Source organism: Aedes albopictus, chromosome 3 (assembly GCF_035046485.1).
Source record: "Aedes albopictus strain Foshan chromosome 3, AalbF5, whole genome shotgun sequence".
Taxonomy (NCBI): domain Eukaryota; kingdom Metazoa; phylum Arthropoda; class Insecta; order Diptera; family Culicidae; genus Aedes; species Aedes albopictus.
In genome coordinates, this window is record NC_085138.1 from 313,389,716 (window position 1) to 313,461,804 (window position 72,089).

The following is a 72,089-nucleotide window of genomic DNA, read 5'->3' on the forward strand; positions in this document are numbered from 1 at the left end:
GAAGAATCAGCGTGCCCGCCACCCCGAATTTATATACACGGTGATGAAATCGAGGCGGTTGAAGAATTCGTGTACTTGGGCTCACTGGTAACCGCCGACAACGACACCAGCAGAGAAATTCAGAGACGCATTGTGGCAGATAATCGTCCTTACTTTGGACTCCGCAGAACTCTACGATCGAATAAAGTTCGCCGTAACACGCAGCTAACCATCTACAAAACGCTGATTAGACCGGTCGTCCTCTATGGGCACGAAACATGGACCCTACGTGCAGAGGACCAACGCGCCCTTGGAGTTTTCGAACGGAAGGTGTTGCGTACCATCTACGGCGGAGTGCAGATGGAAGACGGGACTTGGAGAAGGCGAATGAATCACGAGCTGCATCAGCTGCTAAGAGAATCAACCATCGTCCATACCGCGAAAATCGGGAGGCTACGGTGGGCGGGTCACGTCATCAGGATGTCGGATAGCAACCCGACTAAAATGGTTCTCGAGAGTCATCCGACCGGTACAAGAAGACGTGGTGCGCAGCGAGCTGGGTAGGTCGACCAAGTGGAGGACGATCTGCGGACCCTACGCAGAGTGCGGAACTGGAGACACACAGCCATGGACCGAGCGGAATGGATACGACCCCTACGTTCAACAAAGGACATCCAGGCTTTAGTCTGACCGGTACGGTTAGTATATATAAACCACAAACTGACGTTCAGACACTATTGATGCATTATAGCAATGTGCAATTTATCGGATGTTGTTGATTATTCTGCTACGAAACAACAATCGTTTCTTTCCTCTTAAATACTAAGCATAACAATCGGGAATTCCTCATCGCTGATAAATCAATTACGCCGGCAAACAAAATAGTTGCGCACCTGTTGAAAAAATTGGTGAAAATTTTAATCATAGGCACATGCTAGGATCAGCTAACCCACCAGGAAAGGGAACCTACAGCCAGTGCAAACACGTCTTTGATGATTTAATTGGGCTAAATCGTTTGCTTTGCCGAGTGCGACCAAGCCTTTGCAAGCAAATGCTTCCTACAAGCACCCCGGTTGCACAAGACAAATCTACCATTTGGGAGAAAATCCAATGTCCGAAAACCAGTTTTGGAAAAATGGCCCAATTTATAAACAACTTCCAATTCAAAAACTGCCACCGATCGATCGATCGACCGATCAATCGAACGAAAAGCATCCAAGCGTCTCTAGCTTTTGCGTCACTGCAGCCAGCAGCAGCGCCATCGATCCTTCTGCAATGCGCGAAATCTCACTACAGGGAGGAGCAATCAATAATCTGCGGCTGCTGCCACTGGCACTGACTGACTGCGGCAAGACGCATGCCTGATTGCGCTGTTGGCTGCTGCGAATTCCGTTCAGCTACCACAACCTACAGTTTGAAAACCGCGCGCGATTTCATAACATCACATGGATGGCGGCAGCAGCGCCGCGGTTCCTGTGTGACGGTTATGTGCTTAATTTTTTTCGCCGCGCGATCGCAATTGCAACGGCAGCTGGCTGCAACCGATACCCACCGATCATCCCGGCTGATTTGCTTATGCACCACCTCCAGTCAGCAGCACCGCAAATGGTCGGCATATTTTTTCCTTCCCCGGTAGTTGAGTGGCTTTTTATCCTTTTAGATGGATGGGGTTTTCTGTCCACTTACTTTCAATTTCAGAAATTTTACTTTATTATCAATTCAAAAAAAAAAAAAAAAACAATCTTCACAAAAGCTGTACCCATCGATATTTCGCTGCTACTTTGCTACTGGCTTGCTATAAATTTGAACCAGCTGAATCTACATTTGACCTCAAAATTCACACTAATAGTTCTTTTTATGAAAAAAAAACATCAACTAAAAACATTAACTAATCTTTACCAGTAACGTTATCCAAACACGTTCGGGGAATCTGGAGGACCATCGCTCAAGACCGACGAAGGGTGTGCTCTACTATTTACTCGACACTGGTGTAAAGTTGTTTTTTTAGCAAACAAGGTATCAAGGCATTAGTTGTCATTATTCTGATATCCTAAAAAGTTCAGGTCGTTAGCAAAGTTGTTGAGAAGTTATATCGCTCTTAGGTTGTGGAAAGATTTTCATGCAAGTAAACTGCTCCGTTTGCATTAGTGTGCATTTATATACATGATTTAGTACATGTCTTCGAGGCCGTCCAGAGATTCCTTCAACAATATCTCCAAGGATTTTTTCACATTTCTGCAAGATCTCCTTCAGAAAGTCTTCCCAGGATTTCTTTTGGTAGTCGCCCCCTCTGAAGCTTTAAAGAATTTCTTAAGATTTTTTGCAAACCCTGAGAAAATTCCTACTTACCTTACCGACTAGACTAAGACCTGTGTGACTTCTGCTGTACATAGTAGCCGTCTTCATTCCACTCGGTCCATGGCTGTGTGTCTCCACTTCCGCACTCTGCGAAGGGTCCGCAGATCGTCCTCCACTTGGTCGACCCACCTAGCTCGCTGCGCACCACGTCTTCTTGTACCGGTCGGATGACTCTCGAGAACCATTTTAGTCGGGTTGCTATCCGTCATCCTGATGACGTGACCTTTCCACCGTAGCCTCCCGATTTTCGCGGTGTAGACGATGGTTGGTTCTCTCAGCAGCTGATGCAGCTCGGGGTTCATTCGCCTTCTCCAAGTCCCGTCTTCCATCTGCACTCCGCCGTAGATGGTACGCAACACCTTCCGTGCGAAAACTCCAAGGGAGCGTTGGTCCTCTGCAGGTAGGGTTCATGATCCGTGCTCATAGAGGACTACCAGTCTAATCAGCGTTTTGTAGATAGTTAACTTCGTGTGACGGCGAACTTTGTTCGATCGTAGAGTTCTGCGGAGTCCAAAGTAAGGTCGATTTTCTGCCACAATGCGTCTCTGAATTTCTCTGCTGGTGTCGATGTCGGTGGACACCAGTGAGCCCAAGTACACGAATTCTTCAATCGCCTCGATTTCATTACCGTCGATAGAAATTCGGGATTACGAGCGCGGTGATTCCTCCCTGGAACCCTTTGCTATCCTTTACTTTGTCTTCGACACATTAATGACTAATCCGATTCGCCTGGCTTTACTCTACGTTTCCGCCATCGTCTCAAATTTACGAGATATGTATAATATCAATACCATCAACGAAACCAAGCAGCTGACTGAACGGACTTCGTGAAAATCGTCCCATTCGTGTTTATCCCCGCTCTCCTTTTTACACCATCTAACGCAATGTTGTTAGTAATGTTACGATAGACGGGGATACTTTCGAGGTGGTGGAGGAGTTCGTCTACCTCGGATCCTTACTGACGGCTGACAACAACGTGAGCCGTGAAATTCGGAGGCGCATCATCAGCGGAAGTCGGGCCTACTACGGGCTCCAGAAGAAACTGCGGTCGAAAAAGATTCACCCACGCACCAAATGCACCATGTACAAAACGCTAATAAGACCGGTGATCCTCTACGGGCACGAGACATGGATCATGCTCGAGGAGGACATACAAGCACTCGGAGTTTTCGAGCGACGCGTGCGAAGAACGATCTTCGGCGGTGTGCAGGAGAACGGCGTGTGGCGGGGAAGGATAAACCACGAGCTCGCTGCACTTTACGGCGAATCCAGCATCCAGAAGGTGGCCAAAGCCGGAAGGATACGGTGGGCAGGGCATGTTGCAAGAATGCCGGACAACAACCCTGCAAAGCTGGTGTTTGCAACTGATCCGGTTGGCACAAGAAGGCGTGGAGCGCAGAGAGCACGATGGGCGGACCAGGTGGAGCGTGACTTGGCAAGCATCGAGCGCGACCGAGGATGGAGAGCGGCAGCCACGAACCGTGTATTATGGAGAAATATTGTTGATTCAGTTTTATCTTGAATTTGATGTAATACTAAATAAATGAAATGAATGAACGCAATGTTGAACAGCAAGCACGAAAGGCCATTATCTTGCCGTAACCCCTACGAGATTCGAAGGGAGTCGAGAGTGTCCCTGATACTCGACCATGCACATTACTCGCCTACGCACATCGTCGCCTTGATTAATCGTATCAGTTTATCAGGGAATCCGTATTCATGCATAATCTGTCATAGCTGGTCTCGATCGGTTGTATCATACGCCTCGCCGATTTGAAATCGATGAACAAGTGATGTGTGGGCACGTTGTATTCGCGGCATTTCTGCAACACCTGGCGGATGGCGAACATCTGGTCCGTTGTAGCGCATTCACCCATAAATCCAGCCTGATATTGCCCCACGTTCTCTCTTGCAATCGGTGATAGACGGCGGCATAAAATTTGAGAGAGTATCTTTTAGGCAACGCTCAGTAGTGTGATCGCACGATAGTTCCCGCAGTCCAATATGTCGCCCTTTTCCTGCGCATGTACTCCTATATCTGTTGCCACCTTAAAAAATTCCTCCATGTATTTATCCAGGTAATTCTTCAAGGAATCCTTCAGGAGTTCATCTCAAAATTCCAACACAAATTCCATTGCTGATTTTTTCGGGAATGCTTCCAGAATTCCTTCGGGTTGCTCCTAATGATTTGTTCAAACATTATTCCATGTTATCCTTATGAAATTTTCCAAGGAAATCGTCCCAGAATCTCCACAGATTTCTTCAGGTAACCAGTTTCATCAGGAATATCCTCAGAAGTATCTCCAAGTGAATTATATAAGAATACTTTAGGTATATCTCCATTTATTCTATGAATTATTTCTCCAAGACGTTTACAATATTTATTCAATAATTTCTAGAAAGGTTCCTCTAGAAAAAAAAATCCAAAAATTCAGGAATTTCTTGTTTGGTTTTCTGGTGATTTCTCCAAGGATTTATTTAATAAATCTATCAAAGATACCCTGCAAGCCTTAATACTTCCGTTAATTCTTCGAGAATTTTCTCTCACTTATTTTTCCAGGGTCCCTTTCAGAAATTCGAACGATGTTTTTAGATTAATTCTGAAGCTCTTTCTAGTGTAGGCTAAAAGAATCAATAAACTGTTCCAGGCCATACGCGTGTCAGATGGGTGTCCATTTACTGGCCAAAGAAATTGCAAACCCTATCTCAGCCGTTTTTCTTCACCACTGTTTCCTCCAATCATCGTCACCTCGCAAATGAATTTATTTGTTATTGAGCTTTTTTTTGTATTTTACGCACTTCTTCTATAAAGATATATTTGTCACTTGAAGTGCCTTTGTAATGTATTTTTGAGAAAGAAAGAAGGATTCAAATGGACATCCCACTCCCAGGGGCTTTTCGCACCTCCTAATAAAGAACAAGGTAAATGTAAATGAAAAATAAAACAATTCCTTCGAAAATTCTTAGAAGAATTCATCAGGAAACTGCTTCACGAATTCCTAAATCCATCTATAGGCTTTTATCTATATAGTTATATAAATAAAAAACCAGATTAATCCACCTAGTAGTGATAGTGCCTTTCTCGTTGAATATAAGCTCATGAACTTTCCGTTGACGTTAGCCAAAATGTTCCTGAATCTGAAAACACTTTATATAGAAAAGCAACAATTTTAACAAAGTCATCATCGATTTGGGAAACTTATTGATGGTACATATTCCGATGTAAAGTTCAACATCAATACAGAGCTGACAAATATCAGACCTCTCAGTTGACTGATTGACCGCCTAAACCCTAGTCGTGCATTAGGGTCATTATGACTCCATATCATGCACTACGGCAGCGGGGTGCATGAAGAAGCTTAACTTTATTCACAATAACAGATCACTTTGTGATCTTCGCCAATGTTAATTTAGCACACTTTAGGCTATTTTTTTACCATTGGTAACACGATTCATGTAAAATTTTACCTTCTTACGAGAAAAATGCATAAAATGTAAATTTTCCATTCAAATTTCAATCGCAATGAGAAGAGTGAGGGCTCAACCAGCCGCACTCAAATTGTGAGCAGTAATTTTAGAAGCAAAAGGAGATTGAAGATTGAAATATTGAAAACTGTATAAGGTGTTGATGCGATTAAATTATATTTTTTCCATTAAACGTTGATCCATCCTACTATACATTTACACCGCTGGAACCAGACATGGTGTGATTTGAAGGGATTGCTTTGGTCTCGACTTTATTCTTTTGCATATATGAAGACTTTGGCCATTTCTTCACTTATAATCTTACCCAACGTTTACAGGCTATCAAAAAAGCCACGATTTGATATATCGCTTTGACATTTATTTTGTTCACTTCTATAATTCTGCTATTTGATGTACAGCTTGCATGGGTTTTGTTAAATTTCGCGTTTGACCACTCCCGGTGGGACACCTGGAATCGATTCCGGTTGTATCAAAAATGGTCTGAGACTATGTTCTTGTCAATTGTTCATCGGGTTACCTAAGAAGCTAAAAATTAATGTAATCTGAGGCTATTTTCTTGCTAACCGTACAGCAAATTTTTGAAAAACCCACGATTACATGTATCGCATGCATGATTTTGGTTTATTTCTATTAAATCGCTTCCGATGGAACACCCACAACCGATTCCGAAATATTATTACAAGTTCTAGATGTGGCCTGAGACTATTTTCTGGTTGACCGTTTATCAGATTATCAAAAACGCCGCTATGGTTTAATTCCCTTCTATATTTTACCACTTCCGGGGTTACTCGTCTCGTCACCAGTTTTGGAATACTACCGGTTCTCCCAAATATGGTCTGACATTGTTTGTTGACTGACTGTTTATCATGCTACTGAATAAGTCATTGATATGACACAAATATTGGTTCTCTTTTAAATTCGACCATTTTTGGCGGGACACCCGGAATCGGTTCCGTAACACACTGATATGGCTTTCGTCTATTTTCTTGCAACTGTTCATCATGTTACCTAAAAAGCCGTGATTTGAGGTATCGCATGCATTGGTTTGGTTTCACTTCCGGCCCGAAACCGGTTGCGGAACACTACCGATAGTCTCTTAAGTAGTCTGAGCCTATTTGCTTGAAAACGTTTATTAGATTATCAAAAATGCCGCGCTTTGCTGTGTCGCATGCATGGGTTTGGTACAACTTTATATTTAGCCACTTTCGGAGGGAAACTCGGAACTAATTTCAGAACTACTGACAGTCCATAATGTGGTCTTAGCATACTTCCTAGATAATCGGTCATTATGTTGTCGGAAAAGCCTTGATTTGATGTGCCGCATGCAAAAGTTTTGTCAAATTTTATATACGGCCACTTCCGGTGGAGCTCCTGGAACCTGTTCCGCAACACTACCGATTCATATATGGTCTGCGACTGTTTTCCTGCTAACAGTTCATCAGGCTATCGAAATTGCCGCAGGTTGATGAGTCGCATGCATGGGTTTGGATCACTTTTATATTTGACCACATCCAGCGGGACATCCGGAACCGGTTCCGAAACACTACCGGTTCAGATAAGGTCTGAGTCTTTTTTTATGCCAACCTTTCATTGGATTATCAAAAAGTCGCGCTTTGATATGTCGCATGCATAGATTTGGTTCGCTTTTATATTTGGCCAGTTCCGGCGGGATATCCGGAACCGGTTCCGGAACACAACCGGTTCTGATATGGTCTGAGACTGTTTTATTGCTAACTGTTCATCAGGTTATCGAAATTGCCGCAATTTGATGTGTCGCATGCATGGCTTTGGTATTTTTTTTATTTGGCCACTTCCGGCGAGACACCCAGAAACGGTTCCGGATTACAACCGGTTCAGATATGGTCTGAGACTGTTTTCTTTCTAACTGTTCATCAGGTTATCGAAATTGCCGCAGGTTGATGTGTCGCATGCATGGGTTTGGATCACTTTTATATTTGACCACTTCCAGCGGGACATCCGGAACCGGTTCCGGAACATAACCGGTTCAGATAAGGTCTGAGACTGTTTTCTTGCTAACTGTTCATCAAGTTATCCAAAATGCCACAGTTTGATGTGTCGCATGTATGTGATTGCTACATTTTTATGTATGGCCCCTTCCAAGGGTACTGGTCCGGAACACCTAAATGTCCATAACTCCGGAACGGCTGGACCGATCTGAACCATTTTCAATAGGAAACAATGGGACCAGATTCCACGTCGAATGAACCATCGGTCATTAAAATCGGTTGAGGTTTACTGCCAAAAAGTGATGTGAGTTTTTTTGTACACATACACACACACATACACACACACATACATACACACAGACATCACCTCGATTCGTCGAGCTGAGTCGATTGGTATATGTGACTCGACTCTCCGGGCCTTCTATCAAAAAGTCATTTTTGTAGTGAACATATAGCCTTTCCAGTACACTTAGTGTACGAGAAAGGCAAAACGGAACAGTGTTTGTATGTCCCGTTTGACCATGAAAACGAGTCAAAACACATCGACATCATTCTTTCACTGATGCATTCGGGCAGGGCAGTTATGAATTCCTCCAAAGATTCCTTCAAATTTTTTTCCCAAAAAAAAATGTATTCAAGAATTTATTTTGGGATTTTTAAAAGAATTTCTTTGAGAATTCCTGTATTATTTTGATAGAAGCTAGGTATTTTTGCATTTGTGGGCATATTTCACTACACTAATTCTTCGAAGGAAAACAGTTTGTTTTTGCAGGTGGACAACAAAAAAAATAATTCGCCGAAATTTTCCAAATGGGTGTAAGAAAATTACCTATGTGATTAATTCTAAACCAGCGCCCACATCAATAGAAAAAAAACAGTCTAATTGTTTTGACTCATTCATACGTTTCAGAAAAATATTTTGGTATTGGAAACAAAAAAAGTGAACAATTATGATATTCATAACTAAAAAAACCAAACGTTTGAAGATAATGTCCTTGTGGCTCGTTTTCAATTTTCACAGCCTCACAATAAACGGGCATGATTATTCCAATATTAATGTTGATTTTAAGAAATTCCACCAAGGATGCTTTCAGATTTTTTTTCTAGAAAGGTCTCCTGGGAATCTCTTAGAAATTCCTTCTTACTCGGATTTTTTTTTCTGAAAATCTTCAGAAAATTCTTCAAGAAGTCCTTCTAACGATTCTCTAAAATTTTCAAGGATTCCTTCATCCACAAAAAAACCATGGAACTCATTTGGAAACATTCTCCAGGAACTGATTTCCAAAACGTTCTGGGATTTATTCAGAAAATTACACTTGTGCTTCCTGTCGGAGTTTTTATTTTTTATTTTTCTTACCTGTATTAACGAGATTTTTAGCCCTAGGCTAGTTCATCTCGGGACCCACGTTTTACTTCCCTTCCGAAGGAAGAACTCACATTTTGCGAGCTTGTCGGAAGTGGGATTCGATCCCAGGTCCTCGGCGTGATAGTCAAGTGTTCTAACCATCACACCAGGTCCGCTCCACTGGAGTTTTTATTATTTTTTTAAAAGAAAATATTACATTTCTCTAGGATTCCGTTACTTTTTCCAAGGATTTATTTAAAACATTCTATGGACAAATTTTCAGTAGTTTCTCCATGAATTTATTTAAAAAATCCTTGGAAAAATCCTTGAAAAAGACTGTGATTTTACAAAAATATCCCAAAAAATCCCAAACATATTTTTAAGGATTTCTTTGAAAATTTCTCCAGAAATTCCTTTACGCATCCTTTGAAACACACATTTAAGGGTTTATTGCTCATTGATTGCTTTAGTTATTCCACTTGAAAATACTAAAGATATTGCATTAAGAATTCTTTTAGAAAATCTTGCACGTTTATGCTTCCGCAATTCTTTCGTGAATTTGTTTAGAAAATCCTCCGAGGATTCTTGCAATAATTTATCAAGAAACTCCTTAGAAAATTTCATTAATTATTTATTTGATATTTTCCCAGCGATACCTTTAGAAAGTTTCTCGGTATTTTTTTTTTTAATTTTCAGTGGGGTTTTCAAAAAAAATCTTCCAAAAATTCCTTAGGAAATCCGACTGAGGTTGCTTCTGATATGTCTTGATGGGTTTTTCTAGAAATTACTTTGAATTTGTTTGGTAATATTCTTCAGAAATATTTCTAGACATTCTTTCCAGAATTTTCTGAAATTCTTTCCAGAATTTTCTGAAATTTTTCGAGACATTTCAAAAAGAATCCTTTAGAAAACCTTGCAAAGTTTTTTTCCGGATTTCTTCCATTAATACACTTAGAAAAGTCCACAGGAATTACTTCTGATACACTTTCAGAAAAGGTGTCAGGAAGTTTTCCAAAGATGACTAACGAAATTAGTCTAGAAATCCATTCATAAATTTCTCCAAGCATTTCATCAGAAAAATTTCCAGGGATATGTTCAGAATTTCAGCCCTGCAGAAACTCTTGTGACGATTAGATTCTTTCAGGAATCTATATGAACTTTCTGAAAATTACTTAAGAATTAGTTTGGAAAAATTCTTAAGAAATATTCCAAGAAATTCTTTCCTGAATTTTTAGAAACTTCTTTTAAGATGTTTCAGAAGTCTAAGCATTCCATTTGAAAATTTTCCATGCATTCCTAAAGAATTTCAGCCCTGCAGAAAATGCTCTAGGAATTCCTTCAGAAATTCCTCAATGGACTCGATGGAAATTTCTTCAGAAGACCGATCAGAAATTTCGTTAGAAGTTCCATCAGAAAATTATCGAGGAAGTCTCCTGGGAGTCTCTTAGAAATTCCTTTTTACCCGGTATTTTTTTTTTTCAGAAAGTCTCCAGAAAATTCAGAAAATCTTAGACGGGCGGACCTGGTGTGATGGTTAGGGCGCATGCCTTTCACGCCGAGGAACTGGGTTCGAATCACACTCCTGACAATCTCACAAAATATGAAGTTAAAAATCTCGATAACCCATAGGCTACGGAGCTTACAACAAAATTTTATACCGCAGGCAAATACGCTAGCATAAACGTTTTTCAATGAAATTTTGTGATTCACTTCATTGTTAGTTGTGGTAGCAATTTTGCTGGGAGCCTCAAAAGTTGGAGCCATGTGGACAGTTTTTTTTTTTCGATGGACGTCTGGGTCAGGAGGGGTAAAAATTGCAGTACCTTCCTTTTAGCAAGGCCCCATTAGTTGGAATTCAAATGACTTCATCTGAAATGTGATTAATTCTATGTATTGCATATTACGTCAGCAGGTCAGGGAGTTAAGAAGTATATGAGTAGTGTAAAACTTTTTCAAGGCCTCCAAAATATTTTGAAGCTTGAGTCTAATTTCTGTACGTCCACCGCAATAAAACGGTCCACGTGGCTCCAATTTTTGAGGCTCCCAGCATAATTGAAACTACGGCTAGGAATGAAGCAAACCACAAAATTTCATTGAAAAACGTTGATGTTCGCGTTTTTGCAAGCGGTTTGATTTTTTAAGTAAGCCTACGGATCAATACATATAAAATTAAATTCATTGGTTGCTGCAGAAAATACTCCATTTTTTTATTGCTCCAAACATTTCTTTAGAAATTTGTTTATCAAAAAAATCCTCTAGCGATTTCACCAGAAGCTTCGTGCAGAATTTCTTGAGAAAGCTAACCGTGGAATCCCTCAGTTGCTCAGTTGCAGTCCTTAGATTGCTTTAAGAAGTCCCTCTGAAATTCGTTAAGAAAACCTTCACTGATTCTTTTGGAGAATTGTTCACAGGTTCCTTCAGAAGTTCCTCTAATGATTCCTTTAGAAATTCAAAATTCCTTCAGGGAATTCTCAAAAACTTGTTTCATAAATTGGAATTTCTTTAGAAAACCTTCTAAGGATTCTTCTAGAAAATAATCCAGGGATTTTTTTTAGAAAATAACCCAGTTATTTTTTTTAAGAAAACTTTCCCAGGTGTCTTTCAGAAAGTTCTTCAGGGATTCTTTCAGATTTTTTCCAGGGATTCTTCTAAAGGACCTATTCGGAAATTTCTTTAGCGGTTTTTCAGATTTTTTTTAACAGGGACTCGTTCAGGAACATCTCCATAAATGCAGGAATTCCGTTTAAATTGTATCAAGAGTTTTTCTTAGCAATATTTATAAATCAATCTTTACTTCAAGATATACCTCGAGGAATTCCTCAAGCGAATTACTCAAATTTTGTTCTTAACCTTTCAGGACGCGCGCCATCAAGCAACCAAAACTGCACCGCCTTGGCGCTGTATACGACGAGCGAGGTTTTTTGAAAGTGTTGTACTTTTTACAACAGCGCGCGTCCTGAAGAATTAAAGCGTAGAACTGAAGGGATTTCCATAGGGAGTACCAGTACATATAGGGGTGCCACAGAGGTCCAATTTTGAGAAAAGCTGGCAGAAACTCATTTTTTGAACATGTCTTATATGGGATACAGTATATTGAGCATTCATTCATAATACCAGAAGCACCAACTGGAATTTAAAAAAAATTGAAATATTGATTTTGTATCTTGTTACAGCACTAAATAGCTGCTGATGGAAAAAGTGCTGATTTTTTGATAAAGAACACAAACAAGTTGAACCACTACAAAAGTCTATTAATATAAGTAATACAATTGCTTTCAAAAGTTTACTTGTAAGCTCTTGTGTACATCAGACATCTGCAATGGAGAAAGAGGTCAAAATAACACTTTTGGCTTCAAAATTGATATTACATGTCATGAGTACGAGAAATTCTTACAGTTCGACTTCAAAGTGTCTTACAAATCGCTCACCGCTACTTCCCGCGGGGAGATTCCGTTCAAATGCTCATTTGTGTATGCAGAATCGGTTAAAAAAATGTAACTGCCAAGAGCTGCCAAAACAATAGCGCCATGATGATATGTGTATAGTAAAATTGTATGAAAAACATCAATTTTGTTCGGATTTTGTTCGAAGAAATCGTCAAAAAATGAAAATGCCTTAAAAATGAAATTGACCGCTAAATCATGTTCCAATACATTCATATAGGCTAAAACTAGCGGACTACTATGATTTGGCAATTTTTGCCAGGTATTTTCAAATCTGGATCACTGTGGGGCGCTGAAATTCAGAATCCTTGAGTATCCAGCTCTGATTTTACCATGACAGCACCACTGCGGCTAAGGCTTGTTACGCTCAGTATTCAACCCCTACCGTACATTTGAGCTTGAGCTTTATTGACCGCCCGTGGATGCTACTCCAGTATCGCCAGATCAGCTACACTCACACAAGGAACCAATGAGATATCTGTTGGGGACTAGTAGGAATCTTCAGTGTGTGAGCGTTGGTGCTCTTCTATTTTTAGGCGATGATGGCGCCTGTCACGTTAGGTTGCAGGTTAATGTGGGGAAGGTGAAGGAAGTGATGATTGCAATCATTTGTATCCACAGCAGACCAAATATACCTCTGCGTCTGCACAAATTCATGCGGATGTCGGAGTGTTGGTGGGATATGGTTGGCAGAGGGTTCACACATTAGTGCGTGGATGCCAGACGTAAGGCGATAGGATTGTGTGTTTTATTATTCTGAAGCTGTGCGGGCACAGTTCGCATGATTGCATAACTCTTAGGCGTTATATGATAGATTGACACTGTGCTGTGAAAGTTTAGAAGGGGAGGAAACGGCTTTTTCAACCCGTTTCTGTTCTAGCGATGGCTATAAACATGTGAATATACATTAGGGTGGCCCACACTTATATGAAAAACAAAAATTTCGAAAAATGCCAAGTCTTACCTCCTCTATCAGTTGTTTTGGACTCCCAGAAGCTACGTTCAAAATTTGAGCAAAATCGGTTGAGCCTAAGGGGGCGCTCAAAACGCTTGAAGTTTGTATGGGAAAACTTGGCCAAATGTATGCAGAAATTTTAAGTTTTCGAATTTTGCCGTTAGGTGGCGCTGTAAGCGTTCAATAATCAAACCCTTTGGTATTATTGTAGGTGACTATATGCCAGAGAACTTTGTCGAAGACCGTGAAGTGATCCGACGACTGTAAAAAAAGTTATACCCTAGGCAAAGTGAGGCAAAGTATTGAGATTTCATTATTGATATTATTCCTTTACATGTATTGGAAAAATAACAATAAAGTTTATCCTCACTTTTCCTAGGGTATAACTTTTTTCACAGACGTTGGATTACTTTGCGGTCTTCGACAAAGTTGTTTGGCATATAGTCACCTACAATAATACCAAAGGGTTTGAATATTGAACGCTTACAGCGCCACCTAGTGGCCAAATTCGTAAACTTAAAATTTCTGCATACATTTGGCCAAGTTTTCCCATACAAATTTCAAGCGTTTTGATCGCCCCCTTAGGCTCAACCGATTTCGCTCAAATTTTGAACGTAGCTTCTGGGAGTCCAAAACAACTGATAGAGGAGGTAAGACTTGGCATTTTTCGAAATATTTGATTTTCATATAAGTGTGGGCCACCTTAATATACATGAATTGCATATGTAGAGAAGAGGGAGAATGTATATAGAAAGATACAAAGTAGGAGGAAAGAGACGGGCCAGAGTTTGAACCCAGGACCTTCTGCATACGAATCAGAAGCGGCAGCCACTAGACCACCAAGCCCGTTCCCCTATCGTACATTTGTAAGTATTAACAATCTAATGTACTGGTCATTTTTTTTTATCGAAATCTTAGTTTGTAGATATAGAATCAAAAAGGTATCAAAATAAGGTAAAAGATTGAGAATCTTATTTTGCAAGCTACTAAATTCTGAAGCAAAATATGATAACGGCATATAAACTTATAACTTAACAGAAATCCAATGATCGTGGTCTCAAATCACAAATAAGAAACGCACATCTAAGCCATTGGAGCACCCCTGTGCACCCGCGGCGCACCACTCGGTGAAAACTATCATTTTTGAATGTTGATTTTCAATTTCAATTTGTTTGCAAACAGTGCGACGCACACGGTGGTGGATGGGCCAATTTCACGCTCAACACCAGCAAGGCAAGGCAAGCTAATCGTTGATTGTTGATGGTCATTGAATTGTGACCACCATCAGCCTACAGTGCCAGTAGTGCAGTGCAGTGAATGGAGCACACATAGCGGGGTGGGCTCATTTCTGCGGCGGCGCGACGGGCGATGATGTTTCGATGTCAGCAAACAACAATCAGATCAGGGACCTATTTCACAGCATCTTCGTATGGACGGCAGCATTTTTCGAAATGGAACAACTGCGCGCGTGGAATTTCCTTGGTGCGTACTGCGTAATCCTCCACGCAGGATAGTTTATGCTATGAAAGCTTTTATGAAAGCGATAGCCGAAACGGAGAGGCATCATTTGAAATTTATTCAATAAAACTAGCAACAATTACACTAGTTTAAAACATAAAACGGAAGACATAAGCTGTTATTACACAGGGTCAAATATTTGTCCAAAACGAAACCAATGCTCAAACATCTTATTTGACTCGATAGAATTTTCTTTAGTATCAAACTGATCTTGTTTCTTGAGTTCTGTCTTGTCAAATATTTGACCCTGTGTACTACTAGCCATAGGCTTATATACTATTAACAACCAACATGACATCCCGAATTGTTAAAGCCGTAACTAACAAAATCGGAAGCAGACAAAGCAACATCATTATTGTACTATTTTCGTATGACATTAATTTCGGACAACCTTCCCGTGTGTGATGGTGATCAGGAATCACCGTGATCGCCCTTGCATGACTAATGTCATTTCGCCCCGAGCTAATGCGATATGAATTGGCCTCGACCACAAAAGTCCGGATTCCGTTCCGATTGCATGCATCTGATTCATCCGGACGCGGACATGCACCAGAGCAGCAACAGCAGAGATTATCCGAGGATGACGGGGCCACATTTTGGCGATGCGTAATGATTTTGAGAGGATTTATTTAATGCCCGGACCGGACAGCTCATCGCTGAGCGCCGCACCGCCGTTTGCTAGCTAATGACCGTCTATTGGTTGGCGCTGGCTGCGCGGTAAACACTAGGCATTAGGGAAAGTAATCAAAATGATCCGCACTGCCCGCAGAGCTGCAGGTAGGTAGGTACGTTACCTTCCGATGAATGAAAGGTTTTCGAAAACGCTGGAGAAAATGTTTGTGGTGAAAAATTTTCACCGTTAATGCGCTAATGATGATGACACCTCTCTGAAGGAAACGGTTGGAAGCTGGGCGCGTACGTGCTTTCAAATGCCTGTGGTGTGACAAATTTTGCGTTTTTCACCTGTTGGTTGGATTGAGGATTCATTAAATCTAATTAGATCAACAAATGGCACTTAGGTGGGGCCTCGTGATCTCGATGGTCACACGCTTGCTTTCTAAGTGGATGGTCATGGGGTTTACTTCCCAACCCTGCCATTAAAATCTTTTTGTCAAGGCAACTAATCGATTAACACTTAATTTTTAAGTCAAAGTAAATCGAGTTAAATACTGTTACGACAATTTTTTTGATTAATTTGATAACAGATATGTGTTGAGTCAATCTTCTCCTGTATCCAGTTAAGGATTACTTTGCTGGCATTGCAGTCGAAGTGATAAGAGGACCACTCAACAGATGTTGTTCCCTTTTGTTGGTTCTGTTTCCATTATCAAGCGTGTCTATGTTCTCTCGTCGAGTCGCATGGTTCTCGAAGTGATGAGTGGGTATCTCTTAGTGTAACACACTTTCTGATGCTTTTTTATCATGACTCGCGATAAAATTCCAAATTCTGGTCACCAAAATGCTCAAATGCTAGCGCTACAACTGAGCAGCCGAGTCGGTCAATAACTGCCCAAACGTGTCTTTCACAGGCATCGTAGCATTCATCTTAGTTCCACTAAGGCGACGTGTGACATCGTATAGAAGGCGGATTCTCCCCTTCCTCAGCTAGGAAGTCTGCCCCTTGATCCGCCCACGCTCTTTTGTTCCGCCTACATGAGTGTTTCACTTCTTTCTCGAGAGCCGAATAACGCTGACTGGCTATGACTTTGGCTCCTCGTGATTTCGCTCGCTCTATCGCGGCTTTGACGATCTTTCGCTCCTCTATCTTCCTCTAGGAGTCATCTGTGATCCACTGCTTTCTTCGGGTACGTAGCTAACCTAAATTATTCTCACCGGTGGTGATGAAAGCGTTCTTGATGGCACTCCTTTAATTCTACGCTTCCACCTTCCGGAATATCCGCAGCACGGTTATCCTGCTAATCGACGAAGGACCTTTTTCACCGTAGCGTCTTCCAGTCGACGTGTGTTGAACTGACGTCAGATATTCTCATCCTTTCGATGGACCCTCGCAATGCATAGCCGGATCTGTCCAATTAAGAGATGATGGTTAGACGCAATGCCGGGGCTACGTTTGTTCCGCACATCAAGAAGGCTGATGCAGATTTGATGTTCCGCGACGCCATCATGGAAAACCCATGTCAATTTGTGTGTGCACTGGTCGATGGGGAAGAAGCGATAATCATGTCATTGTTGCCACAAGGCTTTGCAAATAGATCTCCGTTCTCGCTCATTTCTCCGAGACTATGGCGTCCCATGACGTGCTCATAGTAATTGTCGGAACTAACCTTCGCGTTGAAGTCGCCCATGGGGATCTTGCCCACAACATCATTCAGTTTTGATTCTTCAACCACTTAACCTAATTTACAGCTCTTTTGTCCACTAGGGCACTGCATGAGCGATTCCAATTGGCAGCTGCACTTACACTTTGTACTGCGCCCAAATGTATTCTACCCAAGCAACACACATGTTATATATTAGTTACGACAGCGCAAGTTTTGGTTGTATAGAAGTTTATTTTACGTTATTCCAACACAATGCTAGAATTACGTAAAATAAACTTCTATACAACCAAAACTTGCGCTGTCGTAACTCTTATATAACATGTGTGTTGCTTGGGTATTATAATTCTACTATATTGAACTGGTTGCCATTGCGCTACTGTCACTTTCCTACCCTGTCCATGAGTAGAATGATGAGCTCGAGGATGTTGATGTGTGGCTCTCGTTAGTTCTCCAGTCCGATTGGGAGTCCATTATGAGTTGCCGTTGGCCGATATCCAAGTTTCCGGGTCCGTTAGAGCATATGCTCAGAAGAAGGTCAGGTGTCAATTGCTTTCGTGGGGGGGGGGGGGGAAGTAACTGGTGAAAAATTGCAAGTGCCGGGACTGGGATCGAACCCATGACTCATGAAGTGAACGCTACGGGCCCCGGCTTCAACGATGATGTTAGAAGATCCTCGTAGACTAAATTGACGTTGCTGATGACAGGTGAGTCTTTGTCGACTTGACCACAGACTCCCAGAGGCCTCCAAATTGTAGCGCTCTAGGTGGAATGAACTTCCAAGTGATTTCGTTCTCAAAGCACCAGTCGAAGGATTGCTGGCTAGTGGCGGCTTCTGCCTTCAGCATGCGGTATACTCTATTGAGTGCTTACGACGCACCCATGAAGGTGGCGGCGTTGTCGGAATAGAGTTTGATGATCCTTTGGTGACGAGCCGACGAAAAGCAGCTATAAGTGCTGGTATTATCAGGTCACTAACTAGCTCGATGTGAACTGCCTTGGTAAAAAATCAGACGAACATGGCCACGTAAACCTGGGTAGGACCACGATTTTGAACTGCTGACTTCATGTAGAACGGTTCACAGTAGTCGACTCCGCACACGGAGAATGAACGTGTCGGCAAAAATTGCGAGACCGGCAGATCGGCTGTGCTCTGCTAGACTAGAGTGGACTTGGACCGGAAACAAGTGTGGCATTGATGGAAGACGGACTTCACGAAATTTCTGCTGCCAAGGAGTTGTGGCCCTGCGTGCAGTGGACTAATGTTCTAACATGGTAACTACTAGCCAGTAAAGTAGACAGCGGATGTTTGACGGACAGAACTACCGGGTGTTTGAAAGCGGTGAATAGTACGGCATTACGCAGGCAACCACCAACGCGGAGGGTACGGGTTTGTCGATGAAGGATTTCAGGCATTCAGTGAACGTTCCGTGCTATGACAAACGCGTTTAGCGTGTTGAAGCTCGGCGGTGGTGAGTGGGGGAACAGGTGGAGGTTTCGATCGGTTGCAGGCGCATAGTACAATGATGATTGATTCGTAACGGCGCAACTGTGCACGCTCCCTTAGACGGTACAGATAGAAACTACAGAATGCTATTACTCGGCGTAGCAAATAAATCCATACAGAATGTAGTTTGCACGGCTGCTATCGCCACGAATGGAATTTTGCGCTCTTGCTCTGACGCCGCGGGAGAGTTTGCTTCATCGCTAATAGTCTTGGGCCAGCAATCCTACCGACAGGGTAAGCCAGGATGGTCCATACCACCAGCAAGACGAATTAAGAATGTCTGCTAGGTTGAGTCTGTAAGAAATGCCGTCTGCAGGATTTTCGGAGCCAACGATGTGCCTCTAGTGGTCGATGCACGTTGTGTTCTGGATTTTAGACACCCAATTAATAGAAATTGATCCAAATTAGCGACAAATATCTTCCATCGAGTTAGAGAAGCGCGCAGCCTCTACGGTACTGGAATCTGACCAGAAGTAGGCGGGAGGAGTGATGCTTCGACCTTCTTGCAGAGATGCGTTGCCAAAAGTACGGCACAAAGTTCTAGCCTGGCGATCGTATGGTGTGTACACAGTGGAGCAACCTTTCACTTCGACGTCAGGAGGCAAACTTGAATGCTGTCCGCCGACTCCATGCTAATAAAGCAACAGGTTCCATACGCAACGAAGGATGCATCGGCGAAGAAATGGTGCTGAACTGCTGAATACTGTCGCTGTCGGAAGGAATCACCAGACGAGGAACTCGAACTTCGGAGAGAATGGATAGCACAGGGGTTCGAAGATCTGAGCAATGTACGGCATTACTTTGCGCTTGGTTCGTATGGAAGCGGAGAGGTAAGTCTACTTTGAATCGAAGGTTGTCGGCCTTCGGATCCCACGTGGAGATTGCCTGCTCAATGCTCATCCTGCACATCGTGAAGCGGTTGGATTGCCAAATCTTCCGGTGGCACATCCTGCACCACTTCCTGAGCGTTTGACGCCCACTTCTTCAGGGTGAACCCAGCGAAACCAAGCATAGCAGTGACTTGCTGTCAGTGAACTGCAGCAGATTCAACGTCCTGTGCGCCAGATAGAAAATCGTCGACGACTGGTTCGACGACAGCGGCATACAGTTCCGCTTGATCCTTGGCAAGATGGTATAGAGGTCCACCACGTCGTTACAGCGTTACAGATCCACCAGCTCATCACAGCGGTTTTCTTCGGATAATCAAACTGTACACGATGGGATTGTTTCCATGTCCCAGAATTTGCGTAAAACGGTTTCCAGTCGATCATCAGCGGTATAAAGGAATGCAGGCATCCGAGCGACCAGTGACCGCCCAATCAAACGGTGTTTCGAGTACCCACGGAAAACCTTTACCCAGTAAAACCTTCCGCCCCGTGAGGAGTTCCCAGAAGATTTCGCTACCAATGAGGTGGTCAAAACATCCGGGAACACTAAACTGTGGATCTGCTAGCTGCACGTTTAAGAATTTCCATGCCGAAGAATCGGAATTGTTGGTAGATCCGACAACGGCTGCTTCAGTACCAAAAACTGCAGTTTCACCGAGATCGTTTGAGATCGTGGTGACATCGATGCCGAATCGAGGAGAGCTTGAGCCTTGTGCATGTTGCCGTGATTGTAACAATCCATAAAACACTGTTTGTTGGTTGATGTCCAGTACACAAGTGATGTTTTATTATCTGTCCCACTAATGTCACATCCAGTATATCCTACTACATCTCTCCTTAGGTTTATTAAAAATTGAACAGTTTTAAGTATAGCCCTTCAAGGAAATTGAAATGCCTTTCTGAAACACAATAAGCTAATACTTATTCTATAGCAATATCAATTCATAGATCATACAAATCCAGATTAATGAACTATTAATCTAACTATTTTATGTGTGTCTACAAATGTAGTTTATCTCCAATTCCAAGTATAAATTCAAATCTTCTAACAGTCGGTGTACTGATGCGATCTTGTGCATTGGATCTAAAAGAAGTTATTCCATTGATCTTCCATCAGTAAGGTCATCTGTCGTGCTCGGATATCTTGTAGTCATCTAAATAATATGGAAAAGATACTTGAAATAATTTATAACTAATAATAAAATATGTTTGTTTTCTTAGCTCTTCACAACAGCTGTCCTCTCCCTTTTTCTGTAGATTTCTTATCATTTCTTACCTTATCATCTTTTGTTAATTTTCTCTCTACCCAAAACGTGTGCCTGCTTGAACGCATGCTTCCGAAGTTACTTCCGTCCATGTCCAAGATTAATAGTTTTTTTTTTCTAAATGAGATTTAAAATAGTATTATGTATATATAATTTGTCATAATATTCTTAATAACTTCCTTCATCTCGTGGTAGACTAGATTTACGCCAAATGGGCTGAGACGAATCTCCTGCATTTGGTCTTCATAATGCAGACTGAAACAAAACGTTTCCTTTGCGTATCCCTTTACCATAGATGGACTGAAGTATCACTTCCTACATCTCATGGTAGACTGGACCTGCCAAATGGACTGAGACGTGTCTCCTTCATTTGGTCTTTTTACTGCAGACTGACCCCTTGCGTTTCCTATGCACATCCCTTTACCATAGATGGACTGAAGTTTCACTTCCTACATCTCATGGTAGGCTGGATTGCCAAATGGACTGAGACGTGTCTCCTACATTTGGTCTTTTATGCAGACTGAAACCTCGCGTTTCCTATGCACATCCCTTTACCATAGATGGACTGAAGTTTCACTTCCTACATCTCATGATAGACTGGACTGCCAAATGGACTAAGAATTATCTCCTTCATTTGGTCTTTTTACCGCAGACTGAAACCTTGCGTTTCCTATGCACATCCCTTTACCATAGATGGACTGAAGTATCACTTCCTTCATCTCATGGCAGACTGGATTGCCAAATGGACTAAGAAGTATCTCCTACATTTGGTCTTTTATGCAGACTGAAACTGTTTAGTTTCCTATGCGTATCCCTTTACCAAAATGGTAGACTGGATTTATGCAAAATCGATTAAGGTTATCCTTTTAAATTTGGTTTTACGAGACTGTATTCTACATTATCAAATAGACTGGGGTAGTTTTATTTATCCCTTGTAATAAAGAATAATAACGTACTACAACTCTCTTGAAGTTCCTTTCGTTTATACCGAATCTCCGTGAACCTGTTGTAATTCCTTTAAACATGGTGCTCTGTGTTATAATGAATGGACTAGGTTTCAAAATCTTCTTCATTCATTGCTTTGATTCATCTCCAATTAGACTGGGATAATCATACAAACTTGTAACATCTCCCAAATCATGGGAGATCGAAAGAGGGGAGATCATCATAGCAGATATATGGGTGATATATGGAACACGTCGGGGTAGGCCGATAGTCACGGAACAACTCACATTATTTTATTTATTCAGATCGGCTTACACTCGATACATATACATACGTAATTGACACCCTGTGGTATCTCAAATGGTGCACATCCACTGTATAGAGGCTACAAAACTGTATCGACTAAAACAGACTTGAACTCTTTATAAGTTACAGACTATTTTGTAAGCTAACTTTTTCACTGAGAGTTTATTAAAACATTCTAATACAAGTTACCGTCAAAAGCTGTTATGCAACTACTTTTTTTTTAGGGTTATGCTTAATTAGAAAAACGCTAGTTTTTCAATTGTCTTTTTCTTGGCTTTCAATCCTCACTAGGACAAAGCCAGCTTATCAGCTGAGTTTGCTATAAGCACTGTCACAGTTATTAACTGAGAGTTTCCTATTCCAATGACAATTTTGCATGTGTAAATCATGTGGCATGCATGAAGAAAACAATTAAATTTACATTACGAAAAGTTCCCAGGCCGACCGGGAATCGAACTCGTCAACCTTATCACCTTTCCCTGGCTGTATGGGCCCTTACCTCTCTATACTATTATAATTCGATGGGTAATTCAATATTCTTTTCGTATTTTCCATGCACTGCAACTATGGATTTTCAGAGTATTTGATGTTTGGTAATAAATCGTGCAACTCCCAGTCTCTGTGACAAATGTTCTATTTCAATTACAAATCAATGTTTGATCAAAATTAACAAAACATCATTTTATCATTTCGACATATCCGAATTTTAACAGTGAAAATTCATCAACTTTCTGTAAATAATCTAGAGTTTCTTTCTCAAACCCATAAGTAATGTCAATGTGGGCGTATGCAATACTTCTTCGCTGTTTCGTTTCAAACCTTTTTTTTCATCATAACATTCACAAACTAAGTTGGTTTGAGTCCACTTTAGTGCTCAAGTTTGCATATAGTCCTTCACATCTATTGAAAATGTAGTGTAGTCCAAAGCACTTTTGACAACGGTTATGGCTGGTAGATGATTCAATTGTCATTGCCAAACGAATCAATCAACCTTACTAATCATCTACATATGATCCAAATTTCTATATCAAACACTTTTTTTATGGGGACTTTGAATCTAAAAAGGTTGCAAATATTATGTTTGAATATAGAGGTAAATTATCGTTTCCGTCTCCTATGTCATATGTCAGGAAAAAGGTGTGATGGAGATTCTGCAACAAGTCCACAAAGAATCAAGTTCCAGCTAAATGGCCCAAAGTGATGAGCGATAGACTATAAAATCATCAATATTGTATGTATGGAATAGTATGTTGCCATCGGTGTGCAAATCGATAGTATACATTAACGTATAAGAATTGTTAAGTCTTCCCATCATTTGAAAGCATGTAGATTAGTAGTAGTTGGTCATGGTGTAAATTTTACAAACAATTAGAATAATAAAGTTCAATTCAGAATTATTATAACACAATAGTTGCCCTATGGCAAACCTTGAATAGAAGGAGTTTCCTAATTTGGTTACCGTCTACATAGGATCAAAGCAAGCTCATCTTACGCCTTCATTGTGTAGGCTGCACAGCAACCTTATGTTATCTGACAGCTTGAAAAAAAATGTATTTTTTTTTCAAACAGACTTTCCTGAACAAGTGCACATTGTATCCAATTAATTAAGGCCTAATATGCAAGTTATAAACATTGCAACGTAGAACTATAGGTTTTGATACCTCTATGATACCTCTCTTCTTTTCTACACATTTCAAGATAGGCATCTTTTGGCTAGCGTAAATTATGTTGGACCTACCTACCTCGATTTATTCCTTTCCACCATGGCACCCAAATTTTTACGTCAGAACATAGCGTTTCCCGTTTGTATGTGGAACTCCATGTCGCACCAGTTCTTATCCTTTCCGGAGGCTTTTAATTTGCTGGTAATTTATCTTCATTTGCTGAGGTTCCCAATGGTTTCGCAAAATGATTTTGATTGCTGGAAATGGTTAGTTTAGTTAAACTTGCCTTTAAATAAATGTTATATACTTTCCTTTTCAACCGAGACAAATAAGGGGACAACTAATTCTTCGACGGGGTTCTTTATTCTCGTCGCCAATGTAACAATCCATAAAACACTGTTTGTTGGTTGATGTCCAGTACACAAGTGATGTTTTATTATCTGTCCCACTAATGTCACTTCCAGTATATCCTACTACAGTGATCATCGACGATTTTGAGAACAACCGTTTCCAAATGTGCCATGATGAATGCAGTTTGGACTGCCATGCTGACTTGACGAAAATACGAAGCATCCACAGATTAAGATATGGATAGACGCGGTTGTTGATCCAATGGAGCCGCTGGAGTAGCAGGCTTCGATGACACGGTTGGCTCGGTTGAGATTTTTTGACAGCTGGAGTAGCGACTACTTGCACTGGAGCACTGGAGCAGAATCGCGCAGAAGTGAGTGACACGCAATACCAAGGATGGCAGAAAATCACTTCAAGCGATAAATGATACAGGATACGAATAATCCAAGATAGCCTTGTTCTTGCAGTAGCATGATGCCGACGCCTCACACCGTGCTCGTATCACAGAACAATTAAAGCATCTGATGCACGCTTTATCGCGTGATGACCCGTTATCGGATCATGTTACAAGTCATGATAAATTTTATTCATCACATTGTTTGCCACTTAGGCCGATGACATAGTAAGGCGGCGCGTGAAGCGATGCGCAACGCGTTTGTCGATCAGCTTTCATACACGCGTCGAGCAACGCGAAGCATGACACAGTGACGCGCCTTGTGACGCGTATCCGAAGCAAAATTACCGATGCCCAGCACCATAATCACAACCATCTGCATAATGAGAACTCTCAAACCACGACCAAACTCACACCTGACTCAACCCCGTCGTGACGAATTTACTCAAACAGCACACACCACACACCAGGCGCACAGAATCATGAGACGGTCCTAGCAACCATCAGTTCCCCGTACAGCAACTTGTGCATGCACGCGCGTGAAAGCACTCGACGGAATGGTTTGACGCAGCTGCCGACGCTGTGATTCGCGTTCACTCTGACTGGTCAACGCGTCTCACCATGCGTTTTGCACTGGCGCTTACAAAAACTGTTCGAACGCAAACGCGTCGCACTGCGCTTCGCTTCACGCAACTCTCTACTATGTCACCGCCGTTATGCACCCGTAAGCCGCATTCATGATTCGAAATGATACGTTCATAAGCATATCTGGAAGTTAAATCACCAAGAATGCTCAAAAAGTGAATGAAACCACTAATTTATCATTTCGACTTCATGATAACGATCGCATCGCGCCCGCACATGCCGAGCGAATCATTCTTCTCGGATCGAAGTTTGTTACGATGCTTGACGACAAAATGTTATCGTTGTTGCTATGATCGCGCGATGCCGTTCGACCGCGACACATTCGAAATCTGATCATGATCACTAGATTTCCATCCTTGCGCAATACAGCTTTATTTGAAACCACACTTCTTGTACTAATGAGGCAGCTTCAACATAGCCGCTTCTGGGAAACCGCCTCACGGCGCTGACTGACACTTTTCCCTAAGACCACTGGACACGTTCGCTATGAATGACTGTCCAAAAAGTACACGAATAGCTTGGAGGGGATGCTGTTGCGGCGTTGACTGACTTTCTGCTTGAAGCTCTTCAGTGGATTGCCGGCAACCTTCGACGAGGCAGAGTGACGAGTATCTGGTCCTACGGACTGAAGGATCCCTACCCGTTTGTTTAGATATTCGACCAGTTACTTAATCGTACTTCACGTCGTGCTTCTGGCTGCTTCTCTCTTCGCAGACGCGAAGTGTCGCTGGATGCAGCTTGTAGGAGAGCATGGATGAGTGGCAGTCCCAATCAGGGATAGGAACACTCACTTCGAAAGCGTTACACTCACTTGCTTTTTTCCCAGCTCAGGAGCGTGCAATAAAAAAACGATGTTTGGACGACTTTTGCCTTGTGATTTTGTCTATAAGTTTGCCGAATTCAAAAGGGGTCACACACGCATACCGTCCCATGGCGACTTTTTCCAATTAGTTTGTTAGGTAATAGACTCCTCATGATATAATTTCCGCATTCTTTCTGTTTTCCCAGATGAATGGGCAAACCGTTATTGGCACTAGACGGAGGTATGTACCCTTAAAAGCCCCGTAATTTGGAGGATAAAGCGCGTGGCTTACGAACTGGGAGGTCCCGGATGGATTCCTAAAGCATGTAGAATCCAATTTTTGACAGATTACATTTGAGGTTGCCCTCAATCGATTTCAGTTGACAAGAATCCAACTAACAATGCCTGTATATGTGCAGTCTGATGCGTAAGTACTTATTACCAGATTATTTCGATGACTCTAACAAGAAAATAGCCTAACAGCAGTTCAAACCATTTTGTTTGAGTCATTCCTCATTTAAATCTGCAACTCATTTTATCGCCAATCTTTCTCAACCGCACATTAACTCGATTCTCACCCTCAAAAAGTCACATCCCTCTAGCAAAATGTTATGACCTGATGAGAAGTTTCCCCATTGCAATCAAGATCGTGCTGTGTGCCATCATCGCCGCCGCTAGGCAGCCCAGGTCAGCTCCTGATGTCACCGACCGGTCTAATCTCTTTAAAGACAAGATAGGTACCTACCTTCTACGGCTGGATCTACCGCCACCGCCACCAGAGGCATCTTGTTAGTAAGCATGGCATGGGATCACATCAACACGCGGTAGCAGCCTCAGCAGCAGCGTAACCGAGAGCGCGTCCAATCTATTTCACTGACTGACTGACTGCACCAACAAAACACTCTGAACTGAAGGCGGCGAGAGCGCAACCAGATGAAAATGATGATAGAGACTAGTTCGCGCGCAGCTGGGTACGAGTAAACCAATAACCTGGATATCATTGTGTGGTGCACAATACCTGCATAAAATACCACGACTCGAGTTGTGGAATTTTATGCTGGTATTGTGGTCCACGGCTGGCATCCAACAGAATTCGGACCATCATCATGGCGGGTAAAGCACCAAACAATAATCTGTAAGTACTGTGGTAGTACCCATCAGCAGCGGTCGGCTGATACAGATGGAGGTGCGAAGTACCGAAACATGGGGTAACGTTGATCATTTAGGGAACAGCTCAAAAATAAGGTTTAGGTTGATCAACTGAGGTTCTAATACAATGCTGAACTGAGATTCCGAGACTTCTTCTTTTTTCTTCTTCTTTGTGGCTCTACGTTCCCACTGGAACTTGGCCTGCCTCTCATCGACTTAGTGTTCTTCGAGCATTTCCAGTTATTAATTGAAGGGCTTTCTTTGCTTGCCATTGCACAGTATGATAAAATAGGTATAAAACACGAATAAATTCAATATCTTTGCTCGGAGTGGATGGATTCGAATGAATTTTTGAAACCCAAAAAAGTGAAAAAGAGAGAGAATGGGGTAAAACGGACCCGATACACTGCTTTCCAGCATCGTGTGGCGAATGATACCCCCCTTATCTAAAACTGTAGAGATTTCTGCAGTTTGTGTCAAAAATTCAGTCGAATCCATCCACTCCGATTAAAGGTATTGAATTTATTCGCGTTTTATACCTATATTTTTTCATTGCATTGCATAGATTTGTATATTGTGAGGCAAGCACAATGATACACTATGCCCACTGGGCATTGCCCAGGCTAACTGGAGACCCCTAGTGATTCCGAGACGTTTATCCTTAATTCATGTCAATGGAATTATAGATATGTAAGTACAAAAGCTTATTTATAAATTACTAGCAGTCCCGGCAAGCGTTGTCTTGCCAAGCTGTGGTGATTTGACAACTGTTGAGCTCACAACATCACCGCACTCTAGATTGATTTCATTTCGATCATGTTGATTTTCTTCCCAGATCATCAAAAATCAACACTTTTTCAATTTTCTTACTGTTTTTGATGATTTTCGTAACTTTTACTATTTATAAACACAGCCACCATGAGTACGAATCAAACCATGCAAGAGTCATCCTGATCGGTTCACCCGTTCGTGAGTTTTGTTGCCTCAAAGGAACTTCAAACTCATTTTTATATATATAGATTCCAATTTGTTCTTCGCATTCAGAATAAACCATTTTTAATTAGAAAACAATGATACCCATTAGAAATTCGAGCACAAAATAAAATAAAATAGATTCAAGAATATTTTCACAAAATCAAAAAAAATAATGGTGGAAAATCTTTATAACGATTGGAAGTGTCTACGAAACCTCGAATGAACGACGTCACCCCACTCCACAGTACTTTCAATTTGTTTGTACTTTCTTCTTCGTTTTAAACCACGGTATATAGTATCAAACAAACTCACAAACCATGCCGCACACCGCGCCGCCGTCGCCGTTGAGGAGCAGCGTTTGGCCGCGATACAGATTGATCCAATAAGTTTAATTTCGTTGGAGCAATTTTCTGATTAAAGCGAGCCTTTTAATTCAATGTGATCATCATCATCAGCGAGGCAGCTGGAGATTTATTAGAGTAGAAACGTTTTCTTTTGATGAGGTGTCAATTACCGGACTGGACTAACAATACAAAGTGGGATGCGGAGTGGATTCTCTCAGGGCGAAGGCGTACACTTGAAATGTGCTGGAAGTGGGTGCCACTTCGTTTTTGAAATGCAGTGCTCTTTAAAAAAACCCTAATTAATCCACCTAGCGGTGATGGCGCCTTTCTCGTACCTTCGAAACCCCATCTCAATAAAACTCAAGAGAAATTTTGATGTACATCGCACTTTCATACAATTAACAGAAATCCATTTCATGATACCAGAAATCATATCATTTATCTGGCTTTTAATGTTTGAGTCTCAAACTCTTAAGAAAAAGACGCTGTCTTGAATTTGAATCCGCCATTTAGGATTTAAGATTGCCATCTTGGATGTTCTGGTCGCCATTTTTGGAATCCAGGCATCATCCCCATACCAAATATACCAATAATGCATTATTTCGGACCCTAAAACTCCAATAAACAGCCGCGATATTGAATTCGGAGCCACCATCTTAAATTTTAGATCGCCATCTTAGATATCCTGATCGCCATTTTGAACTCTGGAAGTCTTCCCCCATATCAAATATAACAATATAGCATGGTTTTAGAGCCTAAAACTTCATTAAACAGCCGTTAGAGCCTAAATCTCAATCAAACAGCCGCCATCTTGAAACTGAAGCCACCATCTTGGATTTTAGATCACCATCTTGTACATTCTGGTCGCCTTTTTTTTTGACTCCGGACATCTTCGCCATACCAAATATATCCATATTGCTTTGTTTTAGAACCTTAAATTTCTTTAAACAGACGCCATCTTGAATTTGATGCTACCATCTTGGATTTCAGACTGCCATCTTGGATATTCTAGTCGCCATTTTAGGAGTCCAGACATCATATAGCATATAGCTTGCTTTAAGAGCCTAAATCTCTATTAAACAGCCGTCATCTTGAATTTTGAGCCGTCACCTTGAACATTTGGCTGCCATCTTGAATTTTGGGCCGATATCGTGGAGATTCTGGTCTCCAGTTACAAAAATCGCCGCAGTTTGATGTATCGCATGATGGGACTAGTTCAGTTTTATATACGGCCAGTTCTATCGGTGCTGGTCCGGATCATTGAAATGGCCATAACTCCGGAACGCCTTGACTGATCTGGACCATTTTTGATAGCAAACAATTCCGGCTCGATTCAAGCTATAATCTGAAAAATCGGCCAATATGAAGTGCCTTAAAAGTGAGTGAACTTATTTTGCGCACATACATACATACATACATACAGACATAATCTCAATTCGTAGAACTGAGTTGATTGGTATATGCGACTTGATCCACCGAGCCTTTTTTCGAAAAATCGTTTTTGAGTGAGCATATAGTTTTTTTTAGTTCACTAAGTGTGCGAGAAAGGTAAAACGCAACTTTCGAGCTTTTTTGCTTTAGTTATCTAACTAAACCAATAGATTCCAAAATCTTTTTGGTAGCAAATTTAATAATCTTTCAAATGCGATAAGTTTGGCGATTTTCAAGTTATAGCTAGTTTGAGACAAGCAAAGTCAAAAACATGTAAAGTTCAATTACTATGTAACAGTTGAGATTTGACCATATGCGTTAAACATTTTTTGAACCTGTTTGCTTGCTATCGTTCATAAGGTTATCAAAAAATCCTAGCTTTGCTGTGTAGCATACATAGGTTCAGTTCAGTTTTATATTTAGCCGCTTTCGGAGGGACATCCAGAACTGCTTACGGCACTACCGGCTGTCCCTAATGTGGTCCTAACCTATTTCTTTGATAACCAGACATCAGGTTATCAGAAAAGCTGTTATTTGTTGTATCGCATGCATGGGTTTGGTACTCTTTTATATTTGGCCACATCCTTCGGGATCCCCGGAACCGGTCCCGGACAACTATCGGTTCACATATGGTCTGATATGGTTTTTCTGCTAACCGTTCATCAGGTTATCCAAAATGCCGCTGTTTGATGTGTCGCATGCATGGGTTTGGTTCACTTTTATATTTTGCCATTTCCGGCGAGACACCCGGAACTGGTTCCGGAATTCAACCGGCTGTCTCTAATGTGGTCCTAACCTATTTATTTGATAACCAGTCATCAGGTTATCAGAAAATCCGTTATTTGTTGTATCGCATGCATGGGTTTGGTACTCTTTTATATTTGGCCACATCCGTCGGGACCCGCAGAACCGGTTCCGGAACAATACTGGTTCAGATATGGTCTGATATTGTTTTCCTGCTAATCGTTCATCAGGTTATCGAAAATGCCACTGTTTGATGTGTCGTATGCATGGGTTTGGTACTCTTCTATATTTGGCCACTTCCGGTGGGACATCCGGAACCGGATCCGGAACACTACCGGTTCAGATGTGGTCTGATACTGTTTTTCTGCTAATCGTTCATCGGAGTATCGAAAAAGCCGCTGTTTGATGTGTCGCATGCATGAGTTATGTTCAATTAGATATTTGGCCACTTCCGGCGGGACACCCAGAACCGGTTCCGGAACACTACCGGTTCAGATGTGGTCTGAGACTATTTTCCTGCTTACCGTTTCATGCATGTGTTTGGTGCATTTTCATGTCTGGCCCCTTACAGGGGTACCGGTTCCGGAACACCTAAATGGCCATATCTCCGGAACGGCTGGACCGATCCGAACCATTTTCAATAGGAAACAATGGGACCAGATTCCGCGTCGAATGAGCCGTCGATCGTTAAAATCGGTTGATATTTACTATCTAAAAGTGAGGTGACCTTTTTTTGTACACATACACACACACATACATACACACACACACACACACACACACACACACACATACATACACACAGACATCATCTCAACTCGTCGAGCTGAGTCGATTGGTATATGAAACTTGCCTCTCCGGGGGCTCTATCAAAATTTCATTTTTGGAGTGAACATATAGCCTTTCGGTACACCTTGGTGTACGAGAAAGGCAAAACTGATCTTTTCACTAATGCTTTGTGATAGGATGAACCACATTCAATTGGTGAGAAATAGATGTAAGGTATTCTGTGTTTCTTAGATTGTTAAGGTAATAATAATGCTTCACCATCAGATCAGATGTTTAACCTTCCTACGGGCGTTCCTCGAAAATTTCCAGGAGTACAATTTGTAGACTCTCACTCTGATCATTGATTTCAAAATAGCGCATGATTTAGTGGAAAGAAGTAAGGTTTGGCAAATACTTGGAATCAAAAATTTATGAAATTTCGGATACTGATTACTTTTTTAATGGCGGTTAGATTATGAAATAATCTGGATATCATCAAACAGCCTGATTCGTCTGGGGATTGCTTCGGAAAATCCTTCGGAATTTCTTTTATATTCTCCTTTGAAAATGTCGTATTTATTAGAAAATTATTTAAATTATTTGGGAATTTGTTAGGCAATTCCTTCCGGCCTCTCCTTTGTAAATTGTTTTAAGAAATTCATCGGCAATCTGTTTGGAAGAACATCCGAAAACTCCTTCAGAAACCTCTCTGGCAATTGCTTTGTTTCATGGATAATTTCATTGCAAATTCAGAAATATCTTTTGAAGTTTCAGCTGAATTTCTTTGTGAAACCTTAATATTTCCGGAATTTTATAATTTTTTTTAGGTCATTTAAGAATTTTCTTGGCTGAAAATCAGCTAGGATTTTTTTCCGCAAGCAGATATGATTTTGTAAGTATTCAATTGGGAAGTTTGCCGCTAAAAAAACCTCTACGAAACAGCTGCATTTAAATATTTTGGGAATTTAGGATCAGACTCAGAAGAACTTCTAGTAGAATTTAGTTTTGCCTTTTTGAACGACATATCCTGGCGAAATATTCGGAAAAAGTCTCGGAAAAATCTCCCCCCGATTGTGAGGAGGAAGATGTAACAGAAGATTTAATAAATATTTAATACAAAGGCATACCAAAAGCCTTTCAAAAATAAGTTTAAAAGAAATTTTCAAGGAAAATTTGGAAATAATTGGCAATGATTTTTGAAGGAATTTAGAAAGTTTTTTTTAATATTGCAGAATGTATTTCAACATGACCTTAAACAATTCCGGAAATGTTTGCTTAAAAATTGCCAATGGAATTCCAATGGAACTTCCAAAAAATTGCTGAAGGATTTTCCTATGGGCACAGGCATTGCTGAGGAAATACCCCAAGTACGCATTTAAAATATTTCCAATGATATATTATAAATAAAAAAAAGCTTGAGTACTGAATCGCCGAAAAGATTGTCTAAAAAGATGCCAAAAAAATCCAAAAGGAATTTTCAAAACAGGTCTAAAGCAATTATCAAAGACTCCGGAAAAATGAATAATGACATTCAGCCATCTTCGAAATTAATAGCTACTCTATGAATCGTTGACGCTTAATTAGTAAATAAGGCAGCTCCAAGTCATTTAAAATAATAGCATAATCTGCTATGAATCATATTTAGATATGCTCCAAGATATGCTCCAATCAACAATCACTGCACAACTGCGCTGAAGTTGTAACGCCTTTCTTAATTGCTCGAAGAAAACTGTTCTTGGGGCGTTAGCCTAGGCAAGCAAACACACATTCGGCATTTTCAAACAAAAGATCTCGGCCACCTCAGCTCACCACCCACTAGCGCAGCTCACAGACGGGAAATACATCTAATGAATTTACTTATTTAATTTTACCTCTCCGCTCAAGTGCGGTGCTCTTCGTCCCTCACCAGCACTACTGCTGCTGCGTCGTACCACCAATCATCGCCGATAATGTGAAACATACATACTTCTGGTGTTTTGATTTTTTTTTTGTTATCTTAATCTTTCCACTTTTCTCCACTGCCTCGGAGGAGAGCTGCCGCCAGCAGTTGTTGTTTTAGCGTTTTTTTTTTCTCTGCCCATTTTTTTTTCCTCTCACTAGCCATCCCACACCGATTACCTACCATGATCCGGCCCGGCCGCAGCTAAAACGCTCGTTTTTTGCCTTTCACGTGCACGGTTGGATCGGGGTTAGACTGAAAGGCTGTGGAATCGCCGGAAAGTTCAACTAAACTGACTTGGATGCTTTTTGGGTATGTTATGACCCTGAGGGCCCATAGACCGAAGCGGTAAGCGCGCGGGTATTCGACAAGACCATGCTGAGCATGACGGGTTTCAATTCTGGTCGGTCCAAGAGCTTTTCGTTATGGAATTTTCCTTGACTTCCTTGGGTATGCAAAATGGCCATTGGTGGAGGAAGCTCTCAGTTAATAACTGTGGGAATGCTCATAGAAGACTAGGTTGAGAAGAAGACTATGTTCTAGCGAGGCATTACTAAAACATGCTGGACCGACCAGGAATCGAATCCGTTACTCTCAACATGGTCCTGCTGGATATTCACGTGTTTATCGCAATGTGGGTCCTCCTTAACATGTACCTAAATTAATATCTACCTTCAGGACTTCGATTGCACTTGTAGAGCTTAAGCTCCATACTCAAGAGAATTGTTGGAGCACCCAGGAGGACATTCAAATCGATGTACTAATCTATTTTATAGACATACAGACCAAGTGCTCTGTTACTCAAAACTCATCACAGCATCCAAACCATGAGAAAAGGTCGAATTTAAAAGATAGTTTTCTACGATATCTTCGTATTATTCTATTTACGACCTTCTATCTCTAAACCATTCTAAAAAAATAACAGCCGACATTGAGAAAAACTTCATTCATAAATTGCTTAAAAAATCAGTGTTTCTCACCTTTGGACGAATGCCAAAGCCCCCTGGAAGGTGGATAATCCAGGATTTTTTATACCTTTTCCTGCACCCGCCGAAAGTCGTCGATTGGAGAAACACAAAAAAGTGCGAAGAAAGTTTTTGCCTCTTTTGTTTTGAACGCTTGGTTCACCACCGACCACCACCCGGACCGGCCCGGCCCGGTTCGACTACCAGCTGTTTCGCAGAGCTGGGTACTGGGTGCTGGGTGCTGTTGACCACATAGAGGAGAGGATTTCTTCTCGCTTCGATGGATCTCCCTGGTGCTGCTCCTCGGCAAGACAACATATATCCACGTGTAATGTGCGCGGCAGGCGCACCGCTGAAGCTGGGTACCTATTGGTACAGCTATTGCTTATTTATCCGGCCGTCCCTGACCATGTCCAGTGTTGTTCATGGACTGGCAGGCAGGTACATACAATCACGCTGCGTGGTTGACTGCCTGGCTCGCTGGTGCCGTTGTTGGTTCGGTGTGGCGTGTCTTTCATGGTCAACGGAAGTAGGTTAATGGTACCCTTGAAGTGCCAATGTGAGTTCCCAGTGGGGAGCAGCTCGAAGACGATGACGAACGACTGACAGCGACGACGTGGAGGCTCTATGGAAACCTGGTGCGTTGAACCTCAGGCGGGACGCGGGAAGAAGACCTCTGAGCCAGGCAGGGTGGAAAGCGTGCTGCTGGATGATGATGTGAAATGATGATAGGAAGAGATGTTTTGGTGGATGCGATATGGGCGGTTCAGGGGTCGTAGGCAAAGTAGTTTCGAAGTTTATGGGTGCGTTGGGTTGATGGTGCTGCTAAGGGCTGTCGGAGAAGATTCGCCTTGCTGCGTTGTCGGGAAACCCCCATTGTGAAAGGAAGTGGTCCAAATTTTGGGCTCATTATAGTGATTATAAGTGCTATGAGGAACGGTGTCAAATGAACGTGAAAGTACTCTGCAATTGGGTTAGTTTATTAGAGGATTGTAAAATGGGACAAGGCTGTTATGATCTATTGTTGTACGCATTTTGAAATACAAAAGTGAGATATTTCTATCTATCGGAATAATATATCAGGTATCAGTAGGTCGGCTCCAGGGGCGCGTTCTCCTCTATGTGAAAAACTTGTGTCATCGCCATTAACGCGAGCCTATTAATTATGGGATGGGGACACGTACAGGTTGAGTAATAGGATCGTCACCTCAGAAAAGTTCACTGACGCTTAAGCGTACCTCAATGGATTCAAATGCATTCGCTTTGAAAAGAGCACTGATATAACACATAAAGCGTAAACAGAACCGTAACCCACAGTGGGTTAAAAGCAACAAAACAGCCTGAGGATTTAGGTTTTTATAGTCAGTTTTACTAAGTATTAACCGAGTACTCGAAAACAAAGTCGCACAAAAAGTGGACAGGTACATATCAAATTATACGAAGTTCCATATTCGGATTCATAGCTATCACACGCAAATGAATCAGCTTGTTGAATATTCGCCATGTGATAGCTGAGTCGGCAGTGGCCAGTCAATGCTTTGACCAGAATGCTACAATTCTGCTTTGACAGATTTGTAAGATACTGCGCAACCCTTGAAGATAGCTCAGAACAGTACTTTTTGTGCCAAGTTGTACCAAAGGTTCGTCGGCATTGTGCGAAGGCCATAAAAGTTTTCTTGATTTTGAACTCAATATGAGATAATACAGGAAAACTTGGAATCAATAATGACTCCAACGTAATTTACCTGTTCTGTGACACAAATTCCAGAATCAAAGAGACGGAAAGGTCGAACGTCATTACGATTTCGCCTTTCCGTGAAAAGAACAATTGATATTTCGCTCGGGTTGACCGAAAGGCTATATTGGCGAAACCAACCCTCAACTTCCTAAACAGCGCTTTGCATCGGTCGAAAAGGGTGCTAATGCACATACAATGCACATACAATTTTCGAATCACTGCTTGACGAAAAAAGATGTTGGTTTTTAAGAATTTGGTGATTGGAAATCATTGGAGATATACCATGAATCCGTGCGGCTTTCAGTCCTAGCAAAATTGCTTTTGAGCGAATGCCTTCTCGATATCGTTAACAACCTTGTCTAAAAAAAGTCATAGTGCACTTTCCAGATTGGTAAGCATGTTGGTTCACATGATGAGGCTCGTTCATACATCACGGATGTGATGATTGACAATGCGTTCCAAGCATTCTAGAAGAAAAAAGCTAAACTAATAGGCTTGAAACTCTTTGCTTTTTCATACAACGCTTGGCCCACTTTCGGAATAAACTTTACAGTAGCATCCCACCAGGATTTGGGAATATACTCTGTAGCAAAACTGCAAACAAGTAGTATTTTTTCTTCAAAACTTGAATAAAATAATCAAATTACTCCTGAAGCAAAACAGGATATATATATATATATATATATATATATATATATATATATATATATATATATATATATATATATATATATATATATACATATATATATATATATATATATATATATATCCCATGAGATTCAATCGATTTCATCACACGAGAGACTCTCAAGTTTATGTCTGAGCTGCCTAAGATGATATGGTGAGCATTAGCAATACTGCCAACAACTAGACCCTTTTAATAAACCGAACTGTAAACGTATTTCCTGTTGAGGTTTCTAACAAATAGGTCAATTGTGATAGACCATACATCTCTGGCGGGTTTTTCAGAGATGAGTATAGCAACTATTGCGTGGTTGGCAAGCACACATGCTCGAGGCATGACACGCGAGTTTGCCATTTCATTTTAGCCGAAAATAGCAAACACCGAGTTCACAAGGTTTAATAGATATTAATTCCCCTTACGAAAGTTATTTTCTTGGACTAACCACTTGGGCTGTCCTATTTGGCATAAGTCTGCAAAGATTGGTGGTTGCTGTTTCATTTATTTGAAATTAATCTGAGTTATGCTAGTCGTAGCCACTAGCCAAACTAGACAGGAAAGAAAAACTCTTTACAATCACAGTACAAAAAAGAACAGCAGTAATAAAACCAGATCGGTATGGATTGGAGAACGCCAAAGGCCAGGATACACAGAATATACTGTGGAAATCGCATAATGCGAAACCAAAATGCTGAAAATTTAAACTAAACAATGTCATCTTCATAATCCCGCGTTAATTCAGTCTCAAGACTGAGACTAAAGAAGGGCAGCTGATTATCTTGAAAAAAAAAAAACACAAGGTCCACTGCACTATTGTTTCGGTTAGCACTGTAAGCGCGCGAAATCCTGGGGAGGGTGCCCTAGTATTGGGTGTCTTATTAACACTTCGACTTCCGTGATAGTTTGATAACCCATTAAACTATCAGTTCCCAGCTAAAGTTTAAACTAACCAAGATTACGTATTTCGTCAACTGTTGTAAATCAGACGACCCTCCCACGACGGGCTTGCTGGTCTAGTGGCTACCGCTTCTGATTCGTATGCAGAAGGTCATGGGTTCAATCCCTGGCCCGTCCTTTTCATCCTACTTTGTATCTTTCTATCCACTTTCTCTCGCTCTCTCTTCTCTACATATACAACTCATGTATATTCATATGCTCATAGCCATCGCTAGAACCAGAAACGAATTGAAAAAAGTCGTTTCCCCCCGTTCCAACTTTCACTCACAGCACAGTGTATATATAACGCCAATAAGTTATGCAACCAAAGCGTGCTGTGCCGCTTGACCTTATTCACCTTATTCACCAAACAATCTATCACGAACACTATAAATAACCCTATCCATGGATCGCATCACCGACCCAACGGTGACTCCCAGATCTCCCATCCTTTCCGTCTAACAAATACCCCAGTCCGTGCGGGTTGTGAGGACGCAGAGTGCTCTCGGTCTCTACACTGAACGGCGGCTTGCGTTGAAAATTACCATTCTGAGGGTCAATTTAAATGCACTACGCCACTAAATTTGTTCAGACTGAGTTTCGTTTTAATTCAACAGAATTATGTTTTCAATTTTACCATGGACTCAATTTTCAATTAAAAAAAGTTTCTGTTGGCAACCGAATTCGAACCAAGAATCTTGACATCACCAGGCTCGCACGCTACCACTCAGCTATTGAACCGGTTGATGTGAGAAGAAACAAAACGCACACAAGAAACGTTGGTGGGTCGATGATCATGTTTTGCCATGGTAAATTTAAAAACATTTTTGTGCTTGTCATTACTGCAAGGCTCCTTTCAGTGTAGTAGCCACAACCAGTACACTCTAACATTCCTTTCCCTTCCCAGCTGACTATTAGGACTTGGCCAGCGCCGTTATTGATCAAATATGCATGAGCTGCTAAAATTGCACTTTGAGAATAAGTGGAATGTCCCAGCCCCTTATTTAGTTGGATCTCAGTGCAACTGGTACCAGTTCAGATCAATCACGGAGGAGCAACCATTGACATGTATAGTCAGAATTGATCGTTGATCGTTTGTTGAAAATCAGACGACCCTCCCAAGCAACCAAAAGTTCGGATAAAATAGCATGTTTGGGCTTAATTAGCTTTTCGAAGGAAGATGAATAGCATTCTATTCAGCTCACTTTTTAAGTAATTGACCAAACTTGAGTTCATAAATAGTACACTTGTGTCGCTGAAAGGAACGCTATTCAGCTTAAAACTAAGATTCGAATGAAATAAAAAAAAATGCACTTAGTCCTCAAAAATAATTTATTATTAAGACACATTAGTACATGTGGAATTCCAAATTGACTAATACCTTGAAATAATTTTTGATGTTTTTACTTACTGAGATTTGAACTCGGGATCTCCTCGTTGAAAGCCGGTGCCTAACCACTACTCCATGTATGTGTTGTTAGGTACACTCAGCCAAATAACCTTAAGATTTCCATAAGGCCCAACTTATGAAACGGCCTTTAAATAATTCATAATGATTGGGATGAATTTCATAAGGTCACTCTATGACGTAAAATCGTCTCACAGCTTGGCTTTTATTGATGTTTAGCAACATGGTATTCTCAAGCGTCGGTAGCCGTGTGGATAAAACACGGGCTCGGTGATCCAGACGTTCATGGATCGAATCCAGTCTGCATCTCTTTAAGATTTTTTTGTTCTTTTCATAAGTCTATCTTATGAAATTTGTCATAGCAAGCACGATCAATTTTCATAAGGTATTCTTACGTCATCCATAAGAATTAGTTATAGCAAATTTTCATAAGGTATTTCGATGAATTTCGCTAGTTTTTTTCGCTGAGTGTACTGTGAGATTTTACTCAATGTGCTGATATCATTTAGTAGAGCTCGATCAGGTTCGCGCGTGAACTTTCTCTGAACCTGAAGCCGAAGGTTTGAAAGAAGTTTATGTGGAACTTCTTGTGAACTTACACAGTTTGACATTTTAAGTTCGTTTTGGTTCGTAATTTTAACAAGTGCAGAGCAATAAATTAGTGCCTGTGCCAATAATTCAGAAAAGTATATAAGTTTTCAGTGACTACGATCGCGTTGATTACCGGCGCGCTGGTGCGACTAGTGAGATGGGGGTGAAAACAAGGAAGACTTTTTTAAAACTCCGGCGGAATTCTGTTCTACCAGTTGTCCGCTGCGGGGCAGCGTTTGAGCCACACAATACGGATGTTTTGCGTTGATTACAAGTAAATACGTTGATATATTGTAGTGAAACAAAGTGTACTTGTGAAATAAACACAAGTTGTGGCTGCTGCACTCGATTTCCGAGTGATTTAATTGAATGAGAAATTCTCCCAGCTCCGCTGTCGCCGAAGTTCAAGTGAAGTTCACTTTTGGTACGGTTAATATTTATCCGAACGTTGAGTAGTAAGTTCAAAACAAGTTCGGAACGCAACATTTCAAGTTGCTGGATCATGTCCAAATGAACTAAATTTGAGCTTTAGGGGCACGCAAATGTTCAACATGAGTTCGGTTAATATTTGATTAAACTCTGCTCTAAAGTTCAACGTAAGTTCTTGATGCACCTGCTTTCGACTTTAATGTCGCTTTGAAGAGAAGTCAAAAGGGGCTGTCCATAAACCACGTGGTCATTTTTTTTTGGGACTTTTCAAACCCCCCCCCCCCCCCCCTGCCGCGTGGTCATTAGTCCATACAAAAAAATTTATTTGTCCATACCAAATGGTCATTGGCCGAACCCCCCCCCACATAACCATGTGGTTTATGGACAGCCCCAAAGCTTGTACACGTACTTCCAAGTTCATAAACAATACATGGAGAATCAAGTTCGACGAAACCAGAATTGAACCAAATTTAAACTTCTGAGTCCGCGCTTCAAGTGAAATCAGAACTTTTGGTTGCATGGGCTGTCACAAACTCAAGTGAACTTATGTACGTTAGCCGCTGAGAAGTAGTGTGCGAAATTCGACTGTGATAATAATGAATTTGGGCCGAGTCTCAATGTGTGCAAATGACGCAATATTTCACAGGCTCCGTTTGCGATTCGATTATAATTACAACCCCCCCCCCTTCCCAACCATTCATTCTTAGGCACGGTAAGCATAAAGCTGCATAACACCATGAATTAGGGGTCACATAACTAGCAGATTCCTACCACTGGAACAGCCGGTCCGTAGCGGTATGCTTAGTCAGTTGAACCAACCGTTATAACTATTTGGAAAAAGAAGTTAATATTGACGATCAACTTCATACGGGCCCGAAAAACCACAAAGACATTCTTAGAGGAATCCCTGCAGTAATTTTTAGAAGAGTTGGAGAAAATGCTTTGAAATAGTTGAAGAAACCCACGGAGGAATTCCTGAATAAAATTCCAGGGCAATATCTGCAGCGATTCCTGGAGGATTCACAGCAGAAATAGTTTGAGGAAATTTAGCATATATTCTTTGCAAGAATTGCTAGAGGAATCTCTGCAAGGATTGAGGAAGAAATTACAAGTGCAATTCCTGCTGCAATAACAAGAGGTGTTCCTGTAGGAACATTAAGAGGAAATCATGGAGGAATCCTAAGAGGAATACCTGGACACATTGTGCGAGTAATTGCTGGACCAATGGAATCCACAGAAATTTTTCAAGAAAACAAAAACCCCAGCAGGAATTCCTTAAGTAACTTTAGGAGCAATACCAAAAAAAAAACCGTATTAAAATTTCTAGATAACTTCCTGGATACACATGCGCAGTAATTCCAGGAGGAGTTATTGGAGAAATCCATTCAGAAATTACTGTATACATCTCTAGAGGAGTTTGAACTTTTAGTGGCTACGCAGTCTTTATTCTTGAAACGGGTTTATTATCTTATCTAGATAATAAACCCGTTTCAAGAATAAAGACTGCGTAGCCACTAAAAGTTCAAAGTTAAGAATCTCAGTCGATCTCTAGAGGAGTTCCTGGCAATAGTCCTGCAGGAATACCAGCAAGTATTTTTGGATGAATTCCAGTAGGAGTTTTGGAAGGAATCAAAAAAAAAAACTAGATGAGATATCGTAGGAGAAATGCCTGAAAAATTTCATTGGGAATATCTGAAAGAATCTTAAAAAAAATCCCAAAAAAACATCCTGAAGGATGTTCCGGAGGAATCCCTGGGGGAACACCAGCAGAAACTCTTAAAAGAAGCGGAACAATAACTTCTGGAAGAATCCCAGAAGAACTCCTCAAGGAATTGTAAGAGAAATGGATCCCTGCTGAAATTTCTGGATACGTCTCTAGTGGATTTCCTGCAGTAATTCCTGAAAAAAGTCCTATGTGAATAAATCCTAGCAAGAAAAACTATCGCAGAAGAAATGCCTAGACACATTCTCATGGAAATATCTGAAATGTGTCTTATAGAAATCTCCGGAAGAAGTCCTGGAGGAACATCTTGCCGAACAGGAATTTGGGAGCATCCATTAAGTACGTCACGCTAAAATTGGGAATTTTCGAACCCCTCCCCCTCTCCCTCCCCCATTCGTATGGGTCTTTCTTCTTTTTAAGGTTACGTTCTTTAGGTATCATCCCTTTGGTATTCCTTATTCAGATAAATATAGTTTATTCCTCGTAGGTTTTTCGAAAATAGTACTTTATAAATAGCATGCTTGCTACTCGAATGAAAATCATCTTGAAACATCGTTCCTTCGATTGACCCTTTTTTTCTTTTGAGAATTCCTGCTTCTGTGATTTAGTTTAGGGGAACTTCTTCTGGGATCCTTCTAGTAGTTCCTTCTAGGAGTGCTCCAGAATTTTCTTCAGGGGTTTCCTAGGGAGCTCCTTTACCAAGAGTTTCTACAGCTATTTGTCTAGTAATTTTAACGGGGAATTTTTCCGTGATTACTTCGGCAGTTTTTTTTTTCTAGGATTGCTTCAGATTTTGGAACTCCTACCAGAATTTACTCTGGTATTCACTAAGGTATTCAATCCAATATTTTCGAAGGAATTCCTTCCGGGATTCTGCCAGTAATTCCATCTCATACCCCACCAGGAGTTCTTTCTGAGATAGTTTCAAGTATTCGTATCGGGATTACTCCAGGAGTTTCTAACTGGATTCTTGGAACTTTCTTCTGAAATTTCTCAAAAATTCCTCTGTGATTCTTTGAGAAATATCTTCTAGGATTCCGTCAGGAACTTTTCAATTAGGATTGTTCGAGGAGTTCCTTCATGGGTAGTTCGTACCGTTTCTTCTGGATATGTTCTGAGAATACACAGGGAGGTGCCTACTGGGATCCCCCTGGAATTTAAACCGGGATTTGTTCAGAGGTTCTTTCCTTCTGCATTTCCTTCCTAGATTTATCCGGGAATTCCTTCCGGGATACTTCCATCAATTTCATCCGAAATTCCTCTAGGAGTTCCTTTGGGGTTCTTCTTCCACAACTACTACAGGAACATCTTCCTAGATTCCGCAAGTCTGCGTAAATACCCGCAGATCCTTCTGGAATTCATCCAAAAATTCAATCATGAACTTTCTCAGATGTTTATAATGGAAATCCTTCAGTAGTTTTACGGAATTCCTCCAGGAGTTTTTTAATTTTGATTTTTTTATTTCAATAAATTCAAGAAGAATTAAATCATGAGTTTCTCATAAAATTTCCAAAGAATATCCTTGACGAATTCGTCCAACAGTTTCGATCCTGATGTTCTTTTTGAGTTTCGTTAAATAGTTTCTTCTAGAATTATATTTCTACAGGAATTCCATCTAGGAATACCAGGAAATAAAATTCTGAAGAAAATTTAAATGCAATTGGTGCAATTTCAGAAGAATCTTGTAAGGAACTATTAGGCGAATCTCAGAAGAAATGTATGGGTAATCTTGGAATGAGGAAGCCCAGAATAATTTGGACTGTGGACCGTGGAGCCTGTTGGATTTCCATAGATAATGTAATTGAATTCACGGGCATTGAGAAGTGATCTACTTTATGACTTGCTGGTGGGATTCCTCTCGGAATTGCTTTGGGAACATCACTTAATTCAATTTTTTTTTTTGATTCCTGATTCCGGTCCCCATTCGTTTCGCGTGGTGTGAATGGAATTAGGAACCGAAAAAAAGTAACTGGAATGAGGTGATGTCACAATACATTATAAGATCTCTTCTGGGATTCCTCAGGGAGCTCCTTCTGAGCTTCTTATTCAGAATGGAATTATTACCAGAAGTTGTTTCAGAGATTTCTAGCGATCTTCTATCTGGGATTCTTCCTGGAGTTCTTACCAGGATTTCTCCATGAACTCTTTACGGGAAATTTCCAAACATTTGGGATTTCTCCAGTTTCTTTTAAAACATCTGCAGAAGTTTTTTTTTCTGGAATAACTAAAAAAAATACTATCTGGTGGAAACTTAGAAAAAAAACTCCTGGAAAATTCCTTACAAATCTGCTTGAGGTAGTTCTGATGAATTTTTGAAAGAGCTCTTTTTTATGGAACTTACGGAACATAATCCATATGGAACTCTGGGATTTTTTTTTATCTAGTTCATTTATTTGGGGCTCAATCGCGTATAACGCTTTACGGAGCCGCGGATCTTTCTTTGTACTTAATAGTATACATTATACAGAGTAATAACTTTTTAATGATATCTGTTAGTAATGGGTGGAAGCCAGGGTACTCGTGGCAGCTCGAGGTTAGAAGTCACATTTTGAGAAATGGACAGGTTAAGGATTGGGCCAAAGGTTTCACTGCTGCTCATCCGGGGGTGAATCGCATCTTGCTAGCGTATTCGGTGCCTTGTGGTGTTGGTACCAACTTGTTGTGGGACTTGGTCTTCCGGATGGCCAGGAGCAGCTTGGTAACACAAAGAGGACAAAACAGAGAAAAAAAACGGGAGAAGAAAACACAAGCGAATTAAACTTTTATACCAGCAGAGCGAAGAAAGCCGAAAATACATCCCATGTATGTGACATCGCGGGTCTCCAACACATCTCTCACAAGAACAAAGGGTTGTCTACCTCGGGCCTCAAGGGTATCCAATAGTAGCGCTCTGGAGGCGTCATTATCCGGGCATTGCCAAATTACGTGGTCGATGTCATCATAACCGGAACCGCACTTAGTACAAACATTGCTCAACGCGAGGTTAACCCTGTGTAAATGCGCGTCTAGCGAGTAATGGTTGGACATAAGTCTTGACATCACGCGAATGAAATTGCGACTTACATCCAAACCATACCACCACACTCGCAAAGAAACATTAGGAATAATGGAATGTAACCACCGTCCCAGCTGGCCATCTCGCCAATCATTTTGCCCACTTTGAAGAGAACTCTGGCGAACAAAATGGAAAAAATCATCATGTGAAATTCTTCTATCATAGATCTCACCTTCCTGTGCTCCCACCTTTGCGAGAGAGTCCGCCTCTCATTGCCATAAATTGAGCAATGTGAGGGGACCTATACAAAGGTGTAGGATCTCTCGACCAGTGCACCCATCTGCTCCCTTATTTTTGTAAGAAAGTAAGATGGATGTTTACCAGGTTTCATCGACCGGAGTGCCTCAATCGAACTAAGGCTATCCGAGAAGATGAAGAAATGGTCTACGGGCATGTTGGAAATCATCCCCAAAGCAAAGTTGATTACTGCCAGCTCAGCAACATAAACCGAACAAGGTTCCTGAAGTTTGTGGAAGGCGGTGTTATTTTCATTGAAGACACCAAAACCAGTGGATCCATTTATGCGAGACCCATCAGTGAAGAATCTCTTACAGGAATTGACATTTTGGTACTTTGGTTAAAAATGAAAATTGAACTGTTCAACAAAAGCTGAGAAGCTGGCTTTGATGTTTATCCCAGTGGGGACGTTACACCAAGACTTCTGCTTCTGCACAAAACATCCTGAAAAAAAAACAAAAACAATACAAACACATACAGGGTTCCATCTTTGATGCTGCATTAAGTTTTATTGTTACTCTTTATTAAAAATGCAGTCAATCGAATGACCGACTCTACGTCATACATGTAGGGTCGAAAGCTGTGATGAGCAATAAACCACAAACCTCATCGTCCATGACATACCGTCACTAGACATATTTACAGAAAATAAGCTAAACCTTCTCTCAAGCGATATACATAGCGATAACTTTTTATGACATTGAGATAAGCTCCAATTTTCATAATCATACACTTTCCTCTCCTATTCCGTCACGAATCTATTCGAAAACCTACCTCTATGAATTTTTATTCCGACTCCAACTCCACTGGAACCGCTGGCTGCTTTGCTAGTCAACGCTTCTCTTTCGCGTTAAAATATCCCAAACAATAAAATGAACCGTTTGCCGTTGCCTTCCAATGCCAAATTACTGCTATCTCTGCTGGTGTCGTGGTCGTGGTCGTCGTTTTCGTGAAGAAATTATGATCTTCGCCACTTTCTTCTACTTCATCGAAGCTTTATTTCCCTCCGCGTTTTCAGTTTCGTTATGTTTATGTTACCTTTCTCACAGTTTCACTGTCATTCATTCACCACCACAAACACTTCACACTGGGCCCGGAGGAAATCTTTCAACAAACCTTCGCTTGATCTCCGGCTTAACAATGCATGACGGAAACCCGTACACAAAAAAGCACCACCCAAAGGTCACACCTGAACGAAGTCGAATGCTTTGAGCTCAAGTATTTCACATGAATTTCGTTTCTTCGGTACCTATATCTTCTGCCTCGGCTATAGCGGGCTTATCACTCCATAGACCCCAAGCTACACCGTCAAGCTGGGGATCTTCTCTTCCTCCAACAACTGATAATCACTCTCTTCCTACAACAGTTAATTAACTGTTAGTCGATTGAACTAATGCGCACCAAACACCGCTCTTCACACCATTCTCACTGGTGGTGTAGATTTCTCATGTCATGGTAAATCGCGTTTTCGCTGCCGCAGAAAACGAACTCCAGACAATTCTATTATCTTTGCGCTTCGTTCGCGCCCCCTCACATGCGAACGACGGAACGCCGGAAATTTCAAACATCCAAACACCGATGCACGCTGCACTGTTGAAAACGGAACCAGCTAATCCACGCTCCTAAAAGGCAATCAATGAAGCCGCACGTAAGGTAAATATGCAGATATTAGAAACCGATTATGCTCACACACGCACGCACGCGCACGATCGCTCTTCTTGCGCAGATCAACAAGCAGAACAACTATCGCTTTCGGTTTACCGACAGACGCACCGCTTCAATAAAACATCCACTCGGTAACGTTAGGTTCGCTAGACTGATTCGGTCGGTGACGTGCGCGCCAGAGCTTCGCCCGGCTAAGCTCCACGGATGATAAGCGCCGCCACCGATTTGCGCCGAACGCGGGAGAGCGTACGCGAGAGCGAAACTAGGCAAAAGCCAAGTTTCGCGCGTGAAGCGGGCGCTCTTTCAAACGCATGCTCTCACAGTCGGCAGAGGCGCGAGTTGACTGAGCGCGCAGCACTAGCAATCAGAAGACATTCCACCGAGAAGATCGCATTGCGGCGGCAAAACAACCATGCGGCTGCGGTCAGCTGTTTTATGTTTATGTTTCAGTCGGTGTTATTTTTTCCATTACATTCCGTTGTCTCGTTTGTTATGCTGGACAGGTAAAAACCGAGCGAGCGCGGTCGTCGTCTCAATCCCGGTCACATTTTGTCCGCAAGTGTTGCGCTAGTGTTAATGGTCGACGCGGCGACGGGTCAATTCCAAGTTGAAAGAGGTTTCACAATGAATGGCAGTGTTAAAAAAGTTTACTGTTTAGCTGTTTATTAAATGTGTTTTGGGATTCACTATGACACGGTAAGTTTCGAGGTTCTTACCATGGGTTCAGACGGGCTATATGGAGGGAGAGATGCGTGACCGGTTGGTGGCCGATTGACGAAAGAATGTGCAAGTTGAATGTCAAAGGCGGATTCTTCAACTTCAGCATAATCAATGTGCACAGCTCACACTATGGAAGCACTGATGATGACAAGGACGCATTCTACATGTAGCTCGAACGCGAGTACAATCGATGCCCTAAGATATTATAGGAGACCCAAACGCTCAGATAGGAATTAAGACCGACGATTGGAAAGCTCAGCGACCACCAGGTGACGAACGAAAACAGTTGACAATTCATCGATTTCGTCGCCTCCAGAAAGATGTCCATATTACGTAGCACCTATTACCAATACAGCCTCCGTTATTGTTACATCTGTAGGCATCACGCCATTGACACGCCTATACCTATAGCATGGAGTGACAGCAGAGACATTAGGGGCCGTTTTAACAAAAGAGATGTTGACAACAATGCCTGTCAGTGGGTTGGTAGGCATGTCTGTAGATCACAGCAGACGGAATTGCAAATGGACCACGTTCTGGTTGATGGACGGCATTTCTCCGACATCGACGTCAGAACCTATCGTGACGTTCACATTGACTCTAACTAATATCTGGTAATGAAGAAACGGCTTCAAAACCTTCTGTAATCAATATTGTACGGGATCGACGACTGCCACGGTACAACTTATGGCAACTGAACCTTCCGGAAGACGACTCAAGATACTCGCAGAATCTAAAGGCAGCGTTTGCAGACGAGGACAAGCTCCATGTGGCCCCTCGTAAAAGTTGCTTGAGTAGAGTAAGGTGGGGCGACCCTAGTTGAAAATTCAATTATTTTCAAGAAATCGAAGCAGATAAAAATAAATGAATACCGTGTGGTGATTCTACCATCCATGAGCTAAAATTTTACTGAACAAAGTAACGCCAAATTTCATTTCAATTTTGAGTTACAACACTTTTTGTATGTGTGTGTCTTATTCGAACTCGTGCCCCACCACTGCACTGGGGCAAAAGTTCGAATCTAGTGTTTGTGGTATTCCGCTATCCGTAGCACACTATTTCGACACTTTGGTAATTGGAATACCTAAAACCAATAAATATTTGATGTTGGAATTGGAATACACTTTAAAGTTCGATCTGGATTTTACCCAAATTAGGGTTAAATTTACTTCACCAAAAATTTGTAGTTTTTCACCAAATTCAGATAAAACATTTTTTTTTTCAACTTCGATCGAATTTTCTCACTAATTCCATCATTTTTAGAGATAATATGTACATTTTGCAGAATTTTAGGGTTTCACCTAAAGTTGCCGCATGATTCGAACTCTTGCCCCACAATTCGAACTTTTGCCCCACTATGTGTAAAATATGATTTCCAAAACTTTTTTGAAGAAAGTTATACATACTAAAGCATCTTCAAAATATGCCTAGTTACGCCCCAAAATAAAATATCGAATTCGATTTCATTACAATTCTATTCCATGCGTTGGAAGGACCATCGCATATTACAATTTTTTGTTCAAAAACCAACATTTTGTCATAACTTTTCGAAATATTGATAAATTTTCATAATTTTTGGAGTGAAACACTCTTTTACAAAAAAGCATCGAACAACCTCGACACCCGAAAGATATCATTTGAATTAAGCTCAAAAACTTCAAAAGAAACTCTTGCCCCACTCGAACTTTTGTCCCACTTTACTCTATAGTAAAAGCAGCCATCAGCAACGCAGTCGAGTGCACCATTGGTTACGAGGACGAGGAGTAGAAAGCGATTTTGGAGGAGAAGAATGCAGCGCGAGCGGTATTGCTGCAGCATGGAACCCGATAGAATGGAACGCAACGATACAAACATAAGTGGAATAAGCTGATCCGTCTCTTCGGGAGAAATAAACGCCGTCTGGAAGAAGTGAAGTGCGAGAACATGAAGCAGCTGTTTCGTTGTCAAGAAACACAGAAGCTTTACCAGAAGCTTAACACATCCTCGAACGGTAACGTGATGGTAAAAATGCGCCAAAAATTCTCCGTGATAAACAACGTACCTTACTGACGGCCGCCTCGGTATAATCTGGAGAGACAGAAGTAACCGGATGTCGCCTCCGCATACGCGCAGAATCTCAAGGTAGCGTTGCCGGATAAGAGCGAGCTTCATAGGCGCCAACTTGTGACGTAGTTGGGGGGGGGGGGGGGGGGGGGGACGAAACTCTCCAAAATTTAACAAAATTCACCTTTTTTCAGCTCAATGCACTAGTTTTCACGTAAATATGCCTAAACTAGGTGAACTGCGTCGAGGTTTTCCGAATTTGATTGATTTTGAGAGGCCTCGCCCCCCCCCCCCCCCCCCCAACTCGAGGACTGCTGGAATACGATAAAAGCAGCCATAAATGACGCAGCTGAGACTAACGCTGGATATGGAACGGAGTCGAAAGAATGATTGGTTCGACGATGCGTGCAGAGACATTTTGGAGGAACACAGCGTGATCGGCCATGCAGCATGGCAGAATGTAGAGAAATATAAGAAAACGCGGAAACAGCAGACCCACCACTTCCGGAAGACAAGCGCTGACTGAAAGAAGAGGAAAGCGATCAAATGGAACTGCTGTGTCGTTCACAAGACACACGGAAGTTCCACCAGAAGCTCAACGTACCCCACAAAGGCTTTGAGATGTGCAAAGATAAGGACGAGAGCATCTTGACGGGCGGACGAGAGGTTATCGAAAGGTGGAAGCAGCACTACGACGAACAGTACGAGTGAATAATACGGGGAACATCGACATGGAGAACCAAGTTAGCGGGAGAAATGACTACGTCAATACAGCAGGAGACAGCAACGAGTCAACTCCAAAGTTGAGAGAAACTAAGGATGCTATCCAACAAATCAAGATTAAAAAATCAGCTGGTAATCGGAGTTGAACTCTTCAAGATGGGCCCGGAAAAGTTGACTATCTGCTTGCATCAGTGAATAGTCCGGATCTGGGAGACCAAACAGCTACCGGACGAGTGAAAGGAAGGGATCATTTCCCTCCTTTCAAAAATGAAAAGTTGGAGTATGAGAACTTCCAAACGGTCACTACCCAAGTAACCAGTAAGCATTTAAAATAACATTTCTTCAGCATTATAGTAGCCTTTACGACAAGGTGTTTAATGCTAATTAGCCGTATATGCACCTATAGTGCTACCTCACAGCAGGTTTTGGCAAAATAACGGACTGTCTTAGTGCAACACCTTCAGGAACGTCGTGACGAAATGTCAAAGTAAAAAAGACACGGACACGTTCAATGTATCCAGTGAGCTTTTCGCTCTTTGAAGGAAGCACGACACTAGACAACGGACTAGCATGCAACGCCCAGTGGCACAGCCGAAAACTTTTCCTGACAGCTGCGGCGGGAATCGAACCCGCGCTCCTCAGCACGATGCGACTAAGGGCTTGGTGACCCTAGCCACACGACCACGGAGCCGCACAAGTAGCGTAACGCCTGGTCGAGAAAAAAAAACAAAAATAGATTGACGTCTGTTTCTCGTTCTCTCAGCCCGCTTTCCCGCTTCATCGTTCTTCCATATTCCAGCTGGTGCTAGGTGATACTTTTTGCTCATTATTGTAGCGATATGGGTTTGAACTTACGATTCGAAGATTGATCATATGTGCTGATTCTGCTGCTCCTGATCCGCGATGCTACAGCTGATCCTTCGGCGTGCCTTGATTTTATCACCAAAGTAAAGAATGATTGGATTACAGCTTCTGTTTCAACATCCAAAACTTGTTTTCAAATAGATATTTAATTGTGGTAGAGCGTTACCATTCCTTCTTTTATCTTCGGATATGATTCTTTCTTCCCCCTTTTAAACAATATTATGATCTACCATCCACCTATTCGGCACACATTTTCCGACGAAATGATAATTGGTGATTTTTTGATGGACAAGTTCCCAATCCAATCCATTTGCAGTAATGTTTTCAGTTGGGTTTTTGCATGAGTGGGGGAAAATGAAGAAACAAATCAGATGCACAAATTTGTAAACAGAAGCATAGGCTCTGTAAGAGAGAGACAATATGTGTTGCCAAATGCATAACACATCTCCCAACCTCTTTGCTCTTAGCATTTAAAGAGCAGTTGAAAAGCATTCTGATTGCTCCGAAGTGAAAACACCTCAAGCAGTTGAAATGCTAATTAATAGTCGAAAGCTTTTGAGCAGCACAGCATATGCTAACTCAATGCAGTTATGCATTCGAACTGCTTATGTAGGGCAGCAAGCAGTTCAAATGCATAATACGGGCTACTGTACGGCTTATTCAAATGCTTAGTGGTTACCTGGGTATTCTTGATGCCGCCTACAAAGTCTTACCCCCAAATCATCTGGCAACGAACCAGTTCTTCACCGTGTGGCAAATCCTCCAAAAATTCCACGAATACAATGCACCCAATGCACCACCTGTTCATTCGCATATACATGCGAATATATTTATCTTTCCAGACAGTTAGGCAGCTTTAAAGGCAGTCTGCACATATGAATGTTACTCTAAACTAGTATGGGAGTGCATTACACTACTGAAGGAACTGGCTGGAAAGAATACTGTAAAATTATTCTGGGACCTGGTTGTCGAACTGCAGGCAATGAAATTGCGGATCAGCTAGCTAGGGCGGGATCTCTGGCTGCCTTGTACGAACCGGAGCCGTTCTTTGAAGTATCATTAAATGCTCTATCGATGGAGCTAACACATTAGGGAAAAATCAGAGTGCTGTAGCAAACTAGCATACTGCAACTAGAATATTCCAGTCGAAGAGATTCATCGTGCCAAGCATGAAAAACACGAAGACGCTTAGTAAATGGGAGTAACGTATGTACACTACCCATTTCGACAGTTTCATTGAACTCAAAAAGATTCAATCAGAAGAATGTCGCTTCTTCTGTGATTTCACTTCTGAAACCTCTACTTCGAGTGTAGTTTTTTCATTAGGAGGAGAGAACGTCATTTCTGAAGATGCATCATGCATCCTCGAGATATCTGATGGAATATAAATCCCTAGAAGGTAGTGGCTTTTATTTCTGAAGCTATTTCAGACTGCGACTGGGGTGTAATGCAGACCTAAAGAACAATCGGTAGTTCTTAATACTAGTGAGTGTACTAATGTACTGCATAAAGCAACTGGGTCTTACCACAATAGATCAATTAATGATCGCAAGTGTTGTTTATCCTTACAGGAAAACAAATCTTCATCGACTTTAAGGTAATGCTGGAAAATCCTGAACGAGAACAGTTTTCTCGGAAGCTGACTAGACCAAGTCTAACGATAGACGACTTTCACATTTGTGAAAGGATTTCTGGTGAAGTATGCAGTTCATTCGCATTTCGACGGGGACTACAACAATGTGACAGATAACGGACTCTCAAGCCTGTGGGGTGTGAATATAGCTTAGTGTCATTCCCCTTGCGTGTCCTTCCCCTTGCAAGCATCAATGACAGAAAGCGGCCTCATTGAGGAGAAGAGCTTTGGCGGAGCAAGTCGCCTTCATCTTGAGGTTCCATATTATGCCAAATGATACTACTGTAGTTTGCTAAAATGGCTGGGAACGATTGTTTCAGTGAGTTACGCAACACTCACAATGCCTGCTATTGAACATCGCTTTGGAAGGTGTAATGCAGCAACCCGGGATCAGCGGTAGGGGTAAGATTTTCACGATAAACAATAAATTTGTGTTCTTCACGAACGACATGAATATTATCGCCAGAACATTTTAACGGTGACAGAGTTGCACATCTGCATGAAATACGAAGTGGCAAAAGTCGTACGTGGCCAATACGTGACATCAAATGCATCAATGCATCAAAAGCAGAGTGTCTAGGAAGCAACGTTATGATAGACGGGGATACCTACCTTTAAAAGATAGTGGAGAAATTCGTCTACCTTGTATCCTGCACGCCGCTGCGGTTGTTAAGGATAAATGTGTCCAAGTCTTTGACGTTTCGAGACCTTGTTATTTACTACTCGGTCTTGGGAAATTTGCGTCAGCCATGGGTGGTTAGATTGATTTCTAAATATGGGGTTCTAGTGCGTGGAAAAGTGTGCTGATTTATGTTTTTCTTGTGACGCTCCTCTAGGAGCTCCTTTTGGTATTCTATCTGGGATTCATCTGGAAATTCCTTCTCTTTTTCTTCACAAGAGTTCTTTATAAGACTCTTCCGGGGGTTTATTTAAGATTCCTCCAGAAGTTTTATCTGGAATTCGTTCAAGAATTTCTGCTGAGATTCCAAAAGCTTAGGTAGCCCTAAGATCTCTAGCCAGGGTTCCTCCAGGAAGTCATACAGAAATTCCTCCAGTATTTCTAGATTTACAAATTAAACAATGCCTTTTGGTAAATCACTTTGGAAACCTTTTTCAAGTGTCGGTCACGCCACCAACACCTCAGCATGATCCGCCAAGGGTTCGACGCATAACCCGTGTCAACACCGAAGCTCCTTCAGTGCAGGAGATATAAACAGCCATCCGTAGCATGATATCGAACAGGACCTCAGGGGTCGATCGCATATCAGCTGAGATGCTCAAAGCTGACCCCGTACTTACCTTACCGATCAGGCTAAGGCCTGGGTGGCCTCTGCTATACATAGTAGCCGTCTCCATTCCACTCGGTCCATGGCTGTGTGTCTTCAGTTCCACACTCTGCGTAGGCTCCGTAGAACGTCCTCCACTTGGTCGGCTCACCTAGCTCGCTGCGCATCACGTCTTCCTGTACCGGCCGGATGACTCTCGAGAACCATTTTAGTGGGGTTGCTATCCGACATCCTGATGACGTGACCCGTCCACCGTAGTCTCCCGATTTTCGAGGCGTGGATGATGGTTTGTTCTCTCAGCAGCTGATGCAGCTTCTGGTTCATTTGTCTTCTCCAAGTCCCGCCGATGGTACGCAACACATTCCGTTCGAAAACTCCAAGGGTGCGTTGGTCTTCTGCACGTGGACCCTTCGTGTCCATAGAGGACAAGATAGAGGACTACCAGTCTAATCAGCGTTTTGTAGATAGATAACTTCGTGTGACGGCGAACTTTGTTCGATCGTAGAGTTCTGCGGAGTCTAAAGTAAGCTCGATTTCCTGCCACAGTGCGTCTCTGAATTTCTCTGCTGGTGTCGTTGTCGGCGGTCACCAGTGAGCCCAATTCTTCAACCGCCTAAATTTCATCACCGTCAATAGGAAATCCGGGGTGGCGGGCGCGGTGATTGCTCCACGGTGTCAAAATTTCGATTATTATCGAACATTCATGTACCTCGGATTTTTCTTCGAAAATGATTAGTTTTTGGGCTATATAGTCATAATCGGACAACTAGAAAATATTTCATCGGCGAAAATTTTTCCATACATTTTGTATGGGACGTTTTTTGGACTAAAATAGTAGTTATTGATTTTTAGTATGGAAAATAGCCAAAAACTCACCTAGCTCAAATTTTCCCCGATAAAATATTTTCAAATTTTGCATTTATACATTATAGCCGAAATTCTAACATTCTATGAAGAAAAATCCGAGGCACATGAAAGTTCGATAATAATCAAAATTTTGACACCGTGTGCTCCCTGGAGCCCTTTGCCACTATGTACTTTGTCTTCGACACATTAATGGTTAATCCGATTGGCCTGGCTTCACTCTTTAGTCAGATGTGCGTTTCCACCGTCGTCTCAAATTTATAAGCTATAATTTCAATACCATCAGCGAAACCAAGCAGCTGAACGGACTTCGTAAGAATCGCCCTGCTCGTGTTTATCCCCGCTCTCCTTATTACACCCTCTATCGCAATGTTCAGCAAGCACGAAAGAACATCGCCTTGCCGTAACCCTCTGCGAGATTCGAAGGGACTCGAGAGTGACCCTGATACTCGAACTACGCACATCACTCGATTCACCGTCGCCTTGATTAATCGTATCAGTTTATCCGGAAATCCGTATTCGTACATAATCTGCCATAGCTGTTCTCGATCGATTGTATCATATGCTGATTTGAATTCGATGCGAGTGGGCATGTTGTATTCGCGGCATTTATGCAACAGCTGGCGGATGGCGAACATCTAGTCCGTTGTAGCGCGTTCACCCATAAATCCAGCCTGATATTGCCCCACGAACTCTCTTGCAATCAGTGATAGTCGGCGGCATAAAATTTGAGAGAGTATCTTGTAGGCAGCGCTAAGTAGTGTGATCGCGCGATAGTTCCCACAACCCAACTTGTCGTCCTTTTTGTAGATGGGACACACAATACCTTCTATACACTCCACCGGTAAGATTTCCTCCTCCCAAATATTGGTAATGACCCAGTGTAGTGCTCTCACCAGTGCTTCTCCGCCGTACTTTGGTAAATCGCTTGGTAGTTGATCTGCTCCAGCGGCTTCGTTGTTTTTCAGCCGGCTAACCTCCTCTTGAATCTCTTGGAGGCTGGGGGCTGGAAATCTTTCGTCCTGCGCACCACGGCACCTTCGGTGCTTGCAACATCGCCATTGAGGTGCTCATCGTAATGCTACCGCCACCTCTCGACCACCTCACGCTCGCTCGTGAGAATATTCCTGTGATTATCTCGGCACATGTCGGCTTGTGGCACGAAGCCTCTGCGCGAGCGGTTCAGCTTCTCGTAGAACTTTCGTGGGTCCTTAGCGTGGTACAGCTCTTCCATCACTTCTCGTTCTTCCTGCTGGCGCTTCTTCATCCGGAAAACTGAGTTCTTTCTGTTCCGCGCCTGTCTATAACGTGCCTCATTCGCTCTCGTACGCTGTTGCAACATTTTCTCCGGTAGCTTGTGTTCTCAAAAGTAAGGCCAACGATTAAGTCCATCTCAGGATTTCGAGCTTTATACGTCGCGCCTTCCTCGCGAGTTGTGCCAGCATGCCTTGCTGAGTTAGTGTTAAACATTCCAAGTTCCAATTCTTGTCCGTTGTTCCTGGCTAAAAGTCAATGCCAGTTCATGATCTTTCTTTGTTGGTTTCTTGAACGGTTTGTTGGCATTCGGGAACAATAGATAGCTTCCGGTGGAGGATAATTTTTTATTCAGCCGCTGGATGCCAGAACAGACGCTATTTGAACCGCACCTCCTTGTTGAACAGACACTCGGGACGTACCTCCTCAATCTAGCTGAGGTCAGAAGGACAATAGTGGTCACTACTGGTCAGGCTGCTCTACCAGCTAGGGTGCGGGCACAGGTTTTGGCCAGTCTAAGGGAAATCATTTTTATAAAAATAACCAATAATCCAATGCAAACTACCAACGTGTCAAATGAAAGGTTTCAATCTATACTTTATTAGAAAAATGCAGAAATCAAGCTAATACTTGATTTTTGTATAAAAAGTGGCCCTGGCCAAAATAGAAGCATTGCCGCAGTTTTGGCCATATTCTCAGATTTGATTTCTATTTTGGCCAATCACGTGTATTTCTTATGGGAGTGGCCAAATTAGAAGCACCCTGGCCAAAATAGATATATGGGAGCTGATTTTTTAAGGATAATTATTTTTTTCTTCCAGTTTTTAATCAAAATGTATGGTTTTCACAGCTGTAATCATCATATTATATTAGAATCTACTAATCTAATCTAATCTAATCTAATCTAATCTAACACACACGCAGCCAGTACGAGAAAGCATCCTAGAAAATAATTGGGTTAGATTATGCCCAATTATTTTTCTTGTCAATATTGATACTTGCAGCATATCAGAGATATGTTACAAACATCAAAGCGGCCAGGCCTACTGCGTTGTGTTTGCCGCAAAGATGATTCTTCGAATTGTCTCGAGTTCAAATATATGTACTACTACTAAGTAGAATTAAACATCGAAACAATTCTTGAATCTACAGGGGAGGAGGGATGCGTGGACATACCGTACCAAACGCTCCGTTTGAATTTTAAGAAAAGCAATATATAATACATGTAATTAGAACAAAAATGCATAAGTTACCTGTGTTGCTCCTGAAAATGAAATCAAATATATGTAAAATAGGTACAAAATTAATGCCATTACACCCCAATTATGACACAATAGAATAAACTCAATTTACAACAGCTTAAGACTTTAAAATACTCTGTGTAAGTAAAATAAATCTGATTGCGCTGCTGATTTTCTCCTTCGGCTTGAACGATATCATCTTCTCCATGGTTACGATCACTAAATAGCAGCAAACAACTACGATACCCACAACTCGCCCCTACATAAAGTGTGCGTATATGCATTGTATTTTTTTAGAAATTTTCACTATGCACTTGATTTTTTTCTTCCGTGGTCATCAGCGAATCAAATATAAATAACTTCCGATAAAAACAAGACGTGAAACGCCAAAAAACACGCAAATTTTTGATAAAATGACCACACCGAGTTTACCGTAACTCTTGGTACACTTCTTAAAGCAAAATTTCAACACAACTCCCAATAAGCATCTTCAAGGCACTCTTCACTCGAAGAAGTTCATCCAAATATGAAAGAGCAGCTTCGTCCCGGTCTTATTCCTAGAACCGTTAGCCAAAGGTGTCACTAGTGACGATATCACCAATGCTAGTTCACAGAAACTCAAATAACGCTGGAGAACTTCAGAACTATGTTACAATAATAATTAAGTTGAAAACTAATTCACTAAAAATACACCGAACGCGAAACTTTTTTTTCGAATCGAAATTTTTGGGAAACGAGAAAAATTGTGACAGGAAAAAATAAAACCGTCCACCCGAACGCGTGGCTAGCTGCGATCGTCATATTATATTATATTAGAATCTACTAGTAAAAAAAAAAAATAAATTTATGCCGATTTAGATCGTAACAGGCTGAATACCACACTATGGCCAAAACTCCGGGCTGGCCAAAACTGAAGCTTCTACCCTATATAAGCACACAACTGGGGCTTTGTCATCGTTTGATCCGTGGAAGTATAAGGTGGGAATTTGTGAGGAACAGTGCTATTTCGGATGCTTCTTGTTGACTCACCAACTTACAGCCCATTAGAGAACAAAGCGGTAAGAATAATTCTTCAATAGATCAAAAAGTTCAACAGGAAAGCTCCTCTAGTTGAAATTCACAATGACGAAGCCAGGCCAAATGTCAATGATGTTTCGACACAGAAAACTCCGTTCACCACAGTAGCGTGCAATTAGTTTGCAGTGCTGATTCCCGATTGTTGCGACGATGCTGTTGAGGTTGAGGATATAAATGCACCAACCTCGTTAATAATGACCATCCACAAATAGCACACTGGCACTCGCTGTGCTTACAACCCGTTAATGACCTATTGCCGTGCCGTCGTCTTTCGCGGCAAAATAGGTGAGAGGCTCACGAACGGACGACATAGTTGGTCAACAAACTACCTTACAACCTAACAATACAAACAGTTCTCCAAAATGGCCCCCCCAATTGGGTGGTAGTGGCGGCGGAAGCGGCACTCAGGCGCGGGAAAATGGAAAATTCAAGACATAATCGACCAACGATGATGGCGGCCAGCGCGGCGGGAGACTCTCGTCGGGGAGCACCATCACGTTTAATGGGTTTTCCTTTATCAGAAGCCGACCCACGCGCTACCCTGTACCGACTGACTGACTGTGGCAAAACGTGTCTCGGTTGATTGAGTGGGTGGCATGGTGAGCAGTTATTCCTCACAGCAGCGCGCTGCAATTCGATTGCGGTCTTCAGACGCTTTTTCCTAGCCCTAAACAAAGCCACAAACAGCTTCCTCTGCTGGAATTCGCGCGGATTGTTCTTATGCAGATTGGAGCTCTCCGTGTAATCACCGGGGATGGCTCCGCGCTGCCGTGCCGTGCTAATTGCCGGGTATACGTACGTACGGTACTGGGAATTACGTAAGTTCTCCCGCCAAGCCAAACCGGCACATGCATCGGTTAAAGCTCTTTTTGTTTTGCCGTTTGCCAATTTGCGAAAACATTTAACTTTGTGCTAGGTAGGTTGATGGTTGATGTGGTGTCGGATTGGAGGACGCTGTCGGATTCTTCGTGATGAGTTTATTTTTTGTCGAATTGAATGTTGTTTTTTGCGCTTCGATGAGTTTGGGCCAACTGAGTGACCTTCAGAAGTGACCATAGGGGCCACTCGATGTCTGCCGGGCCGGCGCTGCTGACTGCCTGAGCCTTGCGTTTGTGTCGATGGGGAAAGAGAAACTACGCTGGGTGTGTGTGGAAATTTGCTGTACTCTTGAACATCCGAAGCCGATCCAAAACGATGACGATGGGCCCACCAGATGGCAAGTGCTCGAGATATCGCTCTATAAACTACTTAAGGTTTGATGTTGGGGAAAATTGATGAAATCGAATAAATTTTGTTTTTGTATGGTCGGTGAAGTTGTTTGGGTGCTTGTCCGCTAATGATTGATTGGGTTCTGTTTTGATGACCTGCTTCAAACGATTTGAGATGTTCATGATATTTGTTTAATGAGTTTTGTTGAAAAACACATGATATTTTTCATCAATCTTGTACAGACCTTGTATGCGCTAAAGTGGCTGTGGGACACTCTACAGAAGTTTTCTAAATTGGCGGGGATCTTAAAACAGCATCCAGCACAAAATTGTTTAAAACATGGGCGATGTTGGACGATTCTTCAAAATGTGAAAAATCCTTGTTTTCCACGCATTTCTTTCGACTATACCAATCGATCTTAGGCTTGACTTGCTAAATGTTAACTCTCGTTTACATACACCCACAGTAAACATCTTAAATATGATGAAATGGCGTCAAAACTTATGTCCCGGAAAGGTGTTTTGCCCCTGTTTCCTTAACCCTTTGAAGCCGGAGGGGTCATATATGACCCCAACATAGAAACGGCTGTATAAATTCACTAATTCGTGGCAAAGTTGTTGCACATTGAGTCTTCTATTAGGGAAAAATGGGAATATTTGTATTTGGGACTTTATTGATAACCTAGAACATCCTGAACACCATGGATATTGGAAAACGAAATAATTGACATATACTAAGAGCTGAACTTGTATGTGGCCCATGTGGGTTATGTTTATATGTATTTATTTAGTCTTCGTCAAGAATATCAAAAGTTGTTTTATATTCTGGGATGTTCTAGGTGTTCCAAACTGTCCTGTAGTGAAGTCCTTAGAATCTACAAGAATAATTTTATGTATCTTCGCCACAAATAATAGCATTGCATATCCTACTGGGATATGTGAAGCTCTTGCGACATTCAATTTATAGACACTATAGGGATATTCCAGATCTGTCAAACTACTTTGGAATTCAGAACTTCAGGTCTACACTCGTAACAGTATTCATATCTGTTATACTGAGTATCGCTGCATAATCAACCGCAGTTACTGGAGCAATCTGAAGTCTACTTGCATATTATAAACCTTTGGGACATTCAGGGTCGTCCAAATCCGCCATAAATAATAGTATTGCAAAATTTGCTGACTTTTGTTGACTTTTGAGACATTCAAGGTCGTCCAAACTGTTCTATAATGAAGTCCTTCAAATCTACAAGAAAAGCTTTATGTGTTGCCGGAGAGACGATCCAGCCAAAGGCTGAAAGTCTCTGAAATAAAGACAAATCAATCAATCAATCAATTATGTGTTCCTGCCATTACAGGACCAATCTGAAATCTACTTTCACAGACAAACAGACCTAACACTCTTCAAAACGACTTTGCACATGCATTTAACGATCAATTCAAATTGCATTTGATTTGCGCGATCGTCCCACCAGAGGCGCTAGTGTTCAATCGCTTTGACGTTTGCCAGTGTACACGTTGGTGAATGATGCAAACGAAAATTACAGGCGATTTGTGTAGTAGTGTGCCTGTCAGAAAAACGTCAAATCGAAATCCATCATGGCTGACAGTGTCGCGCGCAGTGTGCTCATGAAAATGACCCGGGCAAGTTTTTGATGAATTTCCTCTAAGAGTTACGTCTGTTTGTCTGTGGTTTGAGTATCGTTATTTTCATCGTATTTTTTATCATCATGCTGTAAATATTAACCTGCACTTAAAGTGCAAAATAAACGAATCAATTCTTATTTCAATTTACCTGACCCTGTAATCTTTTTCACATACCCAAGTAACCACGGTGCTGAAGCCTCATTGCATGCAGATATACGGTGTATTTAGTGCAATCATTACTTTACATGCAAACTTAAGGTTGATTTAAAGGAAAAGTGGGCAATCATAGAATCAAATAAAGATTATACTGGTATAATCTGGAAGCAGTCGCATAATTGCCCATTTCCACTTTAAATCAACTTTAAGTTTGCATGTAAAGTAATGATTGCTCTAAGTACACCGTATATTTACATGCAATAAGGCTTCAGCACCGTGGTTACTTGGGTAATGTTTACAAAATTTGTAAGGAACAGAAAAATCTTTCATTTACTGGCGGCCGCGATATTTTATATGGCTTATAGCCTTCATGGGCATTTTTTAAAGGTAAAAAATGGCCAAAAAGCACATTTCTGACTTGAGGCACCTCGAAATCTTCGCCTATTTAGCTGAAAATTTGACCAGAAAATTGTTTAAGCATTAGAATTCAGATGTGGGGTGAGTGATTGAATTCCAGGAATTTTGTTTTTTATGAAGAGGTTTAATATATATCTATTAATGGGTTTGACCGAATTTCCAAGTGAGGAGGGGCAGGGGGAAAGGTTTCTGATTTTTTTTTTATTACGTGGAATGCCGACAGGGTACCCGGGTACCCTCGAAACTGAAATGATCATATCTCAGTCAAATTTTCACCGATTTTAAAAATTTTTGGCCCATATAACTCAGAAACTCATCATCTAACTAGAAAATATTTGGTTGCACCAATCTGATGACTGTAGTTTTTGGGAAATTTGGATTTTCGGGAGTATGTCCTTATACAATATTGAATCCCACATTGTTGAGCCTAGGATACCGTATAGTTGCTATTTCCAGCCATGGCCCCACGGGAAGCATAATTCGAAATCGCAGCTACAAAGTCAATACGTTTTATGAATCAAGACTGGTCAGATACAATATGCTGCAGTCATTTTATGATGATTGATACCGATACTGCCACTAGTCACCGAAAATTCCGAGCATAGTTTTGAATATGAACATTCATTTCATTTATTTAGTTAACATCAAATTCATGATAATACTGAATCAACAATTTGCCGCCATAATACTCGATTTGCAGCTGCAGCTCTCCAACGTCGGTCACGCTCAACACTCGCCAGATCACGCTCCACCTGGTCCGCCCATCGTGCTCTCTGCGCTCCACGCCTTCTTGTACCAACCGGATGGTTAGTAAACACAAGCTTTGCAGGGTTGTTGTCCGGCATTCTTGAAACTTGCCCTGCCCATTGTATCCTTCCGGCTTTGGCCACTTTCTGGATGCTGGGTTCGCCGTAAAGTGCAGCGAGCTCGTGGTTCATCCTTCTCCGCCACACACCGTTCTCCTTCACACTGCCGAAGATCGTCTTTAGCACACGTCGCTCGAAAACTCCGAGTGCTTGCAGGTAATCCTCGAGCATCGTCCATGTCTCGTGTCCGTAGAGAACCACCGGTCTTATTAACGTCTTGTACATGGTACATTTGGTGCGGGGGTGAATCTTTTTCGACCGCAGTTTCTTCTGGAGCCCATAGTAGACACGACTTCCACTGATGATGCGCCTTCGTATTTCACGGCTCACGTTATTGTCAGCCGTTAGCAAGGAACCGAGGTAAACGAATTCTTCTGCCACCTCGTAAATATCCCCGTCTATCGTAACATTGCTGCCAAGGCTTGTCCTGTCTCGCTCAGTCCCACCTACCAGCATGTACTTTGTCTTAGCCGCATTCACCACCAGTCCGACCTTTGCTGCTTCACGTTTCAGGTGGATGTACAGTTCTGCCACCGTTCCAAATGTTCTAGCATTAACATCCATGTCATCCGCAAAACAGACGAATTGGCCGGATTTCGTGAAGATCGTACCCCGGCTGTTGAGCCCGGCTCGTCGCATAACACCTTCCAGGGCGATGATGAATAGTAGGCAGGAAAGTCCAGCACCTTGTCGTAGTCTTCGTCGAGATTCGTATGAACTGGATAGTTCACCCGAAATCCTTACGCTGTTCTGCACACCGTCCATCGTTGCTCGTATCAGTCTGGTAAGCTTCCCGGGAAAGCTGTTCCCGTCCATAACTTTCCATAGCTTTGTGCGGTCGATACTGTCGTATGCCGCTTTAAAGTCGATGAACAGGTGGTGCGTTGGGACCTGGTATTCACGTCATTTCTGGAGGATTTGCCATACGGTGAAGATCTGGTCCATTGTCGACTAGCGGTCGATGAAACGAACTCATTTACTTTAGGTGAAAGACGACGGATGATGATCTGGGATAGTACTTTGTAAGCGACATTCAAAACGGTGATCGCTCGAAACACATTAACTTGTCGCCTTTCTTGTGGATGGGACAGATTATCCCTTCCTTCCACTCCTCCGGTAGCTGTTTGGTTTCCCAGATCTTGACTACTAAATGGTGCAGACAGGTGGCCAACTTTTCCGGGCCCATCTTGATAAGTTCTGCTGCGATACCGTCCTCACCAGCCGCTTTGTTGTTTTTGAGCTGGTGGATAGCATCCTTAACTTGCCTCAGCGTGGGAGTTGGTTCGTTCCCGTCCTCTGCTGCGCCAACATAGTCATTTCCTCCGCTGCCTTGGTCCACCGTGCCTACATTCTCTTCGCCATTCAGGTGCTCGTCGAAGTGCTGCTTCCACTTTTCGATCACCTCACGTTTGTCCGTCAGGAGGCTCCCGTCCTTATCCCTGCATATTTCGGCTTGCGGCACGTAGCCTTTGCGGGATGCGTTGAGCTTCTGGTAGAACTTACGTGTTTCTTGTGAACGGCACAGTAGTTCCATTTCCTCGCACTCCGCTTCTTCCAAGCGGCGCTTTTTCTCCCGGAAGAGACGGGTCTGCTGCTTCCGCTTCTGTCTGTATCGCTCCACATTCTGTCGGGTTCCTTGCTGCAGCATTACCGCCCGCGCTGCATCCTACTCCTCCAGAACCGCTCTGCATTCCTTGTCGAACCAATCGTCGACTCCGTTCTACGTACCCGATAGTGCTCTCGGTTGCGTTGTTGATGGCTGCTTTAACTGTACTCCAGCAGTCCTCTAGAGGGGCCACATCGAGCACACCCTCGTCCGGCAACGCTGCCTCGAGATTCTGCGCGTATGCGGTGGCGACATCCGGTTGCTTCAGTCGCTCTAGATCGTACCGGGACGGCCGCTGGTACTGTACATTGTTAATAACGGAGAGTTTTGGGCGCAGTTTAACCATCACCGATCGAAAAAAGAGTGTAAAATTCTGTGACATATGGTGCACATGATTGGAGCGTGGGATATCACAGAAGTTTACATGACACATCATGTAAAAGTCATAAAATATCATGTAAACTTCCATTATATGTCATGTAATTCAGCATGACTGTGTGTGTTTACATGACATATAACACAAATTTACATGATATATCATGTAAACCATAATAACACTAAGTTTACATGACTAAACTGAAGTTTACATGACGTGTAAATATCATTATTTTTATCTGTGCAGGTAGTGATCAGAGTCGATATTAGCGCCACGATAGGTCCCGACGTCGATAATGTCGGAGAAGTGCCGTCCATCAATCAGAACGTGGTCGATTTGCGATTCCGTTTGTTGTGGTGATCTCCAGGTGTAACGATACGGGAGGATGTGCTGGAAAAAGGTGCTACGAATGGCCATGTTCTTGGAGGCGGCGAAATCGATGAGGCGTAGGCCATTTTCGTTCGTCAACTGGTGGGCGCTGAACTTTCCAATCGTCGGTCTGGATTCCTCCTCCTGGCCTACCTGAGCGTTTTGATCCCCTATGACAGAGGTTCCCAAACTTTTTGCTACCGTGGCGCCTTTTAAAATTTTCAAAATTATCGCGGCGCACCAACAACTTTTTACAAAGAATTTTAATAATTTTACTTCAGTTCAAAATTTCAAATATAAAACGTAAAAAAACATCCAATGTCATGCTTTCTTATAATTAAAAAAAGAAAAATTGCTTAAAGATTCGCAGAACCTAACTCAAATTTTAGATTTCTGGAAGATTGCATTGCAAAACTTTTAATTTCATTAAATAAAGTACGTAGATTACCAAATTTTAAGGAAAATAGAGATAAAAATGGATTGTTCAGAAGCTGTCAGGACGGCAGGAGTGACTGTGAGGGGTCATGTTTTTGTATTCAGAACTCAAAAAGCTCAACTCAAAAAGGCGGTTTTCAGAATCATGCATGAAATCGACACATAAATTGTCGAAGATTTGTTTACGATAAGGAGCTACACCTATAGAGCCTATAGGGCTGGAAATCTCAAATATAGAGACAAACAAACAAGTTATGATAGTGATGTAAGTAAAAATGTCTCCACGAAACGTTTGAGACAGCACGAAGACCTGAAAATTGACAGTAATTATAGATGACAGTATTATGGAAAGAACTGAAAAAAAGTTTCTAAGCAGATTCATAAAAAGCCCAAATAACAATTGGAAAATTTTCAAACGAAAATTTTCAAAATTTGGAAGAGTTCCCTTTGAAAGACTTTCTCTCGAAGTCTTTCTCAAAAAGGTTGCATATTGGTATAGAATACAAAAAGGGTTTTAGGTGACACTAGTTTTACTAAACAATACAGAAACAACTAAAATATATTCTGCCTTCAATAATAAGAGTTTGTTCTTTGTGTTTTGGCTCAAGGACCTGCGGCGCACCTGAGAGATGTTCACGGCGCACCAAGGCGCCGCGGCGCACAGTTTGGGAAGCACTGCCCTATGATGATTTTGACGTCGTGGTTTGGGCAGCGGTCGTATTCGCGTTCGAGCTGCGCATAAAATGCGTCTTTGTCATCAGTGCTTCCGGAGTGAGGGCTGTGCACGTTTATTATGCTAATGTTGAAGAATCGGCCCTTGATCCTCAACCTGCACATTCTTTCGTCGATCAGCCACCAACCGATCACGCGCCTCTGCATGTCGCCTATCACTATAAAAGCTGTTCCCAGCTCACGTGTGTTGCCGCAACTCTGGTAGATGGTATGATTACCTCTAAACGTTCGCACCATAGATTCTGTCCAACACACCTTCTGCAGCGCTACGATTCCGAACCCGCGGTCCTTCAGTATATCGGCGAGTATGCGGGTGCTCCCGATGAAGTTGAGAGATCTGCAGTTCCACGTACCGAGCTTCCAATCGCAAGTCCCTTTTCGTCGCTGTGGTCGCCGCCATTGGTATCGGTTCGCATTCTTCTCTTGTTGATTTTCCGGTGCTAGTCTTTTTTACGGCTGGCTCGCAGGGCCTGACACCAACCCACTAACCCAGGGAGCTGGGCTTACCTTCCCGGAAGCTACGGGTTCTGCATTGGCATTTCCTCCGACTACAGTGCTAAATAGCTAGGCTCAAGCGCCAGTCTTCGCCGGTTTGAATATAAACATAGCCCGGAAATCTGGATTTTCCGGCACCCACGGTGATCGGACCGGTCTAACCAAATATTCTATCGATAGATAATGAGTTTGTGAGTTGAATGACCCAAAAAAAAACTAAAATCAATGAAAAATTGACGGAGATATGATCATTTTATTTTTATGGGTACCCGGGTACCCTGCCGGCATTCTACGGGTGTTTTTTTTTGCTGGCCACACTACGGTTAGACTGTAATCTGTAACCCCCTGGCATATGATGAGTCATTTCAAGATAGTTCTGAGATTTTACAGATCAGCAACACTACTCCGGAGACCATAGCTTCAGGTTTACACTTGTGATAATAGCTTTTACACCCGTAGCCTTTAGGATCTAAACTCAAGAACAGTTTGGATAACCTAGGGTATCCCAACTGATCTGATGCTGTCTATCAACCTTCAGAAAAGTTATGAAATTCAAATAACTCAACGTACATATGTACAGATGGGTAAATTATTGGTCAAATTGGGAAAAAATCCACAGCTCAAGTTTTCCCAATTTGACCAATAATTTACCCATCTGTACATATGTACGTTGAGTTATTTGAATTTCATAATTTGACCACACGGATTGGTATTACCGAAAATTTGCACTTCAAGTGAGTCTTCAGAAAAGGCTTACTGGGCATGATAGATTACAAATTGTAGCTTTGTATAATGAATTTAGATGAGCTAGGATATCCCGAATGATCTGATATTGTCTATTGAACTTTCAGAAGACTGGACATTATAGATTACAAATCGTAGCTTTGTATAATGAAATAAGTTACCGTTACACCTGCAGACTTTAGGATCTACAGTGCGAGAAATAAGTATAAAGACAGAGCCGTTTTCCATACAAAATAATCATGTTTAGGGATCAAAATCTCTTTTTCTAGCGATTCGATTGTTATGGAATTTTGTCTGCAACCTTAAAATAACTAGAATTTTGGCTGGAAATATAAATCATCATCCATGAAAACGTGTATATCGACTTTTCAGATTCAAATAAATATAAACACACTAATTTCCATATAAAAACGTGTCTTTATATTTATTTGAATCTGAAAAGTCGATATAAACGTTTTCATGGAAGATGATTTGTATTTCTAGCCAAAATTCTAGTTATTTTAAGGTTGCAGACAAAATTCCATAACAATCGAATCGCTAGAAAAAGGGATTTTGATCCTTAAACATGATTATTTTGTATGGAAACGGCTCTGTCTTTATACTTATTTCTCGCACTGTACACTCAAGAACGTAGAAAGACGTAGAAAAAAAAAACTCCATAATAACGCTTGGAAAAATTCCGGATTCAAAGAGTTAAGCACTTTCAAGGTGGCACACCTTAATTTTACTCTCTAATCCCATTTTGTCTCTAAATTTTCATTCCTTCCGTTTCTTTATCAACTCATCAACCATTGTTCCGTACGCTCACCAAGACGAGATCGTCCCTGAAAATGTAATTCCACCGAAAAGTGATAGATCAAGATCATGGCTGAGCGAGCCATGGCTCAGTACCGACGACAATCTCCCAATTAAAACCAAGTGCATTAATTTTTCTCACTGTACTGTACACCCATATTTCGCCTCTAAAGCGGTTCATCAAAGCCGTCGAACAATAAATTCAAGTTCGTGATGATGGCTGCCGCGCTGCATATCCGCTGGAAGTTGGAGGTGGAACTCTCGATCGCGCTTTGAACTTGAATTGTCCGTCGTCAGTAGGTCGTCGTCGCCGTGCCGGTGGTTGGTCTCAGACATCAAACAGAGAACGGTTCGACATAATTGCGAGGAAGAACTGACCTTGATAAAAGTTTTTTGACTAAAGTTCTGGATGTTAAGTCATGATAAGATCCAAAATAACAAAAAGTTTTTTCAGATCACAAACTGTAGTACTTGCACTGCATTTGAATCATTTGTTGAGGGAGATTTACAGCACCACTAAATACCATTTGTCAAGCAAAACTCATGGTGACCTTTTACAACGCATTCGAAAAGGTGAACAGAACAGAGCAGAACATCAACGCCGGCACAAGATATGTAATTAGAGCTAGACGGCTCAAGAAATGGAAAAGCGACGATAAGAAAAAAGCAATTATAATTACAAACTAATAAAGAAATTAAAACGCTTACACAGTGCCCCAGTTCGGGACGCCCGGTAAGCTGGCAGCTACGCATCACATCGATAACGGCGCCTCCGATTACAGCGCTATTTTGTTATGAAATGATTTCAAATCGATAGGCATATACAACATGTATGTTTATGCGCTTGAACATGATCGTGCATTAAAAGCAATTATGAAGCGATCGAGGTTCTCTCCAGTAGTGTTTCGTTTGACGAGAAAGACGCTTAGAAGCTCCAGTTACGATCAGCATATGGAGGCAGTATCGCTCCACTTCTTTTTTGAAGGCTATCAAGTTGTATACCATTGACGGCTTGTTGGAGAGGTTATTGAGAACACTAACAAGGTTTTCATGTTATTTATTGAAATGGACTAATTAAAAAAATGCTTTACCAGTCTGAGACCAATTGAGAACCTATTTTGGACACTTTCAGCTGTAACTCAAACACATTCTAACCAATGCACAGTGGGAAAAATCGACCCAAAAAACGGATCTTTTAACGCCGTTGGTTTCGGTACGTAAAGTTGACCATTTCTGACGCAAAAAAATACGAGAAATCGATTGGTGCTAAATTCATTCACCGCACGGCACGGGAAGTGGTCCATTTTGCCCCATTTCGCCCTTTTCTCATACAAGAAGAGAGTCAAAATGTACTTTCAAACAACAAGCACGACTGTAGATCGTTGAAAATAGCTGCAGGTATAATTAGAGATTCATAGCAATCATAAACATACATTACAGATCCTTTCAAATGCTTATTTTGCCCCATGTACCCCCAAAACTGCTGGAAATGCACACTTTTACCTAATTATGAATGGATTTTTAATGTTACTGATTTGAAGTTGATTTTTTTGGCATAAACAAAAAGCGATAAATCTATTATCACCAGAATCATCTTCGGGAGTTGTCCAATTTGCCCCATTTTGCCCTATTTTCATAGAAAAAGGAGATTTAAAACGTATTATAAGAAACAGGTACTGCAAAAGGAACGTTAAAATTAGTTTTTGGTGCAATTGGCAGCTAACAGTAATCATACTCGTATATGAAAGATCTTTTCCCTATTTTACCCTACATGCCCCAAAAACTGCTGGATGATAACATTTTTTGTATTGTTTTGTAACATCACTCTACATCATGGTTGCAACATGAAGTCATTTTTGATACATACAAATACAGTTTATCGATTAGCTTTAGAATCACGGGAGGGTACAAACAGCTGTCCATTTTACCCCAATTCGCCCTGATTTTTTGTCGTCTCATGAATAAATTGATTTCTCGTGTTTGCTTATTTCCGAATTAATCGACTTCTGGTACTGAAACCAATGTAATCAAATAGACAGTTATAATACATGACTTTTTTCCAATTTTTGCTTTTAGTGGGGAACTGAGGGCAAAATAAGCATTAATCTTAATCTTAATATGCGGCAAATATGCTCAGAATTGATTAAATGTAGCATCTTTAATATATACATATTGGTACTTTAAGACGGCCTATTTAATCAGTTTTGTTTATATTTGGCACATTTTATAAAATACTTATTATACCCTAATTCCCCAGAAGAAGCTAAAATTATAGAAAAAGTCGTATATATGACTGTATTTTCGATTACATCGGTTTCAGCACCAATGAAAATAAGTAAAATTAAATTATTAATTTAATTTATTTATTTATTAGCTTATAATTCATTACATAAAAAGCATTGGGGTAAAATGGACAGCTGTTTGTACCATTCCGAGAATGATTCTAGTATTAACCGATCAACCGCATTCGTATATATCAAAAATGAGCTCATTTATGTTTTGCAATCAGTGACATTGCAAAACCATACAAAATATGTTATTATCCAGCAGGTTTTGGGGCATGTAGGGTAAAATAGGGAAATGATCTTTCATATACGCGCATAATTACTGTTAGCCGCCAATTGCACCTGAATCTAATGTTAGCGTTCCTTAGCAGTATCTGTTTCTTATAAATACATTTTAAATCTCCTTCTATGAAAATAGGGCAAAATGGGGCAAATTGGACGACTCCCGAAGGTGATTCTGGTGATAATAGATTTATCGCTTTTTGTTTATGCCAAAAAATCAACTTCAAATCAGTAACATTAAAAATCTATTCATAATTAGGTAAAAGTGTGAATTTCCGGCAGTTGTTATGGCATATGGGGCAAAATAAGCATTTGAAAGGATCTGTAATGTATTTTTATGATTGCTATAAACCTCTAATTATATTTGCAGCTATTTTCAACGATCTACAGCCGTGCTTGTTGTTTGAAAGTGTTTTTGGGTCGATTTTTCCCACTGTGCATTGGTTAGAATGTGTTTGAGTTACAGCTGAAAGTGTCCAAAATAGGTTCTCAATTGGTCTCAGACTGGTAAAGCATTTTTTAATTAGTCCATTTCAATAAATAACATGAAAACCTTGTTAGTGTTCTCAATAACCTCTCCAACAAGCCGTCAATGGTATACAACTTGATAGCCTTCAAAAAAGAAGTGGAGCGATACAAATATTTATTTCATTTTTTGTTCCACTACTCTTTGGATGATCGAAGGAGGATAAAAATAATAAAGCATTTAATCTGAAAAATATTGAGAACTCATCGGATTTGTTAAAGAATTTTTGGCAAGACCCGATATTTTGATAAATATTTTTTTATTTGCCCTCTCGAAATGCAAAATCTAGCCAACCGTTTTTGAAGGACGGGAGAGACAAAACATTGTACAAAACATTCTTTTGGGAGTTCGTCCACAGATTCCAACAATAATTCATCCAAAATTTATTGCAGATATGGTCTCTTTTTTTTCTAGATATTCCAAGAGAAATTCTTCCGGGAATTTGTTAAAAAAGCTTTACTGCAATTTTCTAAGTAATTTTTCATGAGATTGCTTCCTGGATTCTACATGGGATTTCGTCAGGAATTCCTTCAGGTTTTCCTCCAAGAATTCTCCCAGGGATTCACC